The sequence below is a fragment of the Hibiscus syriacus genome, unplaced genomic scaffold, assembly GCF_006381635.1.
Source record: "Hibiscus syriacus cultivar Baekdansim isolate YM2019G1 unplaced genomic scaffold, ASM638163v2 tig00110229_pilon, whole genome shotgun sequence".
Taxonomy (NCBI): domain Eukaryota; kingdom Viridiplantae; phylum Streptophyta; class Magnoliopsida; order Malvales; family Malvaceae; genus Hibiscus; species Hibiscus syriacus.
The window spans coordinates 33,404-105,492 of NW_024062638.1; the positions used below are offsets into that span (position 1 = coordinate 33,404).

General features: G+C 35.0%; 3 protein-coding genes and 1 pseudogene across 3 annotated transcripts; all 4 read left to right on the plus strand.

The window, feature by feature from the left end:
- The first annotated feature begins 13,931 nt into the window (after window positions 1-13,931).
- On the plus strand, window positions 13,932-19,472 carry LOC120114497 (two-component response regulator-like APRR2). The gene is made up of 12 exons (XM_039135384.1): window positions 13,932-14,189; window positions 14,725-14,918; window positions 15,530-15,609; window positions 15,835-15,904; window positions 16,077-16,123; window positions 16,415-16,492; window positions 16,599-17,135; window positions 17,873-18,013; window positions 18,338-18,601; window positions 18,747-18,815; window positions 18,935-19,012; window positions 19,172-19,472. The coding sequence occupies exons 2-12, from the start codon at window positions 14,789-14,791 to the stop codon at window positions 19,334-19,336; spliced, it is 1,659 nt and encodes a 552-aa protein (XP_038991315.1). The 5' UTR covers window positions 13,932-14,189; window positions 14,725-14,788; the 3' UTR covers window positions 19,337-19,472.
- A 5,905-nt stretch (window positions 19,473-25,377) lies between these two features.
- On the plus strand, window positions 25,378-42,588 carry LOC120114505 (annotated as a pseudogene).
- On the plus strand, window positions 37,157-38,634 carry LOC120114495 (peroxidase 20-like). The gene is made up of 4 exons (XM_039135382.1): window positions 37,157-37,444; window positions 37,510-37,701; window positions 37,816-37,981; window positions 38,088-38,634. The coding sequence occupies exons 1-4, from the start codon at window positions 37,223-37,225 to the stop codon at window positions 38,507-38,509; spliced, it is 1,002 nt and encodes a 333-aa protein (XP_038991313.1). The 5' UTR covers window positions 37,157-37,222; the 3' UTR covers window positions 38,510-38,634.
- Window positions 42,589-66,032: 23,444 nt separating the features above from the next.
- On the plus strand, window positions 66,033-71,381 carry LOC120114498 (protein phosphatase 2C 29-like). The gene is made up of 4 exons (XM_039135385.1): window positions 66,033-68,006; window positions 69,648-69,761; window positions 70,170-70,434; window positions 70,830-71,381. The coding sequence occupies exons 1-4, from the start codon at window positions 66,126-66,128 to the stop codon at window positions 70,952-70,954; spliced, it is 2,385 nt and encodes a 794-aa protein (XP_038991316.1). The 5' UTR covers window positions 66,033-66,125; the 3' UTR covers window positions 70,955-71,381.
- The last annotated feature ends 708 nt before the right edge of the window (window positions 71,382-72,089 follow it).

A 72,089-nucleotide genomic window follows, 5' to 3' on the forward strand; every position in this document is an offset into this window, starting at 1 on the left:
CCTCATATTTCACCTCCTTTAATATTCCTAACTTTTATACACATACTTGTACTCAATTCTACTCAATAATCACTTCTTTAATCTCCATATCCTCTCCTTCTTATGAAATTCAAGAATCATACCCAAAATTTAACATGTTACAAATCCAATTCTAACATTTCATACATGTTAATTAGATTGATGATAAGTCAAATTCACTTTTAAACCTTATTAAAGAACCCTCTTTCAAGATTTCACTTATTCCACTATTTTATTTAATTCCCTGTATGCTCTTCATCTTATTGTTTCAAGACAATTTAAGCTCTCCTTAAGCTTAATTGTCACCTAATAATCAAAAATCAACCTTAAATTTAACAACAAATCAATTAACCAGAAACTCACTTTTGGCTCTTGGCTTCCACACGAAGAGAACTCTGGAAACTCACTTAGTTTCCCCTCTTTCCCCCACATGGTTAATATATATAACCATATTTAATTATTTTCCTTACAAATAAACATTTTGTCCTTCAATTCTTCCCTCTTTATAGTTTAATCATACACAACATTTTCATATAAGTCCTTAAACTATTTAATTATTCTACTTTAGTTACTAAATTCTAAAATTTAACAATTTGGTCACTAACCCGGTATTGAGAATGTTACAATAGTAAGATGTTCTTTTCAGTCAAGAGGTTCTGAAGGGAAGTACTTTAAGATCGAATAGAGTATTGCTACTCAGAAATGAACCCGAGTCAGATATCAGGTTAGTCAATTCCTCAGATAATAAGTAAACCTTCATATGACGTTCTAGATGAGAAGACAAACGATAACAACAAGTGTGATGTTAATTTCACCTTATTGAGTCCAACTATGTTAAAGTATACCCAGGTTACCTTAGTTTCCTTAGTTGGGCATTACCAGTGCGTGAGTTACTTCAGGGCTAACTAGGGAACGAGTCCCAAACACTCACAAAGAGTGTGTTAGCGATGTCAGTGTTATGTGTCCTATAAACCTTAGATATGCATGGGTAGTTATGCAATCCAATACAATTATATAAGTTTTCGATGCACGTAAATTCAGATTTTTACCCTAGGATATTATGTATTCAAGGTGGGTTGGGGTGTTGTTCTGACAATACCATCACACATGCCTCATCAGTTCAATACGTCATATGTGTTAAAGCTTGGCTTGAAGGATATGTGAGACCGAGCCAATGCTTCAGTTTATGTGAGAATTATATCGATGCTATGTGACATTGGGTTCCCCTCAATGATATACTTCATTACTATGTAAGGACCATGAGATCATTCATTATATTTTGTGGGAATTATGCTGATGCTATGTGACACCGAGGTTCCCTAAGTAACTAGTGTCTAATAGCTATGTGAGACCATAAACTAGTCATATTTGTATTCAGATAATGCACAGGGGTATCAATGTCGCATTTAGACAATGCATATCATGTTTAGTCATTAGGGTTAGAGACCCTTTAGAGGTGTTCTCATGGAGAGTCCCTTAGTAGATGATTAAGGGAAGCGTGGTATTCCTACTTTAGTGATAGAGCAGTAAAGCCTTAAGTTGGTAGTACTTGATTTAGGTCATGCATGCACCTACTACTTAGTACTATATCTTCAGCATGCTTATGCTTATGAACTTTTTATGTTGCTCTAGATGAGTGATTATACTGTCGGGCTTTGTAAGCTCAACCATCGGATGTTTTTCGTTGGTAGGTTAGTTGCTTGGGCTGTTCATGGAGCACCATAATTGCAAGATTTTCAGCATCTCCGATAGAGTATTGTATTGTAGCTTTAGTGGGCATATGTATTCATAAGACCTTACTTATGCATTTGCATTATAATCTTCAAGATGTATTGTTTTGTTTTAAATTATGTCTCACGGACCTCCGGTTTTGTAAAATATTTTTATAACAGTTATTTATGTTTTATTTAAGATATCATTCAGTATGTTTTAAAAGAAATTGAAAAAGTTTTAAAATTCAGGGGTTGACTCAGCAGCCCAGTGTGGCACTTTAGGCACAATCAGGTTTAGGGTGTTACAGAGATCACTTGGTTCGTGCTATTGTTTAAGGGATTTGAAGCTTAATCTCATTAGATTATATGATTATTGGTACTCTATTTATTTTATTATATATTTATTATTTTATTTTACTATTTTATTTTATTACTTCTATCATACTTAAATTGTTTCTTATTGATTTTTTTCCATTTTTTAAACTTTGAATCATTAATATTTAAAATTTATTATTTATAAAAAATATGAAAAACATATGTTTTAGAAACCTCTAACCAAGTAGTGTTAAATATATATTTAATAAAATTTATTTTTTTAAAAATATTTAAAATAAATATGATTAAAGTTTAAAAATTCTTACTTTTAAAAAGTAAATAAGAGATAGATTTAATGGAACGAAGATAATATCATTTTATCTCGACTTTTGTATTGGATTCATCACCCCGAGTATTATCAAATTTAATTAGATCATAAGATTTTTTTTCCTTTTTTTAAGGTCATAGAAAGAATTATAAGCGGGTTATCTTTTTAATGGAATGAAGTACTTCAAAATATTGAGAAATGGTAAGAAACAACAATCTATTTTAATGTTAAAGAATGATAGGGAAGAGACACAACAACAAAAAATATAAAAAAATTAATATTTTCGGTTGAACGATCAAAAATGTTAATTTTTCTTTTACATTTCTCCGTTGCACATGTTCATTATCACATTTTCCGTTAGCAACCGAAAATGTTATTTTTTCATAACATTTTTAGTTGAACCGAAAATGTTAAAAAATTAATATTTTAGATTACACTCAATTGAAAATATTATGTTTTTATAATATTCTTGATTGTGAATAATTTTTTTATTGTTTCTTAATCTTAAATTATGACGCATACATTAGAACTTTCCTAAAAATATTCGTTCTTTTCATTGGAACATTGTTTAGTTGCTTAGGGAAAAGGGATGAAAGAAATAAGAGAAAATAACCTCAGTGACCAAAAATCTCAAATAATATACGATTTTAACCAACTTTTTCCGAATTTGCCAAAATGACCAACAAAATCGCAATGCGATCGCTAATTCGCAACGCGATCTCCATTATCGCAAATCAGTTTCTATATTCGCAAAGCGATTATTACTATCACAATGCGATTTTCCAATTTCGCGTTGCGATTTTCCCAATTCGTAATGCGAATAAGTAAATCGCAATGCGGATTTGGAAAATCGCAATGCGATACTGACAACCGCAATGCGATAATATAAAATCGCAATGCGAATTTGGAAAATCGCAATGCGAATTTGGAAAATCGTAATGCGATACTGACTATCGCAACGCGATAATACAAAATCGCAACGCGATACTGACTTTCGCAACGTGATACTGACTTTTGCAACGCGATTCTGACTTTCGCAACGCGATTCCGACTTTCGCAACGAGATTCTGACTATCGCAACGAGATAATACAGAATCTCAATGCGATTTTCAAAGTTCGCAACAGGTTTTAGTTTCGCAACACAAATTTTTTGTGTATATATCTACGCAGCAGCAACAACTCATAACCTAAATCCTTAAATCGCAACTCATTCCATCTCCATCTATCACTCTCTCCGGCGACATCCATTCCTATATCCAACGACATTCTTCCCCATCCGGCAACAGGTCTTAGTTTCGCAGCTCGTTTGTTTAGTAAATTAATTTACAACAATGAAATCATCTAATGTTGATCATGTTTGGATAGATTTGTGTTTTGGAGGGTCATGGGAGAATGTTCATGGTGTTTTACAATATATGCCTTTACCCATGAATCTTCAACTAAAATTGTCATTAAAAAAGTTAACTTATGAAACTCTAATGTTACGTGTTTCAAAGAAATTGAATTTAGAGCCCCTAAGTGGATTTAGGCTATCTTATCAGAGAAATGGTAAAGTTTATTTGTTAACCGACAATGAAGATGTTGAACGATTCATTGCTTACATTAGTGTTTCAAGTGATGATGTTACATTGTATGTTGTTGAACCTAGAAGTAGTATTGTTGGGTCAGTAGCGGGTAGTAATCAACTAAGTTTTTCTCAAAACCCACAACCTTTCTCTAATCCAAATCTGAATCAACTTTTAGCACCAAATTCCGGTTTTCGTATTGACCAATTAGACGATGATGAGCCAAGAGAAAAAATTGTGAGTACTAGTCAGTATTCGAAATTTGATCTTGGTCAATACCCGGACTTTGATATTGGTCAATACTCGGATTTTGATGATGTTTCAGAAGAAGAAACAGACCCTGCGTGTAATGATTTTGATATTGGTCAATACCCGAATTTTGATGATGAAACACCCGTTGCCGAGGAAGATGTTGTTGATGATAATGAGGAGGAAGTTACGACTGTGAATGAACATGTTGAACATCCATTCTGTAATTCATATAATCCTGAATAAGAAAAAGAAGAAGAAAAAGTCCCCGAAGAAAAGAAAATGCCACGGGAGTATAACTGGAATATACCAGAATTACTTCAGCTACCGGAAGAAGAGTTGGTAAAGAAAGCAGTTGATTGTTACACAAAAGTTATTCGAATCAAGAAAGATGATTATTTTGATACAAAAAAAGACTTGAAGATAGCTTTGTATACAAAATGTGTGGAAGATGGCTATCAACTAAAAGTTAACAAATCAAGCAAAGATCGTTTCGAAACATGGTGTATGATTGACAAAAACTATACGTGGCGTATGATTGCAAAGAGGATAAAAGATTGCGAAATGTTTCAAGTTAGGACTTTTATTGTTAAACATACTTGTTCAAGAACCCAAGTTTTTCCTCACCATAGACAGGCAAACAAAAAGGTGTTGGGTGGTTTTCTGGCTGAGTTAATGTTTTTGAATGGAAGGGTATATCGGGGACATGAAATTATGACTGACATGAATGCTCGGTTCAAGATTAGTATATCATATTCTCAAGCTTGGAGAGCCAAATGTTACGCCTTGGAATTGTTGAGGGGGTCGCCAGAAGCATCGTTTGCCCAACTGCCGGTTTATTATCACAATTTAAAGCTGGAAAATCCTGGGTCGGTAACTCATATCAAAACATATAGAGATGGACGCTTTGAGTTGCTGTTTATCGCCATTGGTGCTGCAGTTAGTAAATCAATATAATTCTGTTGGCTCATTTTTTTAGTTACATGCATTTCACATTTAAATGATTATATTTCTTGTGTATATTATTTTGTAGATTCGTTCGTTTATTACTTGCATGCGCCCAGTTATTATAGTTGACGGAGCACATTTGAAAGGTCGATACCTTGGAGTAAACTTATTAGCAGTAGCCATGGATGCTAACAATGGGATATTGCCAATAGCTTACGGGGTTAGCAAATCTGAAACCTCTGATTCATAGACATGGTTTATGGGGCATCTTAGGGATTGCATAAGTCCTATTAGCAATCTGAAAATCATATCCGATAGGGCAAACTCAATTGACAACGCTGTTAGAAGGTGTTTCCCGGATGCTTTTCATGGACTTTGTGGTGTTCATTTGTATAGAAATCTAAAATCAAGGTCTGTTGGTATAAAAAATCACAAATGGACATACTGGAAGACTGTAAAAGCTTATCGGGAAGTGGATTTTAATAAGCATATAAACTGTTTAAGATGTGTTTTGCCTCAGTGTGCTCAAACACTAGAAGATGTCGGGTTTGAAAGATGGTCAAGAGTACATCAACTTGGAGAAAGATATGGTTTCATGACGTCTAATAGTGCAGAATCAATCAACGCTCTAAGTCGTCATTCCCGGAAATTACCCATTACTATGTTAATGGAGTTTTTCGAGCCTCTATTCAACAGTGGTACTACAAGAAAAGAAACCATGCAGGTATTATTTCTTTAAATTCGTAACTTATCATATATTTTACTAAGTATTATTTATTTAAATTTACAGGAACATTGGAACATCGTGTTACACCATGGACAAAAAAAAAGATAACGAAACGTGTTGTGAAGTCAACGTCATGGAGAGTTGAACCATGTTCAAACACTTTGTTTGAAGTACTGGATAATAACTTAAATGGGCTTGTCGATCTAAATGCAAAGACGTGTAGTTGTATGAAATGGCAAACATCTGGTTATCCATGTGGCCATGTTATAAAAGTTTCTCTTCATCTAAACCAAGATGATTCAAGCACATACGCTATGGATTGCTACACTACAGAAGTATATCGACAGACTTATGGCGAGATTGTCTACCCTATTCCACATCCTTCTAAGTGGGACATACCAGATGACTTACAAACAGTTTTGCCACCAGCCATGGACAGAAGGCTACCTGGCCGACCAAAAAGTCACGATCGTATACCGTCTAAGGGTGAAGATAAGAAGAGATCGACATGTAGTCGGTGTAAGAAAAGTGGTCATACAAGGTTGACAAGTGGATCACTAGTGCCATCACAATCATCTTTTCCTCTACCAAAATATGGATCCTCATCAAAATCTAAAGCTCATATGGTGTCAAGAAAAAGGAAATCAAAATCGCAATCATCTTTAAAATCCCAATCACAACTGGCTTCACCTTTTAGGACTGTTAACTTAGGTGATTTTTAAATGCAAACGTTGTATTATGTAGATTTTATGTGTGAACTTTTAACATTTTCAGTTAGGCATGTATTAGTAACTTGAGTTTGAAAATTGCTATGATATGTTCAGTTGTTATCACTTATTAGGCAATCATTTGACTATCGCAACACGGAAATGACGTTCGCAATCATCTTAATGTCTATCGCAATGCGGAAATGACTATCGCAATGCGAAATGAAAATCGCAACGAGAGAATCGTAATGCGAAATAAAAATCGCAACGAGAGAATCGTAATGCGAAATGAAAATCACAACGAGGGAATCACAAAGCGAAATGAAAATCGCAACGCGAATTTAGTTTCGCGTTGCGATTTTGTCGTTGCGATTTTCATTTTGCGTTGCGATTCTCTCGTTGCGATTTTCATTTCGCATTGCAATAGTCGTTTTTGCCTTCAACATATTACAGATTGAAATCAACAAAATCAACCATTACATTTCAATCAATTAAACAAGCACAAATAAGAATTATGTTCACATCAATTAAACAAATTAACTTTTACAAATCATCTTTTACAAATCAATTAAACAATCAAAAAATAAGCAATAATTCTTATTTCCTCATCTACTATTGAATCAACTTTTACAGCCATACATCATTTTCACGAAGCTCACTTCTGAGATTAACCTGCATAAACCAAACATTTGCTCAAACAACACTTTCTACACATCTAAAACCTACAAACAGCAAATTATTGAATTATAGGTACTTAACCAAACATTTTCAAACCACAAGCCTATAAACTTACCAATTGTTTATGGACATTTTTATAACGCGGATGCAGGTAGGCAGAGTCTCGTATATATCGATCTAGCCATATAATGCCGAAACCACAAGCCTACTGCAGCTCTATCTCTATCGGTGGGAGGTAGATACTTTATACTTCCTGTGATCAAACGCTCCAACGCCAAGCATACGAGAGGACCACAATCCCCTCTGGGTCCTTTCGTTTGTTGTGGTGCGGTCTCGTCTCTGCTAACTGTAATATTGAGCTTCTTTGGCTTCTTGTTTCCAGAACGAGTCCAATAATTTATCGTATCCAAGAATTTAGCCAAATGAGAGCTCCATCCCTTAATAATATCTCTTAAATCAGCCAATGATATGTAATTTATCATGCTGTCATATACTATTGCCTTAAGGGATGGGAGCTGAAGCTCGACGAGAAGCCAATGTTTACTTTCCAAAATAGGGATAAACACATGTAATCATAAGTAATAATTCATTCATTTGCGCACTTATTTATGAATACCTTTAAACTCAATCTAAAATAAATACTAACCTTATCGACCTCCCACCATGCAGGATAAAGTTTAGCTTGTCCATTGCCCAACGCAAATGATTCATCTCGTTGATTCTTCAAGTGAACGGCGTTAAAAGACGTCGGCATAATTGTATATCGTGTATTTCTTTTATTTTCCTTAAGTTTCCTAATTATTAGAAGACGTGACACCCACGCATCGATATGCTGTTTTACAAAAAAAGACATATATTAGTAACTTACATAAATTTAAAAAAAATAATCAAATTAAAATATAAGAAAAATATAAGACTTACCCCTCCATCGAAATAACCATTGTCTTCGACCCCTAATAATACGCCTTACCAAGACCAATCAAGCAACAAATAGATATCATCGTTGAGCTTGCATATGTCAGTGAAACACCCCTGGCTCCGCTCATGTAGATAAAAATCAACTGCGGTCTTAGCCCAAAGGGTGTTATCCAGAATTGTATCCGGTAGTTGTCTCCTCTCAACTTCAGATACCGGTATGGTACTGGCCGGTAACTCATACGAGAGCCAACTTGAATCCATCATGTCCGGCACGTCAGAGGGTTTCTCAAGAATCCTACATATGATGCCATGTGAATCGGGCTCTTGAATGGTGGGAGGGACCTCTTCAACGATGACAGTGGCCTCTTGAACGGTGGGAGGGGACTCTCGAGGAATGATAGGGGCCTATTCAACGATAGGAGTGGACTCTTGAGGGATGACAGGCGATTCGGGCTTCTTCTTGCGGTGTCTTCGCACTATTGGGGTGTACGGAGACTTAATAGCACGTGCACGCCATCTGATGCGTGAACTCTGTCGTGCAAGAAAACCCCAACGTAAAGCATCCACCTTATCGGTCCGCTAAATAATTAAATACAAATATCAGTAAATAAACAGACATGATATTTAAACAGTGAAAACAAAGACAAATATGTTTCAAACTTGCATTGAATTCACCCAAGTCATTATTCTATCATAGTTCACAAAATGCATCAGATAACAAAGGCAAATATGTTTCAAACTTGCAACACTGTCAACTTAGTATTTGTCTTTGTCTATTGGTTGAAGTAATGCAATTCATTCAAGTTTCAATTTGCAGAAGAAGAATAGTTTCAATTGGCAGCAAACGAACAAATTTACTTTCAACCAAAAGACAAAACAAAGACAAATACTAACTTCACAGTGTTAAAGAATACACAGTTTAGCAGAATTGGCAGCAACCGAACAAATTTACTTTCAACCAAAAGACAAAACAAAGACAAATACTAACTTCACATTGTTAAAGAATACACAGTTTAGCAGAATTGGCAGCAACCGAATAAATTTACTTCAACCAAAAGACAAAACAAAAGACAAATACTAACTTCACAGTGTTAATAAACAGTTTAGCAGTATTGGCAGCAACCGAATAAATTTACTAAGCAATCTAAGTGAAATGGTTAATCTAAGTGAAATTACGAGTAAATTTATCATCAAGTTAAATATGGAAAATCTTAAACTTACCTCGTTGTGTAGAGTATGAACCTCATTCTGCAACGATACTACCATCTCACGTAGAGCGGCAACCTCACCACGTAAAGTAGACACCTCCACACGCCATGCACCATCGTTATCGCGTAGAGTACCGATCTCCTCACGCAAGGCATTGGCCTCATTACGTAACTCCCTTGACTCATCCCGTGGAGGTGGAGAACAGGGATATAGAAGTCGTGGTATCTTTGTCGGTCACCTATCATGAGTTGATGGTGGAGAAGAGGCTCGATGATGTGAGGGGATAGGTGATGGCTCTCGTTGTAGAGGTGTATAGTCGGGTCGATCAGGTGATGTCTCTGGGTAAGGTGATGGCTCTCGAAGTGGAGGTTGCTCATCATTCGTGCCATCAAGAAAACGCTGACTAGCTTACCACCAATCAGTGGCAAGCTCAGCCTCCATGGGTGTCAGTCTCATTAATGGAGTGTTGGCCTCCTAAAAATATAAAAACTCAAACAAAGTTAAATGTCTACTATTAATAACTTGTTTATATATGATAGTATTTGTGTTAACTTACATTATTTATTGTCGCATATGGTATTAAGTCTTCCTAATCCAACAGATGTTTCCTCTTCCAGGAAATAGCCCTAGGAATATCATTTGAGGTTTTTAATGCATATGTCCGCATACTGGGGAAAACCTCGAATATCCAAATCTACAAACAATATAAAAACAAACATTAGTAATTGTTAAATAATTAATTATAATTTTGAAAACATTATATAGCAATTCTTACCTTAAAGGCCCAAACAAAGCCTGACAAAGTGTATTTTGACCCATCGCCCCGTAAACTTTTGCGGTCATCAAAGGCAGACGACAACTTAGTCCAGGTAGCTTTCCATATATACGAACCCCACGGAAACAGATTCCATGCATTTAGGTCCTCTACCAATAATATTAGCTCATGAGGAATAGGTTGTCTGGCCTCTCTGCCTAAAAAGCCGGCATACAAAAGTAGTAGAAGGCATACTCGGACAACATCGACGTCATTCATCCGAGTAAAACCATCTTTCTTATTAAACAATTTCTTCATGTCGTCGACGTGTAAGTTCGGCTTCTCTATTGACTCATCAGGAAAAACCCTGGATAACCATGATGGGCGGGTGATATGACGAGTGTACCGGCCTACATCATCGTGTCCGAATCGTAGACCAGTGATTAAGCAGAACTCCTTCCGCCCAAAACAAGTATACGCCAGTGGAAAATGAAACCATATCTCTTCCTCACCACGTTGTATACTGTCGGGTAGATCGCTAGTCATGGTCTGAAGCCACAAATAAGTCAAATTAGCATCTCCACCCGGATGCTGTACTCTCAGCCATGGCCCGAAGCAGGTTTCCTCAAACAATTTTCTTTATGCAGGTGAAAGCTTTGAAGCAATTGTAGTGGCTAGGCTAACTTTATTCCTTAATGTCAATGAAGCCGAAAAAAATTTCTACAAAAACAATAAACATACCAAGTTAGATATACCAAAAACTACATTGTGAAGATATACCAAAAACTACATTGTGAAGATATACCAAAAACAATAAACATAAATAGTAGTTTATTCTTGAAACTAAAATTTGCAACACTGTTTTGTCTTTTGGTTGAAATGAAAATCGCAACGAGAGAATGAAAATCGCAACGCGGAAATGACTATCGCAATGAGAGAATCGCAACGCGAAATGAAAATCGCAATGCGATTTTGGTTTCGCGTTGAGATTATCTCGTTGCGATTTTCATTTCGCGTTGCGATTATCTCGTTGCGATTTTTATTTCGCGTTGCGATTCTCTCGTTGCGATAGTCATTTCCACGTTGCGATTTTCATTCTCGAAACTATTCTTCTTCTGCATTACTTCAACCAAAAGACAAAACAAAGACAAATACTAACTTCATAGGGTTAAATACTAAACTGTTTAGCAGTATTGGCAGCAATCGAATGAATTTAATAAGAAATCTAAGTGAAATGGTTAATCTATTATTGAAATTACCAGTAAACTTATCATCAATTTCAATATGAAAAACCTAAAATAATGCAAAAATTTCAAAATAAAAATAATTAAAAAAACTAACCATCGGAGGTTGATTTTCCATTTCTAAATGATTGTGAGGGATTTCTGACCGTGAATGGTTGTGAGGGATTTCGCCGGCGATGGGGACGGAAATCTTCGGAGATGGGGACGGATTTCGCCGTAGAGAGTGAGAGATGGAGATGGGACTGAGTGTTGTGATTTTAGGTTTGAGGTTATGAGTTGCGATTACTGTGGACGGTTCAATTTCCGATATATTAAGAAAAAATTCATGTTTGGAATTTGAAAAAAAATACGCGTTAATACGAATGGCGCTATGTAAATCGCATTGCGATAGTCAGATTCGCATTGATTCGCATTACGATTTACGTATTCGCATTGCGATTTTCCTAATTCGCATTGCGATTTACGTATTCGCATTGCGAATTATGAAAATCGCAACGCGAATACGTAAATCGCAATGCGAATTAGGAAAATTGCATTGCGATAGTCAGTATCGCATTGCGATTTTCCAAATTCGCATTGTGATTTACTTATTCGCATTGCGAATTGGGAAAATCGCAACGCGAAATTGGAAAATCGCATTGCGATAGTAATAATCGCTTTGCGAATCTGGAAACTGATTTGCGATAATGGAGATCGCGTTGCGAATTAGCGATCGCATTGCGATTTTGTTGGTCATTTTGGCAAATCCAGAAAAAGTTGGTTAAAATCGTATATTATATGGGATTTTTGGTCACTGAGGTTATTTTCTCAAGAAATAATCCTCCTTTGTGAGGAGTTTGAGGGTCAAGCTAATAAAATTTATAATTCAAGAAATTAACTTTATTATATAATTTAAAATTGAAGTTATATTGATAGAATGAATAATTATATTATTACACTAATTAAAAATTAAAAATAGTAATTATATTAATTATTTAACAAAGATAACCAAATGATAAATTCACCAAAAAAAAGATAACCAAATGATAAAATTTTATAACTCGGGTAATGAAATTTAAAAGATTTGCTTTGATGACCAAAATAAAAATACACTAATAATTTGATGGCTACCTATATAGTTTATCCCAAATTTTATTAAATTACAAATATTGATAGAGCAACTGAAATGGTATAATTTTCTGAGATAAATTACGGTTTAATATCAAACAATTTAGTTACTCTATTTAGATTTTTATAATTTTTGAAGTTTATATTGTATGATGAGTTTTGTAGTAAAATCGACATAGTAATTTGAAATATTTCAGATTTTAAAAATATATGAAATATTATGTATTTGTATTATTTATAATTTAATTATTATTATTTATCTATTAAGATAAATAAAATTAAATCGTGTTAAATTTTATTTATTTTATGTATCTTATATCATGTTAATATCATTTTAGTTATTATTATGGTCCTTAAACTTTTTTAATAGAATAATACTGTAGTATTAGGGGTGTGCAAAATTACCCGATCCGGTTGACCCGACCTGCCGACCCGGATAAAAAAAATCGGGTAATTTTCTTTTAAAAAATACCCGGCCGGGTCGGGTACCCGACCCGATACTTTCCGGGTCGGGCCCGGATCACAAAAATTGATTTTTCTGGGTACTCGGGTAAACCTGTACCCTGTTAGCTTGTTGTTTTTTCAAGCTTTTCTGCACTATTGTTTCTTGAAATATTCATTCCCAGACTTATGAATACTACATTTGTGCTTATTGGGCTAACAATGATCACGTCCAAAAGGCTCCTAAAATTAGAAAGATAGGATGTTAAAATATTATTTAATTTGCATTTTGAAAACTTTGAATTTGAAATTTGGATTTATGATTTACTATTATTATATATTTAATTATTAGTAATATTATATATTAAATTAAAGTAAACAACTTTTTTTTAAAATATTTTAAAGTAACACCGGGTATTCGAGTATATATAATAATATAATATTATTTTATATATAAAAAAGAGTGCCTAAAATTAAAGTAAACAACTATTATATATTAAATTAAAGTAAACAACTATTATTTTAGAACATTTTAATATATGAGATTTTTTTATCTAACATAATATTATATATTAAATTAAATAATTATTTTTTAAAACATTTAAAAAAACCGGGTATTCGGGTACCCGACATACAGGTACCCGTAAAATCTGGGTATCCAAAATCTAGATACCCGAAATATCCGGGTCGAAACACGGGTTAAAAAATCAATGACCCATATATTTCGGGTATCCGGTTTTCGGATACCTAAAAATCCGAATAACCGGATTTGCACACCCCCTATGTAGTATAGACATTTGGTACGTAACCTACTAGGAAGATGAAGATCCCAATTGCTTATTTCCAGAAAAACTTCAATAAATGACCTAAAGTCACCTCGACGAATAAAAGAACCTTGAACCTTTAGTTTTTGGGGATAAAAAGTTGTAAATAAAGCATTTATTTATTATTTTATATTATGTGGTCTACAAGAGATTAACAGTAACTGTTCACTACACAAAGACCGACACCCTCTTCTATCAGAGGACGCAATTATATGTCTACATTTTTATTCCATTATTTTCAGCCTTAAATCTTTCTATATGCCATCCAAAATGGAAGAACTTGTAGTAGTTGAAACAACAAAGACTTGAGACGAGAAATACAAATCTTGTTTATGCCCTAAACTACATAGTCATTCTCCAACGCCTTACTTTCTGGGTTTTCCCTCATCTTTTGGTTGTACTCTTCTTTTTTGCATGCAGCTTCCTTTTCACAGACCGACTGAAAGTGGGTCTTCCTTTCTTCTTCTTCTTGAAAAATTTTGCGCATATTTGATGTTTCTTCTTACCATGCATGACACGTTCTTTTATCATCGTTTTTGGTTCTGTAGTATGAATCAAATGATCCCCATGCTTTTTTTCTTCTTCCAATTTTTTGTTGTTGTTGTTAGGCTTAATTTGTTCTGATGAAATTTGATGGGTTATTTTGTCTGCTTCTTGTCGTCCAAGACTAGTCCAGTAGTTTCTTAAAAGATAAGATCCTTCGATAATTCTCATTTATTACCTACTACACGAATAATTATAGATGGAAGTGTTTTGATTTGGTAAATGATCAACAACCTCATGTTGCATGCATAGCAAATCCATCATGCTGTAGAATTTAATTAAGATATTTCTGTTCATTACAGCCTTTTTATGGGTTAAAAACCTTGGCATTTGCAATGGGGTCTCTCCAATATGTTTTCAGTAACTAAATAGCACAAAAACATGTTTAATTTGGCTGATTTTTGTTGTTCATGGGAAAATTCTTGTGGTGATTGCAGGGATCTCGATAAGCAGTAAAATGCAATACTTGTCGGCCCCCTAAGAAAGGATGCCAAACAAGCTATGGTTTGCACTGCAGATGATTTATCAGCATGGAAGGATTTTCCAAAGGGTCTCAAGGTCCTTCTTCTCGATGAGGACAGCGATTCAGCTGCCGAGTTAAAATCAAAGCTTGAAGCAATGGACTATATTGGTTAGAACTTAGAATCCACCTTTTTTTTTACCTGAATTAGAAGTCATTAGTTTCGTTTTGTTTTCACTTCGCATGATTATTCTTTTTCTCTTTTAACTATGTTGGTCCCATCTCTGTCCTCAAAGCATATCTGCTACCTGCTATAGCTCCATTGCTTTAGATTAGTAGTTTTTGGTTGGATTTGGTTCTTTCCATGAGCTCTACAAAAAGGAGCCAATTTGTTGCTTGAGCTTGCCTCTGCTATAAATAGATTTTCCCTTCCACATGAACAATTAAAGTAACAAAAGCTAATTGTTTCTGTAGCTACGGAATATTTTAATACTCAATTTGATGAAAAGGAATAAACGTTCTTTTCCCTTTTTATGGGGTGGGGCTGAAGGTTTGGGGTTTCTGGAAAAGGCTTGTGTATAGAAAATTTTCTTTTAATAGTATATCAAATTTCAGACTTTAGCTGTTCTGGATACCTATTTCAGTTCTGTTATGTTCTCCCCCTTTAAAGATCTCCTGATCAGTGAAATAAATCTATGAAAAATGAAATACAGATGTATATTCTTTACCGTTTCATTTTGCAAACGGTATATTCTTTACCGTTTTATTGAATCTCTATGCAGTTTATACCTTCTGCGACGAGAATGAAGCTCTTTTGGCAGTTTTAAGTAGGCCTGAAAGTTTCCATGTAGCCATTGTAGAGGTAATGAATGGACTTTGATGATTTCTACAACATGCATGCTTCAAGTGTTGATGATTTGTCGTAACCACATGGTTATAGACAGACTTTCAGCATGATCTTTGTTCTGGAACTTGTAATTTACATCATATAATCATAAGCTACTTTTGCTTTGTCATAGATAGTAATCCTTTGCCACATTGGTCCTTCACATGACACTTTATACTAACTGGCGCATGTATGATGCAGGTTAGTAGTACAAACAATAACAATGGGGGTTTCAAGTTTCTTGAAACCACAAAGGACTTGCCCACCATTAGTAAGTTCGGAGACTACTCCTGCCTGTTTTTTGCTGTAGATCTTCAAATTCTATCATATGAAACACTGTTTAATCACCCTGTACAGTTTTTATTGGCATCTGTGAAAGTAAATCACGGTTGTTGGACTTATTGTCTGATTCTTAATGCTGTTGTAAATTGTTCTCATTTCAGTGACTTCAAATTTTCATTGCATCAGCACCATGATGAAGTGCATAGCGGTAAGATTTATTCCAGCGTACCATACACCGAGCAGTTTTCATGTTTTTTCTGCCGCACATGTGTCGAACCAAGTTTTCAAATCAAAATATTTTAGATTCTTAACCATCTTAATCCTTTCTTCTTCTTAGTACACTGTCCATAGAGACACATTGGATTTTTCCGATGAATTTTTTTTCTTTAGAGAACTTTTAAGTTTCATTGTACATGTCATCCTGACTGAAATCATATAGTGTTGTCTAGATTCTTTTCCACACACCATAATTGCTAACACTTTGCCAACATATTTTCAGCTTGGAGCAGTCGAGTTTCTTAGGAAACCTTTGTCTGAGGAGAAACTACGGAATATATGGCAGCATGTGGTTCATAAGGTTGATCTGGATACTGCTTGAATTACATTGGCATATACATGTGAATGGCAACTAAGAGTCTAAGGCACTTCGTTATATAAATTCTCATTTTATTAGTCCTTTACAGGCATTCAATGCAGCGGGAAAAGACCTTTCTGAATCACTAAATCCTGGTAAAGAATCCTTGGTTTCAATGCTGCATTTACAATTGGAAAATGGAGAACCTAAGATTGAAGACTCGGATAAAGCTGATGAAGCATTTGTGACTCATGAAAATGACCCTGAACCATCAATAGTAAGTGATATGTACTCACTAGAGAAGGGAGGAAGGCTGTTAGCAGATGGGGATTGCCATGATCATACTAACTGCTCGTCTGAAAAAGAGAGATGCGAGCAAGATGGAGAGTCTAAATCTGTTGACACTACCAGTGACAATTCAATTGCTGAAGTAACTGCACCCCTTGGCGAACCCCAGGAACCAAGGGGGACAAGAGTAAAAGTGGAGGCCGACATAGTTCATGGTACCAAGGGCGAGAGTTCCCTGTGCTCTCAAACACAAAACGGAGAAAATAACAAAGATTGTCATGTTGTTGCTGAAAACCCCAATACAGTTTCTGGTATTCGTAGTTCTTGTCCAGACAAAGCTAATCGGAAAAAATTGAAGGTAATTTAGCTCGTAATATATATGTATATATAATTCATACCTTGTCTTTTACTGGAAAAAGTTAACAAGTTTTTAAAAGAACTTGGCTTATGGTAACACTCCCTTACGCTTGCAGCATATCTTGCACTTGTCCAGTAGTCCTGCCACTATCTTTTGTCAGATACCTGCTTAGGAAACGCGTCTTACTGAGCATTTGCTAATCACTTATCTACCATCACATTACCCCACAGTTCCATCATGTTTCTGCTCAAAACTGAACCCTTAGGTTGAACGGTTTTTGAGATTTTAAAACTTTGACATTTAGAAAGCTGCTTACCAGCCATCATCAAAGATTACTTCTAGTTTTTTCATGTTGCTTCCATTATCTTGTTCTTCAGATTACATCACAAAGTTTAGGAGGAAGTTTATCATTAACTTATGTTATCTTTTTCATTTTTCCATTGTTATAAGCCCTAGGATCAAGTCTCGGGGTAACTGTTGCTCGTAATCAAGGAAAAAGTTGAAAGAAGTAGGCTGGATGGAGTATAGATTAGAATCATATATCAAGCTATACTGTTTGCAATATTTTTGTTAATGCTTAATATCCCAACTTTTTCAGCGTGCTTAGACATGGAAAAAGAGTTCCCATCGAATTTTTATCGGTTAATTTCCTTTGACCATTTATGATTAAGTATTTTTTTTATACAATTTTATATGGGTGTACTAGTTAAGTACTTTTTTTGGGTTTGAATTCTCAGGTAGACTGGACTCCAGAACTCCACAAGAAATTTGTACAGGCAGTGGACCAACTAGGTATAGATCAAGCTATCCCGTCTCGAATACTGGAGCTAATGAAAGTAGAAGGCTTGACACGGCATAATGTTGCTAGTCATCTCCAGGTTGGTATCAGTTTTGCCTTTCTGATAAACGCACGATCTGATTGTACAATTCCAATGCTTTTCATTCACTATGTAGTCCACTGCTTGTTCCTGATGAAAATTCAATTCCGGTTACACTTTTTCTTCTAAAGAATGGTTTCCTTTGTTATTCTAGCTAATCTTAGTGGATGTAGACACAAGACATTGCAATATACACGGCATTTACCTTGTTTACATAACAGTACTGTCAGATTTTGCCCTTTTCTTTGCTTCCTCGGATTGAACACCGGTGAATAAGTTTTCTACTCTTGGCTAAAAATGGTTCGCCTGTTGTTTGTGAAACAGAAATATAGAATGCAAAGAAGGCACATTTTGCCGAAGGAGGAGGATCGAAGGTGGCCACATAGAGATCAAATGCAAAGGAGTTGTTATCCACATAAACCGATCATGGCCTTCCCGACACATTACTCAAGTCATGTTGTCCCAGTAGGTCCACCCTATCCCGTGTGGGGACCACCTCCCCTTTCATCCAGCATCCAGATGTGGGGCTCACATAGTTACCCCCCTTGGCAATCACCTGAAAGTTGGCATTGGAATCCATATCCAGGGGTGAGTTTATCATTGTCCACAAATTCATATTTTTTAAGTTCTTTGCTGACTCCATTAACAAGCATGTTACAGTGCATAGAAAAATATATGAAATGCAGCTACATATTTGGTGTGATCTTTTTCCCTTTTCGTTTTTATGATTCAGGTGCATGCTGATGCATGGGGTTGTCCTGTTATGCCCCCACCTCTTGGATATTCTTCTACGTTCACTCAAGTGAGTGGTTCTCAACATACATATAATGATCCTTTTTGGACATATATATATATATGTGTCAAGTATATGAATGAATTTTAATATCTTTTTCTGGTATTCCGTTGAATACCAACCTGCAGAATGCATCTGCATTTCATTATTCTGTCACCGTGGATAACAGAAGTGGCATGCCTCAAAATTCCGTTGAACATCAGCCGGTAATCCATCTTTAGTTAGGCTTATTAGTTTCGACCCGTTCCATTACATGTGTTTAAACCTACACGTGGGACACGGTATCGTTACGGAAAGAATGTGGCAGCATGTCTTCACGTATGATTCTTTCACTTTTATTTTCACGGAGACGAATGCATTTGCAGGCGGAGGAGGTAGTTGACAAGGTTGTAAAGGAAGCAATAAACAAGCCATGGTTACCTTTGCCTTTAGGCCTCAAGCCTCCTTCCACTGATAGTGTGCTAGCTGAGCTCTCTAGACAAGGCATCTCCAACGTCCCTCCTCACATCAATGGCCGTAATCTATCCTGACGTGGCAGTGTAACTGGTTCGTTCGGACCACCTTTTTTTGCTTCACTTTGAACTAGTTCAAGCTCCCATCATTCACTCATGAAAGTAGGAAAAATGAAAATAAAATAAAACATTTTCAGATGTTTGCGGTGCGTGAGAACTATTTCCAGTAAGAGTAATGTGTCTTATCACTACATTTAATATTTGTTGATAATCTGATTCATCTATCATCGCAATGAAAACATCAATCGACAGTACGGACTGAATCAATATCTTTGTAGTCAATATATATAAAATAAAATATATTTTTTTTGTTCTAATAGTAGTAAATAGGTCAATTTGTAGATTCATTTTTATTCAAGAGTTGGGGATACCGTTTGCATTTGGAGATGGCATGGAGTGGACTTGGCAAACTTACCCGAATTCGATTACCTGAGTCGATATACCCGACTACCAAACATGATAATCAATTTTAATCTGATATCCGACCCATAACCGATCCAAAATTTAGCGAAATGAAAATCAACCATTATTGAGATTAACTCGAACTGATATCGAAATTAACTTGAACCAAAAGTCAAAAGCAACCCGAACTAAAATTAACTTAAACCGAAAGCAACCCGAACCAAGATTAACCCAATCGAAAGAAACCTGAATCGAATTTTAACTCGATCTGAAAACAATTCGAATCGAATTTAACTTGATCCGAAAGCAACCTGAATAGATTGAAATTGATAAAACTTATTAAACGATAAAAGTTATTTATAATAATAAATTAATTTAAATAAAATTGATAATTTATTAAAAATAAAGTTTACTTATCTTACTTGTTATAAAAATATTAGATTTATAATAAAAATAATAGAAAACAACTTAAACAAAAGAAATAATATTAGATTTATAATAAAAATAATATAAAGTTTATTTATGCTACGACTAAAACTTAACAAACAAATAAAATTATGTATTATTTTTTTAAAATTTAATATTAATATTAAATTTATAATTGAAAACAATCTTTTAATAAAAATTTATTTATCTTTCAAATAGTTCTCACTATAAATTTTTCATACAAGATCAATATAAAATTTTGAAAACAAATTCTAACACATATTATAGGATTGTATTTGTGTCAAATTATCGATTTATCATCTCTAAATGATGATTTAATCCAAAATATTGAATGATTGAGAATTGAAATTAAACCTAAATGATAAAATTAACAAATAAGAAGACATAGTTTTACACGTATATATTAATTATTCTATATATATTTGATTTTGATTAGACTCATAACCAATTCAACCTGAATTGACTTGATCTAAATGTTGACCTAAACCGAAAATCAATCGATATGATATTTGACCCAACCCAAAATCTAACCGATCGGTATTAATCTGACCCAAAAATCAATCGATCCGGTATTGACTTCCCGATATTGACCCGATCTAAAAATCATCCGATCTGATATTGATCCGAACAGGAAAACAACTGATTCGATAATCATCCGACCCGAAAATTGACCATACCCCAATACCAAACCCGACCCGATTCACTGTACACCCGAACGAGATTTGAACCAAATTCGATTTTTATTTGATTACCTTTCGGATTTTTTAACTTTCATATTTATAGCCCAATGTATATGTACGAGAATGCAAGGTACGTGAGTCAGACGAGTGTACACAATAAGCACTTCAGTGCTTCCATCATAATCAAAGTATGCACTCCAAGTGTAATCGTATCATTTGCACCAACGGTGCTACACATAATGTATACAAATGTACCGAATCATAATCAGAATCATTTCACCTCATGACTTGCCAATTGTACCTACGACTCTCAATGCAACATACAATGACTTTCAGATCATATCTTATTTGTTTCATAATCAATATTTCAAATTTAGAATCATTTTTAATTCATCGTCGTCCAAATAGAACACGGGCAGTTCATACCCCAAATCATCCATAAAACTTATACAAACATTATGTAAATAATTCTTATTTAAAATAGAAAACATACTTTAAAATAATTACGAGATTGACTTATCACATTCATCCTTGATCAAGTTAATTAAATAAACTAACTGTACTCACTTTGACACTTTATTTATAAATCAAAATATTAGCTCACTAAGCTTTAAGTTAATACTTTGCTTTCGATTTCTTCAACTACAAATTTTATCGTAGTTTTATACTCTAGCAGTTTGCATAACCTTTAAAGAAGTATTATTCTGTATTAATATACATATTTAAAAATTATTCCATTTTTACCATTAGAAACTAGACTCGAATACGAATGTAATCATATAAGGCACTTCTTTTAGTTCAACTGGTACAATTTATAGCGAATTTTCAAAGCTGACTTGCAGAAACTGATTTGAGCAGAAATTGCTACCCTGTTTTCTGACCTATCATCGATTAAAAATTCATCTCATTTTGTATACACCTAGGAATCAGTAGGCGTTTATTTTAAATGAAACTAGACTGATATAAAACTCCAACGGTATATAGATCATCATCTAATCACTTCTATATAATTTGTGATGATTTTCTAAACTTATTGTTCAAATCATAATTTCTAGCCACCTTCCCCTAATTAACATCTTTAGCTTATTCCATAATTTTATTAGCTTACCAAATGAATATTATACATGAGTCACAAATCTCATAATATTTATGGAGTCACTTCTTACCATAGTAACTCATTCACTAACTCATCGCAAACCAATGTTCGTTCGATAACATAAATATCAATTAAATATGCACTCACCTTTATCTCACTACTGAACCTTTCCTACGATGTCCTTTTTTCTCGCGTACTTTGACCTTTACTTTCGTATCGCTATAATCAGAAGATTTGTTGTAGTCTGATCAACATCACATACATATACCATTTTTAAACTATATGTTAATATTCTACTAATATAATCTAATTCCGATGAAAAATAAATTTTGTAAACATAATCAATAGTACTTAATCGACGAAAACTAAATCACAACGTCATCATAACTTTAAACTTTACAAATTAATTATTTGATTCCATAAATGTTTATTCCCTCATCAATTCTTCAACTTTTGAAAGTTTTACATTTACATCACTAATTATGAGTTCTTGTTAGAATTCACATCAACCTTTCCATTTAATTCGTAATGGCCCTTCACCATTTCATTCAATTCAAACCCAACATGAAAATTTCCAGCATTGATATAATATATTCAATCTAATACCTTTAAATTTACAAACTTGTAATTCAAACCCCAAACTTTCTAACTCTTCAGATTATTCACCAAACTTTACCAACTTTTGCATTTTGATACAAAACAACATTATAATTTCAATTTCAGCATTAAAACATCAATTTCCAGCATTAAACACCCACAATTAAGCAATTATACAACAATGCCCTCAAATATCCAAAACTTGTCAAAATGGTCCCTTTACTAACACAACGCTCCAAATCGATCCAATTCAATCTCCAAGACATGTAGAATCCATCTAATATAAAATACAAACCATTGAAATTTTTTGAAACTTTTCCCTAAATAAATTCACCATGGCCGAACCTTATTAGTGATATAAGACACACTTTTCATTAAATTTCAAGCATGAATTCAATCTCCTTACATCAAATTAATGCTATTTCAATCATCACAACATCAAATTTATTCACAACTCAATCAACTTCTATAAATCCTAACCATGACCAAACATGATATAAGCTTACACAATTGAATTTAATCATCTCCTATGCTTTACTCAACAACATAAAAATCTTCAATCAAATCTTCAAAATCAAACATGTTCTTCAACCACCCAAATCATGAATCTCAACATCTAAGCATGATTTCCATGAAAGTTTTATACCAAACAATAGAGAATTTCAAAAAGGTAATTCTCTATCTAATATCTTAATCCAAAAATCAAATAAAATGACTTAAAATGGAAAAGAATTTTTTTTCTTACTTTCAATGGTTTTCACGGAAGTAAGGGGAAGAAGATGGACAATTTTTGCTTATTTTCCCCTCATATTAGCAATGTTATTAAAACTGGACCGGACCGGCCGGTTCAACCGGTTGAACCGTGAACCGATGGCCTGTCCGGTCTGGTTAACTCCCAAAACCGGATTAGCACAGAACCGGTAAAGAACCGGGGTGAACCGGCTGAAAACCGGTTTGAACTGCCGGTTCACTTTTTTTCTTAAAAAAAAATTTAAACCAAACAACGTCGTTTGTTCAACGAGCCGAGTCAAATTCAAGTATTGCTGAGCTCAACTCGAACTCGAAAACTTTAAAAGTAAGCTCAACTCGACTCAAAAACTCACGAGCTAAAAATTATCAACTCAAAATATAATATTAAAACTTGAAATCGAAAAGGCTCGAACTCAAAAAAAAAATTTGAAGTTCGATTGAAGCCTAAAATTCGAGCTCAATTGAAGCCTAAAATTTGAGCTCAATTGAAGCGAAAGAATAGTTCGCTTTGTGCTCACCAAAAGGCTCCATGATTTTGAATGTCAAATTACCTCTATTATTTATAGAAGTAAGTTGGGATGTTCTTCTATGTTTCTTAGCCATGTGGGATTGTTTTGTTCTCATATTTTTACTCTTTAAACTTTTGGGATACTCTTCTATGTTTATTAGCCATGTGTGATTGTTTTTTTTAAAACAATTAAACTAAATGACATCATTTGTTATGATTTTTTTAAACCCCAATTTTATTTTTTTGATTATAGTTATATAATTATATTTATTATTTAATATGTTTTACCTTAAATATTATGTTGTAGTTGATTTAAATCATTTTGTTTCACTTGATTTTATGGTTTTTCATTTATACATGTTATGACTTGTGATATTTTTATACCTTTTAATATTGTAAACTTAAAAAAAGTGTTACATATATATTAATATTGTTTTGAATATTATGTAAAATTAAAAAAATATATTATTTTATATAAAATCCGGTTCAACCGCGGTTGAACCAGTGAACCAGTACCTTCACCGATTCAATGTCCGGTCCGGTTTTGAAAACATTGCATATTAGCCTTTACACTTGCTATATTCTAAGTAAATAAATTTAAAATTTATTTAATGAGAAATTATCACTTTACCCTTAATAAAATGTGATAATTTCCATTTACCCTTGAAATATCTTCCATTAAAATATCTCAGAGTCAAAGATGAACCAAAATAAAGTTGACCTTCTACTTTGGCCATGCAATTTTTAAAAAATTCACTTTAGTCACCAAATTTCCCCAATTTCGACTAAATAAGGAAAATTGACTTCAATTCCACTAATCTATTTATGGGTCAAATATATAACTTTTAAAAATTATATTTTTGGTGTCTGAACTTTTTCAAATTTATCTTTGGTCACTAAACTTTCAAAACTTATATTTTGGTCACTAGCCAAAATTGAAGATATTACAAAAAGAGAACAAGAGGGCTCTAAAGTAAATGATTTATATTGAGGAATGATGGATGAGTAATGCAAATAAGATCGAATATGTCTTTATTTATAGTTGAGACTTCTTAAAATAAATGATACAAATTGATTCACTCAAGTTGTCTAAAGGAAACTCTATCACATCTCAATCTCTTTATTTAGTAGTGTTCACACGGTGAATGTACTTATCCTCTAGAATATTAATTATAATATAAACTATAAAATATCATAAAGTTATTTTTATAATATAAATTAAAATATATTACGTTATTAATTATTTTCATAAAAATATATTAAGGTAGTTTTAGGGTAAAATACACAACTGATTGCTGATTATAAGTGTTACTTTATTGAGTCCCGCATATTGGAGTAGTTTTATTGAATATCGACTATTAAAAATTATAAAATGACCTTTAAACTATAAGGTGTTATTTTGTTGAGTTTCTCAACTATTAAAAGTTACAAAATGATCATTTGACTATTCATATGTTCTAAACTTTTATTTTTTTTGGTTAAAAAATTGATGACTATTTTAGCTGAATATTAACATGTTAGTTGGGAAATGATAAAATTTAATTTTAGAATCTCAAACGATTATCACATTTCAATTAATATGTTAACGTTCAGCTCAGAAGACTTTCAATTTCTGACAACCAATCTGACTACAGAAGCTGAATTTCAGGTAATATTTGCGTTTTACATATATCCTTCAATATTTTTCTGAGCTTAAGACCGAATTAAGAAAATTTTTGTTATGTTAAAGTTGTTTTGTATGATTTTGATGTTCAGATACACAGTACATAAATACAACTGATGTGAGGTTTGTCTGCAAGATGTTGATACTTAAATGAAAAAATAACTTCAGTGACCGAAAATGTCTTATAATATACGATTTTAATCAATTTTTTTTTATTTGCGAAAATGACAAACAAATTCGCGAACTCCAATTTCGCAACTCAGTTTCCAAATTCGCAACACGAATATGTAAATCGCATTGCGATTTTCCAAATTCGCAACACATAAGTCAAATTCGCAACACAGAAGTCAAATTCGCAAAGCGCGTTTATTTTCGCAACGCGAATTTTATTTTCGAATTCAAAACACAATATTTATTTCGAAACACAATATTTATTTCGAAACATAAATGTAAACAGTATAATCGCAAATCATAACCTAAAACCCTAAATCACAACTCAGTCTCATCTCCATCTCTCACTCTCTACGGCGACATCTGTCTCCATCTCCGACAAAATCCGTCCCCATCTCCGACGAAATTCGTTTATCTCCATCTCTCAGAGCCACCCTCACAACCATTCACGGTCAGAAATGGAAAATCAACCACCGAGGGTTAGTTTTTTTAATTATTTTTATTTTGAAATTTTTGTATTATTATTAGATTTTTCATATTTAAATTGATGATAAATTTACTGGTAATTTCAGTAATAGATTAACCATTTCACTTAGATTGCTTAGTAAATTCATTCGGTTGCTGCTAATACTGTTAAACTGTTTAGTCTTTAACCTTGTGAATTTAGTATTTGTCTTTTGGTTGAAGTAATGCAATTCATTCAAGTTTCAATTTGTAGAAGACTATTTGAAACTTAAATTCGTAACACGAAAATGAAAATCGCAACGCGAAAATGAAAATCGCAACGCGAAAATGAAAATCGCAACCCGAAAATGAAAATCGCAACGCGATTTTAGTTTCGCGTTGCGATTTTCATTTTCGCGTTGCAATTTTAAATTTCAGAAACTATTCTTCTTCTGCAGATTGAAACTTGAATGAATTGCATTACTTCAACCAAAAAACAAAGACAAATACTAACTTTACAGTGTTGCGAATTTAAGTTTCAAGAATAAACTACTACTCTTTATGTTGTCCTTGAACCTGTACAAAACCTATATGTTGTCCTTTTAAATGTTTATATAAGTCCTTACTTCTGGGATGTTTACTGATGCATTTTGTGAACTATGATAGAATAATGACTTGGGTGAATACCGTGCAAGTTTGAAACATATTTGTTGTTTTCACTGTTTAATATCATGTCTGTTTATAGTATATAATTTGTAGTTTTTGGTATATCTAACTTGGTATGTTTATTGTTTTTGTAGAATTTTTTTTCGGCTTCATTGACCTTAAGGAATAAATTAAGCCTAGCCATTACAATAGTGTCGACACTTATACTGCACAAAGAAATTTGTTTAAGGATACTTGCTTCGGGCCATGGTTGAAAGTACAACATCCGGGTGGAGATGCTATGTTGACCCATTTGTTTCTTCAGACCATGACTAACGATCTACCCGAGAGGATACAACAAGATAATGAAGAGATATGGTTTCATTTTCCTCCGGCATATACTTGTTTTGGGCGGGAGGAATTTTGCTTAATCACTGGTCTACGCTTCGGACACGATGATGTAGGTCGATACACTAGTCATATAGCTCGCCCATCATGGTTATCTCGGGTTTTTCCTAAGCGGGCACAGGAGAAGCTGAGTTTACACGTCGACGACTTGAAAATATTATTTGTTAAAGATGGTTTTACTCGGATAAATGACCTCGATGTTGTCCGAGTATGCCATTTATTACTTTTGCATGCCGACTTTTTAGGCAAAGAGACCAGACAACCTATTTCTGAGGACCTAATATTATTGGTAGAGGACCTAAATGCATGAAACCTATTTCCGTGGGGTTCATATCTATGGAAAGCTACCTGAAAAAAGTTGTCGTCTGCCTTTGAGGACCGAAAAAGTTTGCGTGGCCATGGTTCCAAATACACTTTGGCAGGCTTTAAGATAAGAATTTCTATATAATGTTTCCAAGATTATAATTATTTATTTAACAATTACTAATGTTTGTGTATTATATTTTTGTAGATTTGGATATTTGAGGCTTTTCCATTATGTGGACATATGCAATCAAAAAATCAAATGATATTCCTAGGGCTATTTCCTGGAGAAGGATTCGGCTGTTGGATTGGGAAGAGTTACTACCATATACGACGATGAATGATGTAAGTTAACACAAATACTACCATATATAAACAAGTTATTACTAGTAGACGTTTAACTTTGTTTGATCTTTTATATTGTTAGGAGGCCAACTATCCATTACAGAGGCTGACACCCACAGAGGTTGAGCTTGCTACTGATTGGTGGCAAGCTAGTAAGCGTTTTTGATGGCATGGATGATGAGCAACCCCCACTTCGAGAGCCATCACCTCACCCAGAGCCATCACCTAATCGAGCCGATTATACACCTCCACAACGAGAGCCATCACCTATTCAATCACATCATCAAGCCTCTTCTCCACCATCACCTCATGATAGGCGACCGACAAAGATGCCACGACATTTATCTCCCTGTTCTCCACCTCCACGGGATGAGATATGGGAGTTACGTGATGAGGTCAATACTTTGCGTGAGGAGGTCGGTACTTTACGTGAAGACAATGGTGCATGGCGTGATGAGGTACGGTCTTTAAGTGGTGAGGTATAGGTTTTATGCGATGACAATGGTGCTTTACGTGGTGAGGTATCTACTTTACGTGATGAGGTAGCCGCTCTACGTGAGATTGTTGCATCGTTGCAAAATGAGGTTCATACTCTACGCAATGAGGTAAGTTTGTTTAATACTATACTAAAAATGCAAATAACCTTTTTTCGACATTATTTGTTTGTTTATTTACTGATTTATGTATTAATTTATTTTTAGCTGCCCGATAAGGTAGATGCTTTACGTCGGGTTTTTTTTTTGCACGATAGGGTTCATGCATCAGACGTCGTACACGTGTCATTACGTATCCGTTCACCCCAATAGTGCCAAGACTTTGTAAAAAGAAGCCTGATTCACCTATCATCGTTCAAGAGGCCTCTCCTATCGTTTAAGAGGCCCCTATCATCCTTCAAGAGGCCCCTCCCACCATTTAAGAGGCTCCTGTCATCGTTCAAGAGGTCCCTCCCACCGTTTGAGAGCCCGATTCACATGGCATAATATGTCGACATATTGATAAACCCTCTCACGTGCCCGACATGATGGATGAGAGTTGACTTTCGTATGAGTTATCAGTCAGGACCATTCTGGTATCTAAAGTGGAGAGGAGAACACTACCGGACACAATTTGGATAATACCTTTTGGGCTAAGACCACAGTTGATTTTTATCTACATGAGCGGAGCCAGGGGTGTTACGCTGACATATGCAAACTCGACGATGATATGCATTTGTTTCTTGATAGGTCTTGGTGGGGTGTGTTATTAGGGGTTGAAGACAATGGCTATTTCGACGGGGGGTAAGTCTTATATTCTTCTTATATTGCATTTTGATTAATTGTTTTTAAATTTATGAAATTCACTAATATATGTATTTTTTATAAAACAACATATTGATGCATGGGTGTCACGTCTTCTGATAATAAGGAAATTGAAGAAAATAAAAAATACGCGATGGACTATTATGCCGACGTCTTTTCACGTAGCTCACTTGAAGGATCAGAGAGACACTTCATATTGTTGGGTAATGGAAAAGCTAAACTTTATCATGTATGGTGGGAGGTCGATAATGTTAGTATTTATTTTTGAATATTTTAAAGGTGTTCATAAATAAAAATTTGATGTGCGCAATTGAATTATTATTTATGATTGCATATGTTTATCCCTGTTTTAGAACGCCGTCATTGGCTTCTCGTCGAGCTTCAGCTCCCATCCCTGAAGATAATGGTATATGACAACATGTTGAATTGCATACCATTGTCTGATTTGAGAGATATTATTTGTAAGGGATGGTGCGCTCATTTGGCTAAATACTTTGATGCGATTGATTATTGGACTAATTCTGGAAACAAGAAGCCAAAGAAGTTCAAAGTTACAATGATCAGAGATGAGACTACGCCACAACAAACGCAGGGAGCCAGAGAGGATTGTGGTCCTCTTGTATGCATGTGCTTGGAACGTTTGATGACAGGAAGTAAACAGTTTCTACCTCCCACAGATAGAGATAGAGGTGTAGTAGGCTTATGGTTTCGGTATTTTATGGCTAGAGCGATATATGCGAGACGCTGTCTACCTGCATCCGCGTGCTGAAATTGTGCATAAACAATTGGTAAGTTTGAGCAAGTGTTGTTAACATATATACTCTTTGTTGGTTTGAAAATGTTTGGTTAAGTACCTAGAATTCAATAATTTGATGTTTGTTGGTTTTAGATGTGTAGAAAGTGTTGTTTGAGCAAATGTTTGGTTTTTGCAGGTTAATCCTAAAGTGAGCTACGTGAACTTGATGTATTTGTGCATAAAAAACTTTCTGCGTGAAATTGATGTATTTGTACAAGTTGATTTGTTTAATTGATGAGGAAATAAGAATTATTTTTTGCTTGTTTAATTGATTTGTAAAAGTTGATTTGTTTAATTGATGTGTAAATAAATCTTATTTTTTGCTTGTTTAATTGATTTTTAAAAGTTGATTTGTTGTTTTAAATTTCAATCTGCATTATGTTGAAGGAAAAAAAGACTTATTTAAGGTACATTTTCGCAATGATAAAATTAAATTCGCAACACGAAAGTCAAATTCGAGTTGCAATTTTCACGTTTCGAATTTGACTTTCGCAACAATCGCAACAAAAAATCTGATAAGTGATAACAACTGAACAGATATAGCAATGTTCAAACTCAAGTTACTAATGAATGTCTAACTGAAATGTATGCATTCACACCTAAAATACACATAATACAACGTTTGCATTTAAAAATCACCTAAGTTAATAAGTCCCAAAGGGTGAAGCCGGTTGTGATTGGGATTTTGATTTTGATTGTTATTTTGATTTCCTTTTTCTTGGCACTATATGAGCTTTGGATTTTGATGAGGATCCATATTTTGGTAGAGGAAAAGATGATTGTGATGGCACTAGTGATCTACAGGTCAACCTTGTATGACCATTTTCCTTGCACTGACTACATGTCGATATCCTCTTCTCTTCACCCTTAGACGGTATACGATCGTGATTTTTTGGTCGGCCAGGTAGCCTGCTGTCCATGACTGGTTGCAAAACTGTTTGTAAGTCAACTGGTATGTCACACTCAGAAGGATGTGGAATAGGATAGACAATCTCGGTATAAGTTTGTCGATATACTTCTGTAGTGTAGCAATCCATATCGTATGTGCTTGAATAATCTTGGTTTAGATAAAGAGCAACTTTTATAACATGGCCACACTGATAACCAGATGTTTGCCATTTCATACAACTACACGTCTTTGCATTTAGATCGACAAGCCCATTTAAGTTATTATCCAATACTTCAAACAAAGTGTTTGAACATGGTTTAACTCTCCATGACGTTGACTTTACAACACGTTTCGTTATCTTTTTTCAGTCCATGGTGTAACATAACGTTCCAATGTTCCTGTAAATTTAAATAAATAATACTTAGTAAAATATATGATAAGTTACGAATTTAAAGAAATAATACATGTATGGTTTCTTTTCTTATAGTACCACTGTTGAATAGAGGCTCGAAAAAACTCCATTAACATAGTAATGGGTAATTTTCGGGAATGACGACTTAGAGCGTTGATTGATTCTGCACTATTAGACGTCATGAAACCATATCTTGCTCCAAGTTGATGTACTCTTGACCATATTTCAAACCCGACATCTTCTAGTGTTTGAGCACATTGAGGCAAAACATGTCTTAAACAATTTATATGCTTATTAAAATTCACTTCCCGATAAGTTTTTACAGCATTCCAGTATGTCCATTTGTGATTTTTTATACCAGCAGACCTTGATTTTAGATTTCTGTACAAATAAACACGACAAAGTCCATGAAAAGCATCTGGGAAACACCTTCTAACAACGTTGTCAATTGAGTTTGCCCTATCGGATATAATTGTCAGATTGCTAATAGGACCTATGTAATCCCTAAGATGCCCCATAAACCATGTCTATAAATCAGAGGTTTCAGATTTGCCAACCCCGTAAGCTATTGGTAGTATCCCATTATTAGCATCCATGGCTACTGCTAATAAGTTTACTCCAAGGTATCGACCTTTCAAATGTACTTTGTCAACTATAATAACTGGGCGCATGTAAGTAATAAACGAACGAATCTACAAAATAATATACACAAGACATAATCATTTAAATGTGAAATGCATGTAACTAACAAAAATGAATCAACAAAATTATATTGATTTACTAACCGCAACACCAATGGCGATAAACAACAACTCAAAGCGTCCATCTCTATCTGTTTTGATATGAGTTACCGACCCAGGATTTTTCAGCTTTAAATTGTGACAATAAGCCGGCAGTTGGGCAAACGATGCTTCTGGAGACCCCCTAAACAATTCGAAGGCATAACATTTGGCTCTCCAAGCTTGAGAATATGAGATACTAATCTTGAACCGAGCATTCATGTCAGTCATAATTTCATGTCCCCGATATACCCTGCCATTCAAAAACATTAACTCAGCCAGAAAACCACCCAACACCTTTTTGTTTGCCTGTCTATGGTGAGGAAAAACTTGGGTTCTTGAACATGTATGTTTATCAATAAAAGTCCTAACTTGAAACATTTCGCAATCTTTTATCATTTTTGCAATCATACACCACGTACAGTTTTTGTCAATCATACACTTTGTTTCGAAACGATCTTTTCTTGATTTGTTAACTTTTAGTTGATAGCCATCTTCCACACATTTCGTATACAAAGCTATCTTCAAGTCTTCCTTTGTATCAAAACAATCATTTTTCTTGATACGAATAAATTTTGTGTAACAATCAACTGCTATCTTTACCAACTCTTCTTCCGATATCTGAAGTAATTCTGACATATTCCAGTTATACTCCCGTGGTATTTTCTTCTTTTTATTTTCTTCGGGGACTTTTTCTTCTTTTTCTTCTTCAGGGTTATATGAATTACAGAATGGATGTTCAACATGTTCATTCACAGTCGTAACTTCCTCCTCATTATTATCAACAACATCTTCCTCGGCAACGGCTATTTCATCATCAAAATTCGGGTATTGACCAATATCAAAATCATTACACGCATAGTCTATTTCTTCTTCTGAAACATCATCAAAATCCGAGTATTGACCAAGATCAAAGTTCGGGTATTGACCAAGATCAAAGTCCGGGTATTGACCAAGATCAAATTTCGAATACTGAATAGTACTCACAATTTTTTCTGTTGGCTCATAATCGTCTAACTGGTCAATACGAATATCGGAATTTGGTGCTGAAAGTTGATTAGGATTTGGATTAGGAAAATGTTGTGGGTTTTGAGATTGTGTTTGATATTGTGTTTGGTATTGGAAATGTGGTGAAACTAAATTTTCTTGGTGATGAAATTGTGGTGGAACCATTAAATTTTGAGGTTCATAACAACGTTGTACATTATGAGCACCATAAACTGGTGTTGAAAAACTTAGTTGATTACTACCCGCTACTGACCCAACTGCACTACTTCTAGGTTCAACAACATACAATGTAACATCATCTTCTTGCGAAACACTAATGTAAGCAATGAATCGTTCAACATCTTCATTGTTGGTTAACAAATAAACTTTATCTTTTCTCTGATAAGATAGCCTAAATCCACTTAGAGGCTCTAAATTCAATTTCTTTGCAACACGTAACATTAGAGTTTCATAAGTTAACTTTTTAAATGATAGTTTTAGTTGAAGATTCATGGGTAAAGACATATATTGTAAAACACCATGAACATTCTCCCATGACCCTCCAAAACACAAATTTATCCAAACATGATCAACATTAGATGATTTCATTCTACAAATTGTAAATTAATTTACTAAACAAATGAGCTATAAACTACATATCATCACTAACTTAGAGAAAAACATACCTTTATTAAGTTGATAGTTGATAATTTGGGAGAGAAATCATTGAAAAATTATATAGAAATAAAATTATGTAAAAAAATTAGAGATGGGGAAGGATGTCGTTGGATATAGGAACGGATGTCGCCGGAAAGAGTGATAGATAGAGATGGAATGAGTTGCGATTTAGGGATTTAGGTTATGAGTTGTTGCTTCTGCGTAGTTATATACCCAAAACATTTGTGTTGCGAAACTAAAACCTGTTGCGAAATTAAAATTCGTGTTGCGAATTCGAAAATCGAGTTGCGAAAACAAAATTCGCGTTGCGAATTCAGAAATCGAGTTGCGAATTTGAAATTCAGTGTTGCGGATTTGGAAATCGCGTTGCGAATTTGGAAAATCGCAATGCGTATTTGGAAACTGAGTTGTGAAATTGAAGTTCGAACTTTCGAATTTGTTGGTCATTTTCGCAAATCCAAAAATAGTTGATTAAAATCGTATATTATAAGGCATTTTCGGTCACTGAAGTTATTTTCTCTACTTAAATTGTAAGCCTTAAGGTGTTTGAGTTTTAATTCTTATTGAAACATATTGTGGTTGCCTATAGAGTGATAATAGGCACTTGCAATGTAGCTGAAAGACTTCTATCGGAGGATCTCGAGATTAATGATTGGCTTTGCACCTATGATCCTTCCGATATTTACGTTATCGGGTGAGTATTTCCTTTTGTTGGTGGATCTTAATGTCATTTGAGGTTCAATATTCAACATCTTGTGGATGAGTAAGCCCCATGTGCAAATGCAAGTTATTTGAAAATTGGTCTGCTTTGGACAGCCTCCAGGAGGCGGTCCATTTGAATGCTGGGAATGTATTGGGAGCTGAGGATAACAGACCCATTCCTAAATGGGAGATGATCATTCGAAGAACTTTGAACAAATCTTTGGAACCTGAAAGCAAGCACAAATGTTATAGTGCTCCACCGTCTCCCGTGTTACGAACTTCTTCGGTTGCAGATGTAGTGGCAGACGAAATCGATGCTCTGCCATTGCAAATGAGGTGTAATCAGCATTTGGAGACTGCTAAGTAAAATGTTTGAAGAGAATAAATGGTGTCGATTTTCACACTAGGTTGGACTGGCCGGAACACTTGTTAGATGCAACCCTGTTAGAAATATTGACTGCAAAATCATACCGTCAGCATTGACTGGAAAAATAAATAAAATAAATAATTCGATCGTTGTAAACCGTGTCATGTAAAATTACTGTCTTATAAACGAATTCGCCCTGATATGTGTAATCGTTCTAATAGATGGATCGTCCCCGAATACCATACACCCAAAAACGAAATGGACTGCTGGTGGTACTCCTCCTCGCCAAAAAGAGTCAAAAGCTTAGAAAGTTTGATAGAGTTGAGAGAGATTTGAGAGTCGAAAGTGAATTGGTGAGCTGAGAAGATAACAAAACTTCTCTATTTATAGGCTTCATGCAGGGGTAAATTTGTCCAACAAAAATCAGATTAAAGTCTAATTTTATTTCCTGAAATTAATAATTTGTAACTGCTACCTTTTATTATATGAAATTGCTGAATTAAATAGATGAATGACCCTTAAAACGTCTAGATACATTGTATAATTCTTAGACATTTGTAACTCCTACAATTATTTTGTAATTCTCGTAACTGACACAATTAACAATCCAATTCTTATATTGAACAGAGACGTAAAATGGGCCAGGTACGTTATAACGTTTACAGATTAATTTAAGAAAACTAACTGTTTGAATTTTAAATTTCAGAAATTAATACAACTAATTAATCAATTGTTATTCTATGAAAATATAAAATTCGAACATATCAACCTATAAATATCAAAACAAACATTCTTTCACGATCCTTTTATGCCTGAGAATAATTCTTACGAATTTTCTCTAAAAATTTTAGAATCCATGTTGACATATATTGCGACGAACACGAGACAAACGACAACGGTACACAAAAAGTCCCATTTTCTCTCTATCACTTAATAAGAGAGTGAAGAATGAAAGCCTTAATTATACAATTCCAATATATTTCTCACTCTACGTGGGATTGAGCATTACTAACAAACTCTACTAGTTGTCTCTTCACGTTCGACATTCCGAAGAGTACTGAGCATCTCAACTAGATTCGACTTTACTCCGGTGGAGAACTCCGTATTCTGTAGTCCACATCCTCCCGCGTTAACAGATAGCAGACTGAAAATATCACATCATAGCTCTGGAAACCTAGAGTCAATGTTGCTGCATGAACTACCAAATCTAGAAGTTGATGATTCTTTCTCTGAAGTATCCGATGAGTTTCTGGTAGAGGATGATGATACTTTCTTAGAAGCAACATGACAATGATGGGGCAGGGTCATGTCCGAAGTACGCAAGGATAGTTAGCAAGCAGATGGTTGGAGAGGTTGAGGAGACATATAAACAATTTGAAGGTCTCTCCGATTGGAATTGGTCTTATGGGCTACATGGGAAACAAGGTAATGACTATATAGAGAGGGGTGCTTCCATCGTTTCGATTTGATATCGAGCTTCTATAGTTTCCTAACAGTAAAATATTTTGGTTCGACGATTTAAATTATAGTCTAAATATGTTGGATTCCGAGGTGAGAGAGCTTGTTTCGCTGGGATGAAGTAATCAACAATGATCAAGTGAGTATCACAGTGATCTAGCCATCTAGGTTTACCTTAGCATACGAACTTCTTTAACTACAAAAGTTAATGGCTTCAACTCTGTTCCACAGCTTCATAATGAACTCGGTCGTGGACATGTATTTGATGGATGGAAAGAAGGGGTAATAAACTTTCCTCTCACCTACAAGTATGAAATCAACTCGGATAGATGTGTCGGTAAGATCCCTAGAGAAGGGGAGAAGAAGAAGAGGTATCCGGCATGGTAAGTAATAACTTTTGTAAAACATTTTTGACTCTGCCACTGATTATTCGTAAAGTTCCACATTGTTCAATTGCTTATAATGTGCATTCATTCCTTTGATAGGTTTGATCGTATACTCCGGTCAGGAAAAGGCATAAAACAACTTTGCTACCAGCGAGCAGAATTAAGACTTGATCATTGTCCTCTGAGTTCAACGTTTTGGCGATGTTATGAACTAAATGGTGAAGTTTAAGCCAATCTTTGGTGATGTTATGAACTAAATTGGCACTTTAAGAAGTTTATTGAAAATTCAGAACGATGGAAAAGGTTAACCGTTCAAGAGTTAGACAGAACCATAATTTGACTATGCATTTATTGATTTTAATAACGCAACAAGAGCTTAAACTACAATATATGTGTTGAAATTTTTGTTGTCGGGTTCGAATAGGATCATTCAGACTGTAGAAGTGGCAAGACTAGTAGTGACAGAAAATAAAGAGAGACCGGTTTGGTTGGGTTAGTTGCATCCACTTTGATTAAAGAGCTCAAAGGGATTTTTTTAAAGACAAGTAGGCTTGAAAAAAACATATAATAGATTAATGGTACAAGAAAACTATAACTTTCAAAACGTGTACGCATATATAGATTGCTATATGTAGCTGCAATATTCCTATGAGCTACCTTAATTCCATATGTAGTGTTCTTTGATTTGCTTCAATGGAGATTACTGGAGCATTCTGTATACTCCTGGTTTTGGTTTTAAATGCAGTTAAGATTACATCGAGCGTCGAAGATGGACTACTGTATCTTGACTACTACAAAGAAACATGTCCCTTGGCAGAAGCGATTGTTAGCCGGAATGTCAAGATTGCAGTGCTGAAAGATCCTCGAATGGCTGCTTCACTCCTTCGCTTGCATTTTCACGATTGCTTTGTCATGGTTAGAGTTCTCTTATCTGTTTCAGTTTTCATGGTTTAATTGATGAATAATATTTGGGGTGTCAGGGATGTGATGCATCGCTTCTTTTGGACAACTATGGAGACGTCATTAGTGAAAAGCAAGCAGGGCCTAACCTGAATTCGTTGCGTGGATTCCATGTCATCGATGAGATCAAGCACCATTTGGAAAAGGCTTGTCCCTTAACCGTCTCTTGTGCTGATATTCTGGCAATGGTCGCTCGTGATGCCGTCGCAATGGTATTTGAAACTCATACTATTGCTTAATCTTAGTATATATGTCTGATCTAGTAGCGAATGATGCTCACAACCACGATAATGCTATTTTTATAAGCGAGTGTTTTGTTTCACCAGAGAGGAGGCCCAAGTTGGAAGGTCTGGTTAGGGAGGAAAGATTCCTTGAAAGCAAGCTTTGATGGTGCAAACCAATTCATTCCATCCCCAAATTCCTCTTTGGAGACTCTCATTGCCAACTTCAACCAACATGGTCTTGATGTAGAAGACTTGGTTGCTTTGTCAGGTCTCTCTCTCAATCCTTAATGTATGTATGGATGTTGCATGCATGCATATGTATGTATGTTGGAACACTACCATAAGATGAATTCTTTGATAAATGAAATGAACAGGTAGCCATACATTCGGGAAGGCTAGATGTTTGAGTTTCAGACAAAGAATTTACGACATATACATGGAAGAAAAGTACGATAAGTACCAACGATACCGGACTTTTCGAAGAATCCTCCAGTCGATATGCCCGGAGTCGGGAAGGAATGAAGCGATCGCACCGCTCGATTTTGTAACTCCTGCGAAATTCGACAATCAATATTACATCAACATTATTGGAGGAAATGGACTGTTGGGATCTGATAATGTGTTGGTGGATGAAGATCATGAAGGGGAGATAAGAAAGCTGGTTTGGGATTTTGCGTCTGATCAAGAGCTTTTCTTCAGTTCATTTGCGAAATCAGTTGTTAAGATGGGGAATATAAATGTACTAACTGGAATTGATGGGGAAATTAGAAAAAACTGTAGGCTTGTTAATATTTAGGCCTTGGGATTCTTCAGGAAAATGACAAAGCAGGGCCTTAAACAGACTTACAACCAAGTAGTTGATGTCGTAAACTACTTAAATAGTGTATTTTTACAAGGTATAATGCGAAAGTTAGCTCCCAATGTTTACCAAAATATTCATTTTGCCCCCTATTCTAATTTTCGGAGTAATTTGGCCTCCAACATTTCATTTTAGGGTAAAAAAACCCCTAACAGTTGATAAAATAATCACATTGTCTCTTATTTTTTTTATGAGACATTTTATCCCTCAACGTGTTATTCCAGGTTAAAAAATGATCCTATTTTAGAGTGTTAATTATGTGTTAAATAAAAGTTTTCGTCTATAAAGAGAGTTTTTTGCCCTAAGTAAAACGTTGAGGCTAAAATTACTAAAAAAAGAATAGAGACTAAATTGATCATTTTGATAAACATTAGGGGCTATTTTTGGCATTATGCCTATCAACGATATAAAGTTTATTGAAACATTTTAATCAATAGAAATATCTTTTATTTTTATTACATAATTAATTTGATATTTAAAAATCATATTTTAAAAAATATTTTTTTGAATAAATCAAATTATTGCTTTAGATAAAAATTTATTCGTTACTTGAATTATTAAAAGTAGTAGATAAATTATATTTCTTTGGTGTATTTAATTACGGTTGAATCTCTAAAGCATATTGTCCTTTTAACTATACAATATTAAAATTATAAGTATAAACTAATTATAATTAAAAATTAAAAATTACTATATACAAATTATATAAAAATAATTAAATACCTAATTGTACTATTAAAAAAATAAATATGCAGCTGTATTAAGAAAAACTAAATAACACATTGCACACGTGACAATAGTAAACTATATGTTTTTGTACATCAACTATTACTTTTGTTTTATTTTTAAAATTATAGTTAACATGTAGTTTTGATTTTATTGTGGTCACTCGCTATTAAAAAATTTAACGGTGACGTTAATGTGTTACCATAAGATATGTCACGTCATCATTGAAAAAAGTAAAAAATATCACGCTAATAATTCTATTAATTTCTTAACTATAGATAACCAAAATAAAACCAAAACAAACATTTACACAAAAAAAATTAAATAATCAAAACAAAAATAAAAATGATAATTAAGGTATTAAACGGAAAGTTTATGCCAACATTGTTGAAGGAATGGACGTGTTAGTCATAAAGGGAGATAATAAAGGAATCCTTCTGCGGAAGCAGTTGTCTTGGAACCGTAGATTTCTTCATGAAAATGACAAAAAAATGTTTGATGCATCAAAACATGTCCTATCCAAATACATTATTGCTAAAAGGTACAATCGAAGGAAATGTTCTCTGAATCTCCCTCTGAACGTTTTCTTTTCTAGATTTCTCTTCCAACGCCGGTGCACTTCTCCAAGTAATGAAAAAGAAATTCTTTGTACATCACAACATCCACTCTTGTGGATTTTCAATGCACGGTGATTACACAATGATTTATTATTTTCGAATCAGCGGGTTTGAGTTTTTGTTTGACAGTTTCATATTTTCATTTAATTCAAGAATCCCAATTGACGATTGGGATTTTATTTGCTCCCACGAGCCTTATTACTCTCTCCACTTTTTGAATAATAACCATCTATGGGATCGTTTGGATTTCTGGTTTCTTCTCATGAATCTGGCGACGGACTAGGATTCGCTGGCGTGGAAATTACAATTGATGTTCTGGCTATTTGGGAGCATAATCATTCGACCACCAATGTGCCTGGTTTCTTGGATTTTTTCGATCTCTACCTTTATTTGGTTCTCATATTTTACCTGGGATTTTTGGGATCTCTCGTCTCCGATGCACATATGGTGGCATGCAAGGGGACTCAATCAACAAATCGCGCCCTGGACTGGGCCCGATCAATGGACGAACAACGAGCAAGGTTTCACACGAAATCGAAGAGATGGGTATCATCATTGTTGGAGTTTAAGCGACAGACCCAATACTGGGTGCAGAACGTGCTCTTCAGCACTTCTGATCCTCGAACAGTGCTAAGTTATGGTCCACTTGATACTTTGGTCCTTGGAACTGGACTGCAACTGAAGCGAGACATCCAATTTTTAAAGCTAATTAACCTCAAGGTATTCCTATCCAGGTGCTGCCTTACACTTACATTTTTTTTATTCAAGAACGCAGACATCTTACTTGGGAGTACGTGTTACTGGACAATTGCTCAACCTCTTACTTGGGAGAATAATTGTACATGGAATCACGGTAAGGGTATGTCCTTAGTTATTTTCAACAAATGGTTACCTCCTGCTCACCATATACTTGTGATGTCATTATCACACTACATAAGAATAGGGACGTGCATTGGCACGAGATTGTTATGGCATGTACACATGATCTGGTATATTGATATTAATACCTTGGAGAGCATAGTGTTTACTTGGACTTGGAGGGGCTGTCATCAAAATAACTATTATATTATTTAGCTTATTTGGCATTTTCTGTACTGGTAGTATACAAGCCTTGTGTGGATTTCCCCAATTTTGTACTTAGAATTCCTTGCTATTTATGTGATACAAGGTACCTGGTGGCATGAAAGTAATGATTTTTACTATGTGGGATTTGTTCAACATGAATGTCGTTTGTTATTTGATTTTGCTAATTTTGGGTTGTGCCAATGTGATTGGTACGAGATCCCACCTATGCTGGTATAAGACGGGTGTGGTTATCTTTGGTCATCGATTATCGATGCAAGGTGTATATCAGTGGTGCTATTTCATGGACAGGAGATCACCAGATTACTCTACTAGAGTTGGGATTATTGTGATATGGATGTGCTCCATTCCTAACATATCTATGTATCCAGGATGTGGTTCAAACCAAGAGTCTGCTAGGCAGGTGGATTTGAGGGCCATTTGTACGGCTAAAAGGAAGACCCGTGGTCAAAGGCGAGACACCAAGATCCAATTTAGATATTTAGTTAAGCAGTTAGTAGCTTTAATGTCATTCGATTGGGTTGTATATTCATAGTGTAAGTTTATTTCGGTTTCAATTGCGTTGTACCTATTCATGTGTAGTTAGTTATTTTTTTCGTTGTAATGTTCTGGTTTCAACACCGAGAAAGTGAAGGAGAAGGGGAGAACAGAGGGATTGTCAATTTGGCATATGGGTGCGATGCAAACAAGGTATATACTTTATTATTTTACTTTTCAATTCACCGGACCCTTGGCTATGCAATTATGACATGGTTAAGGGTTTCTTTGGTCATCAAAATCTACTTTGTAGACTCTCGATGCGAGGTTCATGATATGTGGTTTATACAGATTGTTTATACAGATTGTTCATACATTATGCCCCTCACATGGTGTACTGGACTAATTGGGAATATATACGTTGAGTGGTGGTGGGGCGTGGATCTACCCTTTATAAATTCTCTCAATGACAGTTAGGTGCATGATTGGCCTCAGCCTTTGCAGGGTTATATCGGTGACAACCTGTTTGGTATATTGCAAACAAAGTGGAATAAGGAGGTTCTGCTGTTTAGGTATATCCTAACACACATCTTTTATGTCCATATGGTTTCTATTACGTGGGTTACATATATTGTTATGGATGTGCCTTTTTATTTGTATACTCGTTACGTCACATTATGGGCCGCTAATTGAACTCACACAACATTAAAGTCTCATTTAAAATGGGTATCAATGTACGTACAATATTAGTCAACACATGTTAGTTGTTCATTTATTTTATTTTACTAATGAGTTATGAGTGGTGTGGTTTGTAGGTTGTTCAACACATGTTAGTTGTTGAGGATTTTATTTTATTAACTGATCTTGTTAGAATTTGCCGTGGTAGAAACACGTGATAGAGATAATGGAAAAGTGGTGCATTTAGTTGAGCATACAAATGGATCAACATGATCTCGAGTCATTAGTTTTCTGCCGTCTCCTTGTTAAGGTTATTTAATTTAATCTTTTTTGTTTACAGTTAATATTTCAATTTTGCATCATAAACTTTTAATTTTACTATTAAGTTCCAAAAGCGTATCAATTAATTTTGTCTGTTTATTTTATGATTTATGAGGGACTTGTAAAGGGAGTCGTATGAGGGACTTGTAAAGGGAGTCGTATAAGGGACTTGAAAGCTTAAATAGCAAATCCAAGAGCAGGATTACGAGATTTTGAAGGGATGATTAATTCAATATGAGGTGATGATGAGAGAACTTCAGTTAAAGGCATGTTAAGAACGAATAAGTCTACTTGGTTGTTATATTTCAACCTACGAGGTCAAATTATTTAGACTTTTTTTTTCATTTGTGTTTGTTATCGGATGAGAATTATTTATTATTAAATAAGGCTTTCTAGCTAGTCTTTAAAACATAGTGAGAACCTTTTAATAAGTTTAAAGACTAAAACTAGATTAAATGAATAGTTTAAGTCTAATTATTTTATGCTTATCGATAAGAAAATATTAAGCATAAATTGTTATGAGATCTTTACATGGTTGACTGAAAAGTAGAGGGATAGAATAAGAGTGCATGTCTAGGATAGGTTCTGAAAAAGACTTGGTATTTAAGCGTGCCTAGTGCGCCTCCTCTCTTTTTCAAGAAACCTACCTAGTCTACTGTTCATTTCTATGCTCACTATTTTTCATAAAATACTATGACAAATATACAGACTTTGTAACTTAGAGAAGAAGTTAAAAAGTGAAATTTGATAATCTTATTAAGGTAAGACTTTTGGTCATAGTAATTGACTTGTCAATGGTCTCTTTAAAGTCAATATTTGATTAATATGATATTTTTAATTTAGACATCATAAGGTGAAAGAATGTGTGGGTAATTGGAGATAGTTTTCTACCCTATGAATGATATAGAATGTGGGGTGTCTAAAACGAATCTACGATTTCATGTTTTGTATTGTGAAACATATAAATTGTATGAGAATGACTCTTTAAAATTGCATGAAACTAAGTATTTTATCCACTTAGTTTAGAAATCTTGAATGATACATGTGAAATCATAGTAGATATATGTTTATCTAAGTAGAGCAACTTTTGTTAAATCTTGTGAAAATTTATTTTAGTGGCTCTACTATGAAGCCTTAGATGACAGGTCTTTGACTTAGTTAGGCAAGAGGTTGAATGCCTTAGGAATCTATCTTGTTGAAAATCTTCAAAGAGAATTATTTATTCTTTATGTTCTTACTTTGACTCATGAGATAACATGTGAATGGTTCAAAACCAAGTCTACGATGATAAGAGAACACATGAGTTCATAAAAATAAATAGATAATACTCAAGTTGAAGTACGAGAGGTTAAAAGAGGATAAAATTAATCTCTTAACTTAAGGGTCGAGGGGAATTGGTCTTAAGTCAATTTGATTGAGGAATTATTGGATTCATAGCCCAGGTTTTGGGTGGTTCTAGTGAGGACTTGATGAATCCACTGGTGTAAAGAATGAAATTTACACTCTCAATGAATTCATAGCCCAAAATTTGGGTGGTCTTAGTGAGACGGACTTGATGGATTCACCAATTTTAGATGTTGAATTTTATGTTATTAATGAGTTCATAGCCCATGATTTGGGTGGTCTTTGTTGACAAGGACTTGATGAATTTACCAAATTGATAGAACAAACTATTATATGTTCTTAATAAGCTCATATCCAAGGTTTTAAATGGTTATTGTGAGACGGACTTAATAAATTCATCGAATCTTAAAATGAGAGGTTGAACTTTCTAAATGCTCTTAATGATTTTATATCTCTAATTTGGGTTGTCTATATTGAGATAGACTTGATGAAATCACCTACGTAAGTGTGAAAGATTAGTCACCTTTTATGAAAGACTTTGGGCGGTCTTTCTATAGCACTTACTAGCATCCCGAGGTATATTTGACCAAAATTATTGATCTATCTCGAAACTCACTTGGTGAAAAAGTTAGTCGTGTGTTGTGAGTTTACTCATATTTTAACAAGTTTCAAATTCATTAACTTGTTAAGAGAATAATTGCCCATTTCACTATGTATTAGTTCCAGATACATTCACTAATACTTAAGCGACTAGTTTTGTTGTTGCTCTTTTCGTATTCAAAATTCCCTACTTATTTGCATTAGTGGGGGATTGTTGTTAATGCAAATAGTAAAGAGATATTTTAGGGACGTTACCCATTTTTAGAAAGTAGTTGGAGTGGGTGGTTGTCATTTGACAATTTTACCCTCTTATTACTCCTATAAAAGTGTATTTCCTCTCCTAATTAGAACACACAGAAATTGATAGTTTCACTATTTTCTCTCAAAAAATTTTATTGAAAGTGCAACACAAGAGGATTCCACTTCCTTACTTCGGGTATACGAGGTTTAGAAGATTGTGTTAACCTTGAGGGCAACGTCCACTTTTGGGATTACACCAATCCAGAAAAAATTGCTTCTAAGGCAGTGGCTTCCATACCACGACACCGAAAATCAATCTATTTCTTTCATTAATTGATTATTATTTGATAGTGTATAACTATGTTTCGATATAACAAATTAAGGACAAATGTTTTTGGACTTGAATTGAATTTATTCAAAGTTTTCAAAAGGTTTCAAAAATAATTCAAAGTCCATCAAATTCGGATTTGAGCAAAAATACAAAGAAGTATTGATACTACTTCATGTAGTATTGATACTACTTCATGTAGTATCGATACCATATGAATGGGTACCAATACCCATCATGTAGTATCGATACCCTAGGCAAGTGTAGTATCGATACCATCAGGGTAGTACCGATATCCCTATGAAGGCTTAAAACATCGAATGCAAAAAGGGTATCGATACCATGCGAAGGTATCAATATCATAGTGCAAAGTAGTACTGATACCCCTTAGGCAGTATCGATACTACAAGGCTCCAACGGCTAGCAACAACTAGTTAAATTTGAATTTAACAAAGGTAATATCGATACCCCATAGAGGAGTACCGATACCCCCTGTTCTGGACAGCCTAATTTTGTAGAAAAATGAATCCCCAACAGTTAGATACGACTTCAAACTCATTTCAAGCTATAAAAACAAGCTGAGGACACTTGAAGAACATAAAGAACACCTATCCAAGCATTTAAACACAATATAAGAGTTTTTCAATCTTATTTTTCTATTATCTTGTAAATATTTGTTCTTATGAGCTTAATTCTTGTAAACACCTACCTTAGAGAGGTTTTCTTGTTTACATTTTCTTTTATTGTAAAGAGGTTTTGGTTCTAGCTTAGCCTGCTAAAAACTAGGGAAAGGTTCTAGTTTAGCCCGTAAAAAACTAGGGAGTTTATAAAATTTATCTCTTTCTCCTGTAAAAAGAAAGAACAAATTAGTGAATTTGTTGGAAAATCCTTGGTGAGGAGCTAAGGTAATGGATGTAGACTTGGTTGAGAAGTCGAACCACTATAAATCGCTGTGAAATTTTCTATCTGTAAATCTCCTTACTCCCTAAACACAAAAACCAACCCGACCCCTATTGAAGAACCCCTTCAGTTATCGATTCAAGCTTTCGCAAATCCCAACAATTGGTATCAGAGTTTATCTCATTAGAAGGTTTAACAACCTTAAGATGATCCTCGAAGAAGATCTACGAATTTTTGAAACAACCGAGAAGATGGCTTCCACCTCCGGATCGTTCAACATGGAAGACTCCCTACCAACCAACAAGTCTCCATACTTCAATGGAGCCAACTACCGTCATTGGATGAAATTAAAGAAGTTATTTATCCAAGCTAATGATCTTGATGCATGAGAGATGACCGAGAGCGGATACTCTTCTCCAAAGAAGAAGGAGAAGAAGTGGAGTGACCAAGAACGTAAAAAAGCTCAATAAAATGCCAAGGCCATGCACATGGTGTTTTGTGCACTTGGTCCTGAAATCTATGAAGGAGTTTCTTTGTGTTCAAGTGCCAAGGAGCTTTGGAATAAGCTCGAGGAAATCCATGGAAACAAGAAAGAAGAACCAACAAAGATGGTGTCTTTAATGGCTTGTGAAAAGCCCGAGGTATCTTCTAACTCAAATGAATTTAATTCATATTCTTTTGACAAGTTACAAGATGTTTATAATAAGTTGTATTTGGGATTTGAGACCATGGATTCCAAATATACAAAAATAATTTCAAAACTCAAAATTGAAAATAAATCGATTTTGAAAGCAAAAGTTGGTTTTGAAAATCAAAATGAAATTTGAAAAATGATTTAGAGCTTTCAAAAATCAAAATAAATGATTTAGAAAAAGAAAATTTTGATTTAAAAGTTAAGCTTGAAATCTTAACAAAAGAAAAAGAATTAATTTATAAAAACAACTTATTATGTTTAAAAATGGCAAAATGCTCGCATTGCCATTATCATGGTCATAAGGAACATACTTGTCCTTTGAAGAAAGAAAAACGTTTTAAAATTAAACAAGTATGGGTTCCTAAGGGAACAAGGGGCATTGAAACTAACATCCAAGGATCCAAATCAATTTGGATACCAAAATCGAAATAAATGTCTCTTGTAGGTGTGTCGGAGCAATGGTGATGAAGATGAAGAAATCAAGATGCTCGAGCCACACTTTTGAAAAAGAATGAGTAACCTCTAAACTTAATGCTTTTGATTTTGGTTACTTGGTTGCTCATTAAGTTTAAGCATGCATGAGTTTTGATTTTAAATGATTATGCATTGTTTTTAATCTCATGTATGTTGAAAAATGTTTTATGATGAACATTTTAAAATTTTAATGATTTTTCATAATTTTTAGTTCATCATAATGAATTTTGGTCAAAATTGGTTTTAAATGCAAATGATATCTCTCTAACAATTGATATCAACTTTTTAAATACTTTGATTTTACAAATTTTAAATTTTTGACCTAAATTTGAATGTTTATGCATGTGGTTTAAATAAAAATGATATCTCTTTGACAATTGATATAAAACATTTTCAAATGCATAACATTTTTAGAAAACTTTATGCATATGCATTTAATTTCAACAATTGATATTGCATAAAGTATTTTAAACTTGGATATATTGAATTTCATGTGATACTAACATGTTTGTTATTCTTTATTGAAATTCAATTTTGTTTAAGTGGCAAGTTTTTAAAGCTAAATTTTGTTTGGAAATGCACTTATTGAGGGGGAGCTTTGATTTTTTTCAAATGATTTTTAAATGTGAAATTTATCACTTCCTCTCCAAAGTTATTTTAGAACTTTAAAAGATTGAATTATTTTTTATATAACAAAAAAGGCGGAGAAGTATGGTTTGAAAAATTCAATTTCTTAATGAAAAATGAGAGCTAAACATTTTCATATATTTCCAACAATTGGTAACAATTAGTACCTTTTTCATTAAACATTTTATTAAGGGGAGTTTTCCTAAAACGATTTTTCAAATGTTTTGTTATATAAAAAAATGGGAGATTGTAGAACTATGTTTCGATATAACATATTAAGGCAGAATGTTTTTGGACTTGAATTGAATTTATTTAAAGTTTTCAAAAGGTTTCAAAAATAATTCAAAGTCCATTAAATTCGGATTTGAGCAAAAATGCAAAGAAGTACTGATACTACTACATGTAGTATCGATACCTAGGCAAGTGTAGTATCGATACCATCAGGGTAGTACCGATATCCCTATGAAGGCTCAAAACATCGAATGTAAAAAAAGGGTATCGATGCCATGTAAATATATCAATATCATAGTGCAAAGTAGTACAGATACCTCTTAGGTAATATCGATACTACAAGGCTCCAACGGTTAGTTAAATTTGAATTTAACAAAGGTAGTATCGATACCCCATAGAAGAGTACCGATACCCCCTGTTCTGGATAACCTACTTTTGCAGAAAAATGAATCCTCAATGGCTAGATACGACTTCAAACTCATTTCAAGCTATAAAAAAGCTAAGGACACTTGAAGAACATAGAGAACACCTATCCAAGCATTCAAACACAAGAGAAGAGTTTTTCAATCTTATTTTTCTATTCTCTTGTAAATATTTGTTCTTGTGAGCTTAATTCTTGTAAACACCTACCTTAGAGAGGTTTTCTTATTTACATTTTCTTTTATTGTAAAGGGGTTTTGGTTATAGCTTAGCCTGCTAAAAGCTAGGGAAATGTTCTAGTTTAGCCCGTGAAAAACTAGGGAGTTTGTAAAGGTTATGTCTTTGTCCTGTAAAAAGAAAGAACAAATTAGTGAATTTGTTGGAAAATCATTGGTGTGGAGCTAAGGTAGTGTATGTAGACTTGGTTGAGAAGTCGAACCACTATAAATCGCTGTGAAATTTTCTATCTTTAAATCTCCTTACTTCCTAAACACAAAAACCGACCCGACCCCTCTTGGCGAACCCCTTTGGTTGTCAATTCGAGCTTCCGTAAATCCCAACAGATAGTCAATGCTAACGATTTTGTTTTGCAGTATTGTTATTTCTTACAAGGTTAACTGATTGTGGACTAACCCCCTCTCTCTTTAGTTAAGATAAATATTGATGGAGCCTGTAGTATCCCGGGTAAGGTAGCTACCATAGGAATTGTTGCCAGGGACACACATGGGATGGTGCTAGGTGGGATGTGGCGACGGATTCCTTACTCCTTTTCTGCTTAGTCTACCGAGGTTGTAACTTTCACAGAAGGGATCAAATACGCTCTTGAAAATGAATGGAACAATGTGATCATTGAAGGAGATGCGATTTCCATTGTCAATAGGCTCGCCAACTGCAAAGAATACATGTGAACAATCAGTTTGTTACTCAACGAAGTTCAATGGGTGATCACCTCAAATAGTGGGATAAAAATTATGTTTGTTAACCGAGAGGCGAACAAAGTGGCTCATAGTCTCGTCCAATGGGCTTTGTCGAATCCCAATCCGTTTTGGTTTTACTATGGCGAGTCTGATTATATTAAAACTGATGTAATTAATAATGCTATCTGAATCTAATGAATCCATTTCTTAAAAAAAAATGATTTCAAGTATTACGTTCAAGCCAGTGTGCTCTGTAACTGTAAGAGATGGAAATTTCTATGGACTTCTCTCCTGGATCTACACTTCGATGGTTGCGAAGGCACCAGAACAGTCTTTTTCCACTGGTTCGTGTTTGAAGCGTTGTCCCATTGTCTTCAACACCGTAAGTATCCATTGAACAAAGTTAAGTTCCATCTCAAATGTGGCACAAGTGTTATGATAGTAGCTAAACTATCATTGAAAAACAAGAAGAAAGAAGAATGAAGAATAACCTCTCATACATTTTATTAAGAAACTGTAACATGCTTTTACATTTAGCAATAGGTGTATATATATACTAAGCAGACTAACAAACTCAATAGCCAGCTTAGCACACAAAGAGAGTGAATACACGTGAGCTGAATACACGTAAGCAAAACAGACTCATAACAGAATCTTAACAAACTTATGCTTAACATCATCCAGAAGATAACATCAGCATAGTAGTACTGCAACACATTTCATACTCCTACATTCACCCTACTCAATAACTCTTGAAGATTTGTATTCATCAACATTCACCCTGCTGAACAAGCCTTTAACACTCCGATTGACATTCATCAATATTCACCCTGCTCAACAATTTTGCAACGCTTCAAGCTGCATTCATCAACATCCTCAACCATAGTTTCACTACTCAGTGCAGAAATTATAGACTTATCTTTGAGTTGAGCAATTAGTAACCGTCTTCTATGCTTTAGAAACAAAGGAGCAGAGAGTGGTTTTGTGAAAATGTCAGCTACTTGTTCAATTGCTGGAACTTCATGAACCTGTAGTGTTCCAGCAGCAACCATCTCACGAACAAAGAACAAATCCAGTTCCACATGCTTAAATTTAGAATGAAGAACTGGATTAGCACACACAACAATCGCACTTGAATTATCACACCATAGGGTAGGTGTACCATGCACCACAACATGCAATTCAGAAAGTAAATATAAAAGCCATCGTATGTCAGCTGCAGCACATGCAACACTTCGATATTCAACCTCAGCAGTAGATCGAGCTACCACCTGTTGTTTACGAGAGCTCCATGAGACTAAATTTCCAGAAAAGTAAATACAATAACCAGATGTGAACGCCGATCATCTACATCCGATCCCTAGTTAGCATCAGCAAAACCAATTAACGTTGACTTGGAGGAGGGTGAGAATCGTAACCCAAAATCAATAGTACCCTGCAGATAGCGTAGGATTCGTTTTACTGCCTGAAAATGAGACTCAAGTGGTGCTTGCATAAACTGACATACCCGATTGACTGCAAATGCAACATTAGGACGAGTAATGTCAACATACTACAATGCACCAACAATACTTCTGTAGTAGGATGCATCTTCAAAACTGGGTTCACCCTTACTCGACAGTTGACAACCCGACACCATTGGTGTAGGAAGACTCCTAGCCCCAACAAAACCACTGTGTTGTAGCAAGTCCTTAATGTACTTTCGCTGACTCAACACAATATCACCGGAGTCATAACATACTTCAACACCTAAAAAATAATTCAAGGTTCCAAGATCCTTCAAGGAAAACTGCTTATTCAATTTGTCAATGACAAGTTGCACTTCATCAACTTTATTCCCAGTAAGTATAATGTCATCAACATATACTAACAAGTACATAATACTGGTAGTTGTCTTGTAATATAAAGAGACGAATCAGATTTGGCTAATACAAACCCCTCAGACTCCAAGTATATACGAAGTCGTTCAAACCAAGCTCGAGGAGCTTGTTTCAGTCCATAAATAGCTTTATGAAGCTTGCAAACAGTGTTCACATCACCTAGCTCATAACCTGGTGGCTGAAACATATAAACTTCTTCAGTAAGAATTCCATTCAGGAAATCATTATTAATATCTATTTGTCTTAATGCCCAACCATTAGTCAAAGCAATAGAAAATATAACACGAACTGTAGAAGGTTTAACCACTGGACTGAAAACCTCGTGAAAGTCAACTCCTGGTTCTTGAAGAAAGCCCTTTGCTACAAGCCGAGCTTTATAGCGAGCCACAGAACCATCAGCATTCCGTTTTACTTTAAACAACAATTTGCACGCAACAGCTCACCTATGTACGGGAAGAGGAACAAAAGACCACATATTGTTCTGAACTAATGCATCATATTCAGCTTGAGCAACAGCCTTCCAATGAGGATGCATAAAAGCCTCTTTTATATTCCAAGGCTCTCTAACAGCGCACGCAAATTGATAAATTTTTGGTTTCTAATGCCACTTTTACTTCTGGTAACCATAGAATGAGCATTAGTAGTTGTGTCAGGAGGAACATGAGTAGCATGCAGTGACACAGTTAACTCAGGCACGATTTCATGTGAACATGACTCACTGTCAGTGCTAGACAATTCAGCAACATCATCAACTAGTTGATTCATACTAATATCGGGCATACCTGGACTAGCTACAGTATTTGGTTCATCAGAATTTGTACTAGAGGACATATCCTGCCCATCGCTACCACTAGTATCATGAGCAGGAAGAGCATGTGCATTATTAATATTTCTCTCGACTGAAGACTGATGATCTCGTGGAACCATAATCACTGGCATGACTCCATTCGAAACATGAGGAGAAGCACTGTGATTTTCAGTCACCTTGCACACATGTAGGGAAATATGTCTCATCAAAAACAACATGCCTAGAGACAAAAATTCTGCCATTTTCATCCAAGCATTTATAACCTTTGTGAGAAGAGCTGTAGCCAAGAAACACACATTGTCGAGATCGATACTCCAACTTGTGCCTATTAAACGGTCTCAAGAATGGAAAACAAGCACAACCAAACACTCGCAGGTCATAATAGTTAGGTGAGGCTTGATATAATTTCTCAAAAGGTGACTTACCACTAAGAACATCAGTTGGTAGGTGATTTATCAAATACACAGCTGTTGTAAATGCATGACTCCAGAATTTCAAAGGCAAATGAGCTTGAGCCAACAAGGCCAGCCCCATCTCAACCACATGCCTATGTTTCCCTCAGCTTTTCCATTATGTTCAGAGGTGTTTGGACAGGAAATCCGGTGTTGTATTCCATGATCACAAAACCGTGCAGAAAGAGGCTAATACTCACCTCCACCATCACTTTGCACAACCTTGATTGTTTTACCAAATTGAACCTCTACCATTTTGTAAAAATGAATAAAACACTGCCCCACCTCAGACTTGCGCCTAAGAAAATAAAGCCAAGTATGTCTACTAAACACATCAATGAAAGATACATAATAGACATAGCCATCTGAAGAAGTGAAAGGAGCTGGTCCCCATAGATCCGAAACAATCAATTGAAAAGGAGAAGTGTATTCAGTCATCGAATTAAAAAATGGAAGTTTATGTGCTTTGTCGCAAACAAGCAGTACAGATTTGAGATAAGCTATATGCATCAGTAGATACATTATAAGATTTCATAACTGCCTTTACAGTTTTAACAGAGGCATGACCCAACCTTTTATGCCATAGATCCAAAAGAGATTGTGATCTTGACACATTATTAATATGGTAGCTAGTCTCATTTTCAACAGTAGGATGTAACTGATATAAACCTTCATCCGTGAGCTTCCCTCGCAACAGAATGGTCTGAGTCTGAGCATCCTTCACAAAACAGTCGAATGGATGAAATTCGAGAAATACATTATTATCACGTGTAAACTGAGAAACTGATAACAACTTTTCTTAATATCAGGAACATGCAACATATTTTGCAAGATCAAAGGCTTGAAACTAGTTTGCAAGCAGCCTTGACCAATGTGAGTTATGGTAACACCCTTACCATTACCCATTAGAAGTGTGTTATTACCTGTATAGGTAGTTCCTGAATCAAACATGGAGAGGTCATTTGAAACGTGATGAGTAGCACCCGTGTCAGGATACCACAGTGCACGAGCAGCAGTAAATTGAGATGTCACACTCGAGGACGCATCACTAGGCAAAGCAGAAGCAAACGCTGCTAATGGCACAGTTGAATTGAATGAACTAAACCAAGTGTCTATAGGCATGGATCCAAACGACGAGTATGAAAAACCATGATAAACCGGAGTCGACAGTCCTGGAACTCCAGGATACAGCGAGGATGGGTAAACCATACCGACTGAATAAGGTGATGCCATAGGATGTGAATAAGCTTGCATTCTAGGAGCAGGTGAGGTAGATAAATGACTACCAGCACTTGAACTCGGAGACTTCTTCCAAACATCACTCTGCCCAGCCTCAGTAGGAACACCAGTGAAGTCCTATCAAACCGATGATAACACTTTTGAACTGTGTGACCAAACTTACCACATAACTGACATTGAGGTCGATTGGAACCATGAGACCTTCCTCGACCACGCCCACGTTAGATATTACCTTGTTGCCCAGTAATTTGAGAAGACTGCTTCTCAGATGTCTCTTCACTCACTGGAACATCACGAGCACGAGAATCATTCGAACGAACCACCAGATTTGCTGAGAGACCCTCACTAAGAAAGGTCTTCTGCCGAGCTTCGCAATCAAGAAGCATTTCAGTAAGAAAATCTAGTGACAAAGAATCACGAGACGCAATCGCAATAATAGAATCAAACTCCATGGATAATCCAGCAAGCACAACACTTACCTGCTCCTGCTCAGTAACAACACAACCAGCTGCATTTAACATATTACAAATAGATTTTACCTTTGCCAAATACTCACTAACAGTCAATCCTTCTTTTCGTTGAGAATGCAAAGTATGTCGAAGTGCAGAAATCTTGGTACTAGACCTAGCCCCAAACAATTGCGCTATGGCATTCCAAATAGCAAGAGAAGACATTAAACCTGTAAGGTGAGCCGAGCCGAGCAAAATTGAGGAAAAGACATATCCGAGTAATGAGTTGAACAATAATCGTATAAAATACGAATACTATATTTCACTTTGTGATGTGGAAATCACGTTATATATATCCATTGGCACATAATCTTTGACTTTTGCTCCTCCAAGATTCTTAAATAAAGATAGTACATTTTGTAAAGAGGTTTGATTCCAGCACTGGGCAGTTTCTTCATTCATTTACGTGAAAAACATGTTGGATTCGGCTATAAGGGGCTTCAAAATTGAGTTTGAAAACGGTCCATGGACTATTTAGCTTGTGAGGTCCATTTCTCTTAGATTCCTGGGAGTATTAAGGTACCAAATGACAAGGCCTCTTCTTTATACATAACAATAGTAACATGGGATTGGAAAGTCTCTCCTAATTCAACCAACAATCACACGAATTTACTAATCGAGAGGGTGTGGTGTTAGGTGGCTACCCTCTAGTTTTGACCCCAAAAAATATCATTTATCAAAGGTTTGAATTCAAAATATCCAAAAGAAAAAAAATTCAAACTGCAATTTATTAGAATTATATTTTTTATAGTTTGTCAATGTATCTAAAATCGCTTACAGACTAATCTATCAGATTAGTTCTTTCAATTTCCACGTATATATCAATATTATATCTAGTTTTAAATAGAGACAAATCAGACAGAGATATTATTGATAATCGTTGGATTTTTTAAAAATAAAACATGTATTTAAAAAAAAATATTTTCATTTTCTTCAGATCCTTTAAATTATAAATATTATGATATTATAACCGCGAAGTCTCTATTTTTTTTCTTTCTCAAATTAAAAAGAAATTAATTTTGGGGGTTATATATAAAAGAGTGCAAAGAATAAATAAATAAATAAATAAATAAATAAATAAAGGTAAAATGTAGTAGTGGTAAATCATAAATGCACATTCCTAAACCTCAACGGCACGTAATAATGGAGACAAAGTCAATGGCTGGTTTTCTCCTGCTCTCTCTAGACCCCATCACATCCCTCCTTACCTACCTCCCTCCCTTTCACTAAATTTCTTCATTTTGACTTATTTTAAAATTGTTTTTGTTTTAATATTATTTTAAAAATTATGTTAAGAATTTATAATTATTCAAACAATTATATTTATAGAAATTAAATAAATATTATTTTATAATTATGTTAAATTATTTAATGTATTACCTCTAAGAAGGGTCTGATGGACAGGTTTTACATTTTTTATTCAACAAAAGACAAGTTTTGAAACTTTATTATATTTAAATAAAATCAAATGTTCCTTCCCACGGTATTTTAAATTGAACACCACCAAACAAGTATTCAAATAATAATAATAATAATAATTTTCCATTTTGAATTGGAATAATTATCAAATTTAATTGCGGCAGAAAAAGTATTTTGTTCAATTAATATATAAAATTTCCTTTTGCTGGACTCCAGGGATACGCCAAATATAAACGTCTCATTAGCTTTGTAATTAATAATAAATTTTGAAAGCTACATTTTAAAATGAACTAAACAAATAATTTTATGGGGTTGAGTCAATTGGGCGATTTCAATCGATAAAAATATCGAAATAAAAATAACATTTGTTTCACATCAACCCATTTTTAAACTTGGTTTCGAGGTACTTAGCAATTTAATTTTCTTTTAGATTCAAGATAAGGTCTGACCTTTTCATATTCAAAATTGAATATTGACTAGGTACAAGTAGGGATGACAATGGTTATTGGACCAGACCCGAATCTATAGATTTATATTCGTTTTCCAGAGTGTGAATCTTAAAATTTTGAACTCGAAAGATCCGAACTAGACTTGGATCCTTTTATTAAAGTACGTATATGGATCTGGATCTGACATTAAGATATCGAGTCTAGACCCATTTACCTGTTTTATAGAAAAGTTCACATTTGATTTTAAAATATATATATAAATTACATAATATGTTTTAAAATATATATAAATATTTTATAGCGGGAACGCCTAAGTTCTTATAGGGTTTTTAATAGGTTTTAAATTAGGCTTGCGACAATATAATGTTTCATGATCTATATTTTTTTAATGTTCGTATTATTCAAAAGACATTTGTGTAATTGTGTTAGAGTATTTTTTAGACTTTAGTTTATTGTTTTTTATTTTGTTACTAGTTGTTTTGAAATTAATCTTTCCTCAATTGGAGATGTGATGTGAAATTAGTCAATGATAATTTTATTACGCTAAAAAATATGTTGAATAGTCTTTTTTTAACAGACTCGTTTTGGACCCAGATCCATTGGATCTAGATCTGAGTCTCAATTTTCTAGACCCGCAAATCCGAGGCGGGTTTAGATTTAGATCTAGTTGGATCTGATCCAAATCCGACCTGTTGTCATCCCTAGGTACAAGTAGTAAATGAGAAGACTTTTTAGGGATTTGAGCAAATTTGGTCTTTAAAGTTTGTATTTTTTATCAAATTGATCCTTCTTTTTTTACTTTAGTTTAATCTTTATCTTTTAAAAAGTCATTTTTGACTAAAAAATAAGTAAAAGATAAACTTTTATTAATTTTGAAGTGTTAATCCACATTTACTTCATGCTAACACAGAATTGTTTATTTTATACGGTACATCAATAAATAATTTAAAATTATAAAATTATGAAATATGCATAAATTATTATGTTAAATTTTATGTCAACGATGCTAAATTGTTAATTTAACATTTTGGTTATTATTTATGTTAAAAAAATAACATATTGCTTATTTTTTTAAATATTTTTAAAATTGCAACAGAGCGATTTTAGTGGTAAAAGATTTATTGGTATCTCTTGAAATCTCAAGTTTGAGCACCGCATATGTTAGGATGTGAGCGTAGGGGTGAGCGTTCTATCAGGTCGAGTCAAAAAAAATTGAGTTATTCGAGGTGATAAGTCTTATTTTACAACTCAAAGTTGACTTGAAATTTTGTCAAGTAGAGTCAAACTTTTGAGTTTCTGTTTAAATTTAATTGTAAATATTTATAATATTATGATATTATTTGATTCCAATTTAAATGGTTTTTTATAACCATATAAAATACATATATATATTTTTCATATTTTTCATATGTAATATACATATATTATACAAATTCGAGATAGTCAACTTAAACTCAGAAATCAATTAACTAATTACTAAAAATTTTGAGTTATTCAAATTACTATTCGAGTTGTATTTTACAACTCGGTTTGAACTTGAACTTATTTAAATCGAATCGAATTTATGAAATTACAACTCGAAATTAATTCGAGTCAACTCAAAAAAATAATTTTTTTAAATAAAATCGAGTTTTACTCACTCCTCTACGAGCCTCAATGTCAAATGACTAATAATATTTAAATAGATAATGTTTTATACACCAAGATTTATTAAAAAAAAAGTTAAAATAAAAAATATAATATAAAAAATTGACCAAAAAAGAAGTGTATGCTTTATTGAAATAAACTGCAAACAAACGTTCAGTAAAAATAAAAATAAAAAACCTGAAACCAATCGGCGAAACAAAACATAACTATCCTAACTAAAATAAAAGAAAACTATTAACGATAAAACCGCTGACCTTCCAAAACTCTTTGTGCCAAAACAGATGAAGACGGTGAAAGCAAACACAAAGAAGATTTAAAACAGATCTGAGATAGAGCCTAAAACATCCGAACCTCCAGCAACACAGTAGATTCTACGGTGGATCTAGCTATCACCTGTCCTCCGACGCCTGACGCTCCACTTTCCAAGGACCTTCTTCAACCCAGAAATGTTATTCATCTCCCAAATCCATATCAGCAGCTAGTAAGTGAGCTGCTTCTTTCGCAGACCTAAAAACAAAATGAAAGGTCCATGTTCGAAAACCCTTTGCTAAACTCTTTACTTAGGCATTAAAAGAAGACAGAGATATACACCCTAGAGATGTGACCCACACTACTCGACTACCCTAGTCTTAGTCTCCATACTTTCCTATCAGAGGTCATGTCCTCGGTAAGGGTTAAATCCATCAAATCAGATCTCAAGCAGTCTTCCCACTTCCGCCTTGGTCGTCCTCCTTCTGGCAACCGTCGACTGTAATCGACTCTACCCCTCCTGACCGCATCCGACGGTAGTCGCTAAGGACATGCCCAACCACCGTAGTCTTCCCTCCTCAATTTTTTAGAAACAGACACCACCCCAAGGCCCTCCTAATAGTAGAGTTTGTGTCATATCCCACAGAGTCCTACCGCATGTCCATCGAAGCTTCTCATTCGTAGCCTCTATCATCCTTACATGATCCTTCTTGGTTGCCCAACATTCTGATCCATACACAACGCCGGTCTTTTGCCATTCTATAAATTTTCCTTAAGTTTTAGAGGCACCTTCTTGTCACACAAAACTCCAGTAGCAGCCCTCCACTTTAGCCATCCCGCCTTTATACGTGTGTTACATCATCATCTACACCCCCATCTTTATGTATCATAGACCCTAGGTACTTGAAACAATCCTTTGAGGGGAGAACGTGTCCTTCTATGCATACTTCTACATCTTCACGTTTTGGTCCCCACTGAAGTTTGAACATAAATACTCTGTCTTTTCAATATTGATCCTTAGACCTTTTTCTTCCAAAGCAGTCTTCCAGGTAGTCAGTCTATTATTCACCTCAGATTTGTTTCAGTAACTAGGACAATGTCGTAAGCGAAAAGCATGAGTAAGACACTATACACACACATTCGTGAATCAAATCAATCCAGTGAGCCGATAACCCCATTTTAGCCATTAAATCCCACAAAAATTGTCACTCTACCTGATCATATGCTTTACTCATATCCAACTTCAAAACATAGTGCTCAACACATCCTTTTCCTCTAGAACGAGTGTAACATCTCATAAGCCACAAAAATATTATTTGTAATTAGTTTTCCCTGAACAAAAGCGCTTTGTGCCTAATCAATGCACTTATGTAGCAAATGTTGCATTCGAAGGACTAACAATTTCGAAATAATCTTCTAAAGACAATATGGGTATGATTTATTAAACTCATTCCATACCGTCCTTGAAGAACACTAATACAAAACTCTGCCATATCAACCATGTTTAAGTGCCAAAAACATTGAAAAAACAAAGCTCTGAAGCCATCTTCACCAGCATCTTTTAATGGGCTTAACGATTTCACAGCGGTTGTTACGTCTTCATAATTAAACTCCTTGCACAAAGTAGCATTCATTGCTTCAAATATGCACGGTTGTACGCCTCTAAAAGTCTTTTATCAGTTGTCGTAAAAATAGAATTGAATAGAGATTGAAAATAGTTTATAGCAATATTTTCGATCCCCACATCACTCTCTACTCGCATGCCATCATCATTAATAAGTGCTACAATCTTATTTCGTCTTTTGCGTTGATAGGAAAACCGATGGAAAAAAGGAGATATTATTGTCTCCAGACTAAAACCAGTTTGCGCGCTCTCTTTGTTCCCTGTACAATTCTTGTTTATCTGCATCTAGATTCAATTGCAACTTTGTCTCTACAATCTCCCCCAACACATCATCACTTGGCGCCAAATCTACCAATTTTGCCAATTGACGTTCCAGGTCCGACGTAACCAAGTGCTTCTAAATACAAATTCCTTTAAACAACCAATCTAATCCTCAACAAGCATGACTCAATTTCTTCAACAACAAACCCTCTACTTCTTTCCACGAACATTCCACTTTAGCCTCGCAATCACCTTCTAACAACCAAGATTCCTCAAACTTAAAATGCCATCTTCGCACTTTTCCTTCCCCCTGAATTGTATTTAATAATAGCGAACAATGATATAAAAAGAATGCAACAAATGTTTAAGGGAGAACCTAGTAAACATACTTCTCCATGAATCTATCGCAAGACCCCTATCAAGCCGCTCACGAATAACAGTTTTAGCTCTTCGGCCTCATTCCCACATATACCATTGACCTTAAAACCAATATCTGAAAGGCAATAATCAGCTATTGCATCACAAAATGCTTGCATACATCTTTCACGTCTCACTAAATCACCCTCATTCTCATATGAATATAGAATTTTGTTGAGAACACCTATAACTAATCACAGTAAATCGAACTCATCCCTAAGACTTCGTAAAAGATTCCATGACACCTCTCGATTTTGAACCTCTAGAGCTCCATAAAACCCTGTACATCTATATTACAACCTATTCATTTCCTCAGTAACCAAAACATCAATATGAAAACACGACATAGATCGAAAAGTTACCTCACCCATATTTTTCCAAGACAAACACAATCCTCCTCGTCCCTACCGGTTCAACTTCAACTCCATACAAAAACCCACACGACTTCCGCACCTTTATTATCCTAGAGTTATGTAGTTTTGTTTCCTTGAAAAAACAACATATGGATTAACATCTCGCAGCAGATTCCAGATACGGTTAACTGTCCGAGGCATCCCCAATCCTCGGATATTCTAACTTAATATTTTCATTGCTCCCGGCTGGCCTAGGTACTTAGGCCTGCCGATATACTCTTATTCTCAAGAACTTGTTTCTCAATGAAACCCGTACTTACTGGAATGCTCCTATGCCTTTTCACACTTTTCTACATCTTCAAAGGATCATCCTCCCCCTACCATTTCGACATTAACAACACCAGCCCTAGCCACCCTTGGAACTCTTAACATAAACATAGTTTCCACCCATAGTTTCGTTTGTCTATTCAAGTCTGATTATGAGACCTGAATATTCTCATACTTCTTCCCACCCATAAAATCAGTCCCACCATTCTCATTCTCTTTCCTCAGTCATGGACTCGTCACTGGTCATTTCTTACGTGGAGGTACCCTGATCGAAAGATCCCATCTTGCCTCCAAATTCTTCTTTTTCTTCAAAATCCTCAATGGGCAAAATTTCTCACCATGTCCTAATTTGCCACATATAAAGCAAAACAATCGCAACTTTTGAAAGCTCTAACTCAATTTTCAATGATTCATTTTGTTTTTCAAAATCAACTTTTGCTTTCAAAACTAAATCATTTTCAACTTGAAGCTTTGAAATTGATTTCTTATATTTAGAATTCATGTTCTCAAATTCCAAATACAACTCATTATAAGCAACTTGTAACTCATCAAAAGAATTGAGTTAGAATTTACCATTGAATCTTCTCTGATGGCCATGAGGCATATGTTGGCTACTTCATCTTCTTCATTGGAGTCATCTTTATCATTGGATTCATCTTTATCACTTCAAGCCGCCACAAATGCCTTTTTCTTGCTTGAATCATTTTTCTTTAGGAAGGGACAACCATACTTGATATGCCCCGTTATTTGACAAGTGAAGCACACCGATGGACTCTTCTTCTTGCTCAATTCCTACTTCACTTTCTTAGAAGCAATGAATCTCTTGAATCTTTTGAAGAGCTTGGCCATCTCTTCTTATTCATCATCATCTTCATCCACCTCTTTACTTGAATCTTGATTGCTTTCATTGGTGGATTTGAAGGCAATGCCTACCTCATTATTCTTCTTGTTTTGCTTCTCTTCATCTTCTTCCTCTTCCTTCACCATCAACTCATGAGTGATAAGAGAATCAATAAGCTCATCAATAGTGAGAGACTTTAGATTCTTAGCCTCAATGATCGTCGTCTTCTTCGATTGCCAAGACTTTGGAAGTGAGTAGATCATCTTCCTTACAAGCTTCTCATTAAGGATTTCTTCTCCAAATCCCTTGAGATCATTGACAATAACGAAAAATATATATGTCATAGCTTTGATGTTGAGTTTCATCTTGAAATTCTCGTAGCTATGGTTGCGAAGACTTATCTTGGTTTCCTTCACTTCATCGGTTCCTTCATGAGTGACTTGGAGCTTGTCCCATATTTCCTTGGCATTGGAACAAGAGAAGACTCTTCCATATTCATCCGAGCCTAATGCACAAAATAAAATGTGCATAGCCTTAGCATTGAGTTGAAACTTTTTCTTTTCTTCATCACTCCAATCATCCATCTCACCAGGTGGAATGAAGTATCTCTTCATGATTGAGTTCCAAGCTCCTAGATCATTGGCTTGAATGAAGAGCATCATCATATTCTTTCAATAGGCATAATTTGCTCCATTGAAGTAAGATGGCTTATTGATAAGAGGTCGAAGTCATATTATTGTCGGTTACGTCGGGAATCGATAGAGCTTATTCTAGGATCGTCTCAAGATTGTTAAACCTTCTAATGAGTCAAGCTTTGATATCAATTATAGGGATTATGAAGCTCAAATTAGACAATCGAAAATATTTCCAAGAGGGGGTGAATTGGCTTTTGTGTTTAGGAATAAGGAGAAAGAAAAGATAGACAATTTTACACATCAATTTATAGTGGTTTGACTTCTCAACTATGTCTACCTCCACTATCTTAGCTCCTCACTAAGGATTTTCTAACAAATTCACTAATTTGTTCTTTATTTTTCAAGGATCAAGAGTAACATTTACAAACTCCCTAGTTTTTTACTTGGCTAAACTAGAACCAATCCCCTTTACAAAAGGTAAAAAGGAGTAAACAATAAAACCTCTTAAAGGTATAGTGTTTACAAAATAAAGCTCACAATAACAAAAAATTTACAAGAGAATATGAATAGAGTGAAAAACTCTTCTCTTATGTTTGATTGCTTGGATAAGTGTTCTAATGCTTCTTCAAGTGTCTTGAACTTGTATTTATATGTAGGAATGAGTTTGTGGCCGTTGGATGTGATTTAGAGCAGTTGGGGATGATTTTATCTGTAAAATAAAATTACCCAGTACAAAGGGTATCAATACTCATATAGGGATTAGCGGTACTACCTTTGTTATTCTTAAATAAAACTAGTCGTTATTAGCCGTTTGGGCCTGACGGTATCGATACTGAGCCTACAGTATCGATACTACTATGTAAAGTAGTATCAGTACCCCATTGGGTATTGATACCATTTTTGTATCCTGGAATTTGAGCAATGTTGGTATTATCGATACTTTCTAGTGAGTATCGATACTTCCATTACCTTTGATATCGGTACCATATGAACATTATCGATACTGTTCATGAGGTATCGATACTGTAAGAACAATATCAATACTTATTGTCCAGAAAAGCATTTTTTGCTCAATTCCAAGTTAAAAGGAATTTTAATTATTTTTGAAAACTTTGAATAAATTCAATTCAAGTCTAAAAACATTTTACCATAAATTGTTATATCAAAACATAGTTCAACACTAATAACTACTATATTATATATAAAACAAAAACGCTATATAATATAATAATATAATATAATATAATATAATATAATATAATATAATATAAATATAATATAATATAATATAATATAATATATTGAAAATTTGAGATAAATTCTTGGACAAAAATAAGTGTCTACAACGTAGATATACCGCTAGTAATACAATGTCAAGAGAAGTATTTATTCGAGCTAAAGATAACATCACATCAAATTGCTAAGCCTCTCAAGTCACTCGGCCATTTTTCTAAAGCATAAAGATATTTTAGCTGATAATATAAGATGTATTTAAAATAATTACGAAATCTTATACAAATAGTTTAAGTACTTCAAATGAAAAATATTAGATAATACGAGGGCTGTTTTTTAATTTAAGCCAAAACAGAAGGCGGGATGTGGGGTTTCACACGTATCATGTGAGATTACATCCGCGTTGTCGTTTTGCTTTATAAAATCCTCAAACACAACGAGCTCTTTGACTTTGCATTTTTTTTCTTATGAGAGATTTTCCCCGCCTTCGCATGCAACCTTTTAATATTATCTCTTATTTGATTCTTCGATATTTATTAAAGTGGGATTTTTTTACTTCCCAAAACCAACATGTTTAATTTAATCATAAATTAATACAAAGCTTTGATTACGACAAACGAAGAGCGATGAGGAATTTGTACCGTTTGACTATCAGACGTTGTCATGCAAAAGATACCAACAAAGTTTTTATCTTGATCAAAAGAAACAGCACCGTCCATTTCCTAATCTGTGTGACGTGGCGGAGAACGATTGCATGAAACTGAATATACAACTCCTTAATGGGACCCCGCACGAACACTGGTTCTGTCTTATTGGGTTTGGGCCTTATTTAAGGGTCAAAATGATTCACTTTGGCCCGTACATTTTATTTTATGTCAAGAGGAAACTGCCCTTATTTAAGGCTCAAAATGATTTTTTTTTGCATTTTTAGTGTTGGTAGTGGGTATAGGTTGTTATTGGCGGAGGGAAGTGTGAAAGCCGTGTTTAAACACATTCTTAAAAATGTGCAACCGAATCTATCGATTATGGGAAATTTAAAAATGGGAAAGGGCAAAAGAGTCAATGAGAGGGGTAGGGGGTCTGGGCCAAGGGGTGAAGGGGTGAAGGGAGCCCCCAAACAAAGCCTATTTTGAGCAAACAACGAAACGGACAAAAGTATCCCTAGAAATGACGACCTCGGTTTCCTTTCCGTATTTGACCCTATCACCTCCGCTTTACTTAGGGTGTGTTTGGTTCACGGAATGTAAGATTATCAGTAAGAGTAAAAGATTATCAGGGAATAAGATTACTGAGTATATTGTATTTTATGTTTTGGTTCACAGAATGTAAGATTATCAGTGGGAGTAAAAGATTTCAGAGAATAAGATTACTGGGAATATTGTATTCTGTGTTTGGTTGGTTTAGCAGGAATGTAAGATTACCGTGTTTGGTTAAAGGAATAAAAAATTATTAGAATGTATATTTGATCAAATTGTCCTTATTATATATTTATTTTTTTAACAAGTTAGAAAATATATATATATTTTCTTTAAAAAAATTAAATTCATAAAATTTATATAATTTTTTTACAAAATTAAAAATATAAAAATGTTTAATGAAAAGGTAAAATTTTATTTTAACCCTTGAACTTCATATAAAATTTTAATTATAGATTTTTTTTTGTAAATCTAAAATAGTTTAAGGATAAATTTGTAATTTAACCTTCGTAGATTTTTTATTATTCAATGGCAGAATAAGGATATTTTTGAAAGAAATTTTTTTTAAGGGTATTTTAGTCTAAAACACCGGTAATCCAATAATACCTAAGAAAATAGAGGTAATGACATTCCCTGTAATATACCCCAAAAAATTCACTATTAGTAATATAAGATTATCGGGAATGATATTTTCGGTCAATCAAACGAAAAAATATAGATTTTATTCCTACGAGAATCTCACATTCCCCTACCTAAACACACCTTAAATTTATGAGCCGTCCCCTCCCTTCCCCCTTTTAAGTACGCGTACGCCTTCCCTCATTTTTCTAAATATTCTTTTCTTCACCTAAGACCCGCCAAAACAAAAACAACCCCTCCTAAGTGGACCCCACTTGAACACCTGGCAATCCTTCTGGACCCCGTTGTCCTGCCTACATTTTCGTCGTGGGTGGGCCCTTCCCCCCTGGAGGAGTCAGCTCAGAAATAAAAACACTTAACAAAAGGAAAGAAATTTCAAAGAAAAGAAAAATACTCCTACCAAAGTCCACTCAGTTGTTTAAATTACAAAAATTAGAAAAGAAAAAACAAATTCAAAAATTCATATATACTCCATGCTGTTTTGGTTTTCTCTCTCGCTCTGAAGCAAAAAGAAAATAATAATAAAAAAAGAGAGAAGAGAAGCAGCAAAACAGCAGCATCTCTCTCTCTCTCTCTGTTTTCTTTTTCTATATTTTTTTTCAGTTTTAGAAGCTCTTTATTTTTTCATGCTTGTTGGAGGATAAACATTTGTTTTGTTGTTGAAAAGGAGGGGAAGGGAGTGGAATGAATCAAATGTGATGGGAAGTGGAGTTTCTACGCTCTGCCCTTGCTTCAATCCGGTCACAGAACGGTCCAACCGGCCGCCGGAGAATCACGCTGACCTGATCTTTACTGCATCAGAGCCCCTGGATGAGACCCTGGGCCACTCCTTTTGTTATGTTCGATCTTCCAATCGTTTCCTCTCCCCGACTACATCCGATCGTTTCGTCTCTCCTTCGCACTCCCTGCGTTTCTCTCCCTCTCACGACCCGAAAACCCGAACTGGACCCGAAACTTTGTTTAAGGCCATATCCGGAGCCTCCGTGAGTGCTAATACGTCCACCCCTAGAACTGTACTCCAACTTGACAACATTTACGACGAAGCCACCGAGAACACCCTCGGTTACGGCGTGAAGAGCAGCATCGTTAGTGGGAATGGCTTCGAGGGCACGTCTTCGTTTTGTGCCTTGCCATTGCAGCCGGTGCCACGTGGCGGAGCTCATGATCCGGTCGAGCGGGGTGGGTTCTTCATGTCGGGGCCGTTAGAGCGCGGGGCGGTTTCTGGTCCTTTGGAGGCTAACCCGGGTCCTGAAGGGGGAGTACATTTCTCGGCACCGTTGGGTGGCATTTATATCAAGAAGAAGAGAAAGAATAGCATTTCGGGGATATTTAGAAATTTCTCCGAGAAGAAGCGGCCTTGGGTGGTTCCTGTGTTGAATTTCGTCGGGAAAAGGGAGAATTCCGGGGTCACGGAGGCGGCGTCAGCGGCGGAGGAGAAGACCGGTGGGGATCTGCAGTGGGCATTAGGGAAGGCCGGGGAAGATCGGGTTCACGTCGTAGTTTCGGAGGAGCAGGGGTGGTTGTTCGTTGGGATTTATGATGGTTTTAATGGGCCGGACGCACCCGAATTCTTAATGGGTAATCTCTATCGAGCTGTTTTCCATGAACTCCATGGTCTTTTTTGGGAACTTGATGAAGATTCTGAAAATAAAACCGAAAATGAAAAAGAAAACGAAGCTGAAAATAAAACTAACCAACCCAGCATTTTAATAGCTACATGTAGTTTAAATAAAACTGATAGTGAAACTGAGAATCAGAATATTTCCATTGAGGAGGCTGAAAGTGCAGGGCAGGGTTTAATTGAGGAGAATGAATCGAGAGGAGTGGTACAAGAGAGGGTCAGGAAAGTAACATTTGAACCGGTGGGGACTGAGATTAGGAGGAGGAGGTTGTGGGAGTTTCTGGCTGAGGATGACCCAGAAGATGGATTGGATCTCTCAGGGTCTGATCGGTTTGCCTTTTCGGTAGATGATGCAATTACTGTAAGTAAAGAAGGGTCCGCAGTGAGTAGGAGGTGGCTTTTGTTGTCAAAATTGAGGCAGGGGTTGTCAAAGCATAGAGAGGACTCGGGGAGTTCCCTGTTTCCATGGAGGTTTAGGTTACAAGAGAAGGAGAAGGTTGAGGAGGTAGGTAGTAGAGTGGAGGAGAGGATTCAAAAGACTGGGAGGAAAAGGAAAGAAGGTCCAGTTGATCCTGAATTGGTTTTGGGGGCTTTGTCCAGGGCTCTAGAAATGACCGAGTTAGCATATTTGGATATGACAGATAAGGTGCTTGACACAAATCCAGAGCTTGCATTGATGGGTTCATGTTTGTTAGTTGTTTTGATGAGGGATGCGGATGTGTATGTGATGAATGTGGGGGATAGTAGGGCAATTGTTTCACAGTATGAACCAGAAGATGTTGGTACCTGTATGGAGGAAAGAAAGCATGGGGAAAATGGATCAAGCGTGGAGGTTATAGTGGAGGAGACTTTGGCACCGGCTGAAAAGGCAGTTAAGCCAGTGAATGAGGCACCTCCTCAGTCCATGAGGTTGACCGCATTGCAGCTGTCAACTGATCATAGTACCAGCATTGGAGAAGTATGTTCTGAATATTGAAAATTTGAGTGCATTTTTTTTCTGTCATCGTCTCTGAGTGCTGAAAATCTCCATTATTCATTAATATGAATTGTGTTGCTTGACAATTTTCTTTTCTAATGCTGGCATCAATCTCCTGAGTTGTATTGGTTTGGATTTTATGCGACTCAAGTTTTGCTTCATGGCTGATTCATAATTAGATCATTAGGAAAATAACAGTTACAACTCCTAGGCCTCTAACTTTTATTTTTAACTTTAGAGTTTCACTGAAAGGTTTAATGACTTACTGGAATGTTCTGCATAGATTGTTGTTCATTTGGTAATGCTAGTTTTCCTCTGAACGCATTAGATGTGTTGTTCCATCTGCCTTAGTTATGCTTTAGCCATTCTATTTTGTCATTGTTTACATATTTGAAGCATTTCAGATTCTACTCTCTTGTGATTTTGATCTGCAAGTGAAAGAATTCAGTAAGTACAATATTTAGCGGATGAGGTTCATGCTCTGGAATGACTCAGCGTGTGTTGAATTTGCATTTAGAGAGGAACTCTTTTGATTAATTCTTATGCGGATCATGCATTTTGTGAAACATTTCTCATCTCATCCTTGAGACAACACATTATCCATCATCGTTTGCTTCCAGGAAATTGATCTAACAAAAGGACAACAGATCTTAGACAAGTCTTTTGAATCTTGTAGAAGTTATTTTATATTGCTTTTTATAACTTTTCTATTGCATATTAAAACTGTTAAATATAGTCAAATCTGTTGAAGTTTTAACAAACAATTTAGAAAGGGTCTTATAGGTTGTTGGAATTGGAAGCCTGGTGCCTTTTCAATTGTTTCAAGAATAATTGGCGTTTTAATCTGGTGATAGTTTTGAGAGTGATTGACATTTACTTATCATTTTGGTTAGAAGAAAAAACTGAAAATTTCTATAATTTATAGAATACCTGATCTGTAAAGAGATGGATCTAAATCTTCTAGGATCGTATGGAAAACTGATATGCATTAAAATCTTTGGAATAGGCAATGCTGTGAATGTCAATCTTCTAAAAATTTGGATTAATATTAGTTTTTTTTATAGGAATAGAATGCCTCATTAAAAACCTCCCTCATAGTAGTTCTTTGTCCTAAGGCTAGAACCAACTAGCGGAAGGAGGAAAAGAGTGCATCAATTTATTGATAATAAACCAGTTACATAAGACTTAAAAACAGTCTTGCAAACTACATAAAACACTCCTATAGGACCTTTCCTGTAAGACTTACAAACCAACCAAAACAACGTTATTAATCACCCAATTCCTTCCTTTGCTAGCTTATCAGCCTCAGAGTTGCACCATCTAGGAATCCACCTAACAATAACCTGTTTAGTAGAAACAGTAGAAGCAATTTCCTTGACAATATTATAGTTATTTTGGGTTAGAGAGGTCTTCCTCCTGTAACGTTGACATCTAATGACAAATAATATTATTTTTTGGATGTACACGTCTAAGAATGAATGATAATATTGCTTACTCAGTCAAATTGCAGCTTCTTTGGTTATTGTTGTTTCAGACATTAAAAAATGATCATCAGTTGAAACTGTATTTAATTCTCCTAATTTATTTGTTGCATTTTCTGAATTTGACTTCTAATTTGTGCAGGAAATCATAAGAATCAAGAATGAGCATCCAGATGACAGCCAGTGCTTTGTCAATGACCGACTGAAAGGTCGACTTAAAGTAACTAGAGCATTTGGTGCAGGATTTCTGAAAAAGGTTCTTTCACTTGCCTTTTTACTATTAAAGTGTTAAATCTTATCTATGATGAATTATGTTTAACCAAAGCATTGGGTGGTGTATGAATTATTCATTGTGAATAAGCTATAAAGGAGACCCTCAAGGTTAAGAAGAGTACAAATTTACTTGCCTTTTCTCTGGGGAAAAAGAATTTGTTTTCAGACCAAAAGAAAAAGGGTTCAGCTATCCAACATTTTAAAGTAATTGTTTCAAAATGTCTCAAGCAAGTTATACATTTTTTTTTTGGATGAGAGGGAGGGAGGGAGGGAGGGAGGGAAATTTAAGGGGGAGGAGAAAACATACTTTCTTCACATGTCATATCATGTTAAATAAATATTTAAGGAATATATCCAGCTTAGGCAATAACATGGTCCCAACTTTTTGCAGCCCAAGTTGAATGATGCATTATTGGAGATGTTTCGGAATGAGTATATTGGTACAGCACCATATTTATCCTGCTCGCCTTCTCTTCGTCATCATAGACTTTGCCCAAGGGATCAATTTTTGATCCTTTCATCTGATGGACTATATCAGTATCTGAGCAATCAGGAAGTGGTTTCTCTTGTTGAGAGTTTCATGGAGAAGTTTCCTGATGGAGACCCTGCACAACACCTGATAGAAGAGGTTCTTATGCATGCTGCCAAGAAAGCTGGTAAACATTCTTTCTGTAATTTGCTTCGTATCCCTACTCCCTTGTATATGATGTGAAATAGTAGTTCTAAGATTGAATGAGAGCTTATTGACAGTTGGTGGATTGCCACATTGGGATTAATTCTCACTTAAATGAGATCTGTTTAACTCGTCTATATCTGGTGTTGCCCTACATAATGTGATTAAGCGTGGCTTTTTCTTTAAGTGGTAGAGCTTCTCTTCAGTTCCTTTTGGTATTTGAGTTATAAGATTAACATAATCTTCAGTGGCATATTATTCTTTTTATGCCCTCTGTTCTTTTTAATACTGTTTCTACTATCTTGATTTGCACTTCATATTTCTACTTTTCCAATATGTTTTTTTTCCTGAATTTTGTCTTGATTTTGGTTTCTGCAGGCATGGATTTCCATGAATTACTAGACATCCCTACAGGAGACCGAAGAAAGTATCATGATGATGTTACTGTGATGGTGATATCGTTGGAGGGAAGAATTTGGAAGTCATCTGGAAAGTACGTGTGAAACTCTTCACATGCTGGACTCACAAAAGCAACTTCTATAGTACAATTGACTCAGAAGTCGAGTTCTTTGCGGGCACTTGGAAAAGGTGTCGGTGCTCGTGTTTTAAGGGATCTTACACCATAATCTTACAATTGGTGGTAGGAAGTCCAGATGATACTAAACAGCCTAATGGTAGGTATAGTTGAGCATCTGGAAATGAGATTACCTCAGGGACTGAAAAGAAAGAGAAGTCTTTTTGTTTCTCAGTTTCTTTATTTTTCTCCTTTGAAGACTTGCTTTCTTTGGGGGTTTTGCATAGGCGGGAGGGTCGTTCAAGTCAAGGTGCCTTTCGGCTTTTCTTTCTTTTTAGATCCAACAAAGACTAGAAAGTGAAAATAGTTTCTGTAATTTGGTGGGGGATACAAACTATTGTTGCAGCCTTTATTGAATTCCTTCAATTGGAAACAAAGAGTATTGCTGATAATCAGCTCTCTGTAAAACTGGCACAAAGTAAAATTGCAGATGAACAAGAATCTGAGTATTGAAATAGAAATCGTAATTCGATTTCCGCCTTTGTGTTTTTGATTCCATAATGGAAAACAGAGGAACAAGCACATGTAGCAACTGCAACGCTTTTCGCAGTTTATATTGATAGTAATTGACAGGGAAAGAATTTATAACATTTGCATCACGACATTGAGGACAACAGGCATCCGCAGAGCCTACCATCTGGTTTGATTCATTAACTGATGCATAAAATACACTCACCAGCACATCGATTCTTCCGGCGGCTCCCATTACACTGAGCTTAACACCTATCTCCGACATCTCTTCGAAACCGACATTCCCTCCACTTCCATATATCTTCAGCATTGGTGTGTAGCTCCAAGTATCCGGCCTACAATGCTGCAATTGCTTCATATCCGTGAAAAGCTGCTCCGCTTCCTCAACTTAACCAGTGTCTGCACATGAAAAGCCTTTTTTTCTTTTACCCAAATATCACCAAAACAAAAATTAATATATGAAAAAAATACGAATTTTGTATTAGATGTATATTCAATCAACATTTGCGTATTAATTGATGTGAGCACAGCTACGAACCTTATTAAGTTTAAAGGTTATATTTAAACACTCGAAAACCCTCTAAATAATGTAC

Bases quoted from the DNA above. Each gene is read 5' to 3' on its own strand.
- LOC120114495 (XM_039135382.1), top strand. From the start codon at position 37,223: ATGGAGATTACTGGAGCATTCTGTATACTCCTGGTTTTGGTTTTAAAT. The intron at 37,702-37,815 runs GTATTTGAAACT...TTGTTTCACCAG, and splicing joins CTCGTGATGCCGTCGCAATG to AGAGGAGGCCCAAGTTGGAA. The intron at 37,982-38,087 runs GTCTCTCTCTCA...TGAAATGAACAG, and splicing joins AGACTTGGTTGCTTTGTCAG to GTAGCCATACATTCGGGAAG.
- LOC120114497 (XM_039135384.1), top strand. From the start codon at position 14,789: ATGGTTTGCACTGCAGATGATTTATCAGCATGGAAGGATTTTCCAAAG. The intron at 16,493-16,598 runs GTTGATCTGGAT...AGTCCTTTACAG, and splicing joins GGCAGCATGTGGTTCATAAG to GCATTCAATGCAGCGGGAAA. The intron at 17,136-17,872 runs GTAATTTAGCTC...TTGAATTCTCAG, and splicing joins CTAATCGGAAAAAATTGAAG to GTAGACTGGACTCCAGAACT.
- LOC120114498 (XM_039135385.1), top strand. From the start codon at position 66,126: ATGGGAAGTGGAGTTTCTACGCTCTGCCCTTGCTTCAATCCGGTCACA. The intron at 68,007-69,647 runs GTATGTTCTGAA...TAATTTGTGCAG, and splicing joins ATAGTACCAGCATTGGAGAA to GAAATCATAAGAATCAAGAA. The intron at 70,435-70,829 runs GTAAACATTCTT...TGGTTTCTGCAG, and splicing joins GCATGCTGCCAAGAAAGCTG to GCATGGATTTCCATGAATTA.